The sequence below is a fragment of the Amblyomma maculatum genome, chromosome 1 (genome assembly GCF_055883805.1).
Source record: "Amblyomma maculatum isolate TAMU_Amacu chromosome 1, ASM5588380v1, whole genome shotgun sequence".
NCBI lineage: Eukaryota > Metazoa > Arthropoda > Arachnida > Ixodida > Ixodidae > Amblyomma > Amblyomma maculatum.
Window position 1 is genome coordinate 262,080,776 of NC_139344.1, and position 70,849 is coordinate 262,151,624.

General features: G+C 48.1%; 3 protein-coding genes and 1 pseudogene across 4 annotated transcripts; 2 read left to right on the forward strand and 2 right to left on the reverse strand.

Moving 5' to 3' along the window:
- The first annotated feature begins 672 nt into the window (after positions 1-672).
- On the forward strand, positions 673-3,997 carry LOC146206398 (hexosaminidase D-like). Of its 2 annotated transcripts, XM_084591063.1 has the most exons (2): positions 673-913; positions 2,035-3,997. In XM_084591063.1, exons 1-2 carry the CDS (start codon positions 900-902, stop codon positions 3,746-3,748), a joined length of 1,728 nt encoding a protein of 575 aa, XP_084447189.1. In that variant the 5' UTR covers positions 673-899; the 3' UTR covers positions 3,749-3,997. The 2 variants fall into 2 exon arrangements, with proteins under 2 accessions (XP_084447189.1, XP_084447188.1); XM_084591062.1 differs by lacking the exon at positions 673-913 and having other exon boundaries at positions 1,979-3,997.
- A 511-nt stretch (positions 3,998-4,508) lies between these two features.
- On the forward strand, positions 4,509-15,717 carry Csl4 (exosome component 1 Csl4). Its single transcript, XM_084591069.1, has 7 exons — positions 4,509-4,678; positions 5,157-5,275; positions 9,218-9,378; positions 9,500-9,533; positions 11,219-11,269; positions 11,353-11,434; positions 15,605-15,717. The coding sequence occupies exons 1-7, from the start codon at positions 4,645-4,647 to the stop codon at positions 15,700-15,702; spliced, it is 579 nt and encodes a 192-aa protein (XP_084447195.1). The 5' UTR covers positions 4,509-4,644; the 3' UTR covers positions 15,703-15,717.
- A 4,521-nt stretch (positions 15,718-20,238) lies between these two features.
- Positions 20,239-37,320, reverse strand: mspo (M-spondin). The gene is made up of 4 exons (XM_084609110.1): positions 37,134-37,320; positions 27,707-27,921; positions 26,107-26,515; positions 20,239-21,516 (listed from the first exon to the last, which is right to left on the reverse strand). Exons 1-4 carry the CDS (start codon positions 37,318-37,320, stop codon positions 21,302-21,304), a joined length of 1,026 nt encoding a protein of 341 aa, XP_084465236.1. The 3' UTR covers positions 20,239-21,301.
- Positions 37,321-67,995: 30,675 nt separating this feature from the next.
- On the reverse strand, positions 67,996-70,719 carry LOC146206401 (kinesin-like protein KIF21A pseudogene; annotated as a pseudogene).
- Between the last annotated feature and the right edge of the window lie 130 nt (positions 70,720-70,849).

Here is a 70,849-nt window from a genome sequence, read left to right on the forward strand (position 1 = left end):
CGTATAAGTGGCCGCAAGCACGTCCAGGCTACAGAAGGTGCTGCCTCTCAGGCAGAAATGCATTGTTCAGAACCATCGGCGCAGCTGTTCGCTAAGTTGTTCCGAAATGTAGATACGCTTCGAGGCATATCTGAACCCGATTAGTAACCCCATTATCATTGCGTGCCAACGCGCGTCATGCCGAAGCAGCGATAACGTTCATGTCTCCGGCACAGCTCCGCCGCGATTGCATGAATAAAGTGCAAAAAATGAGCCCAAATTCAAAGTATTCAACACTGGAGAAGGACAAAAGATGGCTTTGCGATCACAACTATGTGAGGAGATACATAGCATGCGGGCGAGCACATCCCGGCTATAACTCGCAGTCAGTCGCAGTCTCGCACGCTCTGTCACACAGCACACCATCGCACATCGCGTCACTCCTCCTGGCTCAATGGTTTTTGTTCCTAGGTTTTTAGTTTGGTCGTCTCCATATCCATATGATGCGGGCGCTGCAGGGCTGCGGGAGACAGCGGGAGCATGAGCGGGAGAATACAATGCACATGACAGCTTTGTGTAAATAATTTTTTAGCGCATTGCTAATTGCGAAATACCATTTTCACACCGCAGTAACTTAATTTGTTTCATCTTTTCCGTTCATTGCTTCCACCAACGTTGATTTAATGTGTAGATGGCGCACCCTTCCACTGCAGAACGTAAATAGAAAGAGAAAAGTAAAAGTCGTTCTTACCCCAGAGTCTACGTAAGACCGAGAGCGTTTCCCAAGTTTCATCCGCATATCCATTTTTGTTCGCTTCATTCTGACTCTCGTTCATTGCTTCTCTTCAAGTTCATAACTTAACATATTTCGAAATCCTCACTTGTCGTTCATCGATAGATCATCGTTGTCGCCGGCAATCATGGAAGGCACAGGGTAATGTAATGTTTTTGTTCTTGGAACTGTTTCGTTCAAAGTGTCATTTGGACACGGGCTTGAAAAATACTCGAGGTCATTTTTCCGGCCGTACGTTTCATCCTGAGGTTAGTGCTGATATTTGCTATGGAAGAATGCCCACTCATGAGGAGTCTTGCTGGTTAGAGCAGAAATTTTAGCTTTTCAACTTAACTATGTGCAAGACGCTCGAAGCTGCATAATTAGTTGCCAGCGGTCAGCTTTTTAGTATGGTGTACTTTGTATGCATAGGGCATTTGCTTGGCTGCCGATTCGGTGTCTTCTGGCTCCCGACTCGGTGTCTTTGCCGATCCCGCGCCGATTTTATTTTTCTTTTGTTTTGATCAGCGTCGCATAGTTTGCGCAAGATTTTGACGATAACTGTTCGGCTGCTTTCCAGCCTACAAGCATCAAAAGGAAACGATCGGTAAGGTAGGCACTATGCATATTTACATTAACTTCGTGCGTTGATAAATACGTGTGCATTCGTATTCACCATAACGCGGCTGTTTCAGGCCGGTGTGGTCATCCTGCTGTCTCCGCGCCGTGTATCTTGGCTCGCGATTCTATAAAAAGTTCGATTGTTCTGCCACTTGCAGTATATGCTGAAACAGATGTTCGGTGAAAAGCTGCAGTTGAATTGCGGCCTACTGCTTGTTTTGCAAGCACCTCCCAGTGTGCGAAGTGTTGAAAAGTGTATCGCTGCTGCCAAAAGCCTCATGGGTTTCCCCGTGTTCCGGGAATCATTTGCTGGCATGTAGCTTACAGGTTTACATTGCTTGTGGTTAACACTTTGGATGCTGAGTAGTGTTTAATATATATATTTTTTCCAAATCTGCCTTAAAATGCAGCGTAATTCGCGTTTGACTGAGCGAGCGAGGCGGGGGATTGAATGTAAAGTTTTTGCATGCCAAGTAATGATATTGTGCATAGCTTGCTTTGATGGGCTACTGCCGCAACTGCATGAGCGCATATGGAACCACTGATTTGTGCTTGCATTGTGCTCATGCTGGGGTTTGTCTGTTTCAGGTTGCAGTGAGCGGGGCAATGTTTGCCACAGGGAAGCTGTGCGTGCATCAGATTATTTTGGCCATGTGGCGCAGGAAGCCCATTCTACTATTCGTGGTGCTGGTGGTGGTGCTGCTCGTTGTGTTAGTCCAGTATAGCTCACTGGGCAGCCACAATGGACGGGCCGAGTCGCTGCTGGCCTCCCCGTTTGGCATGGCTCTTCCCGCAGTTCCTGAGCAGCAGTGGGCCGCCCCGCAGCAACAGCAGCAGCAGGAGAGGTCGCCAGGGGGTGATGTCAGACCCGTCAAGGAGGTGGTACCTAGTGCCCCGAAAAGCAAAGTCTTCGTCCCTCAGCTACGGTTTGTTCACTTTGACCTGAAGGGGGCACCACCCAAGGTGGCCTTTCTCAAGCAAGTCTTTGTGCTCATTCGGGAAGCTGGCGCCAATGGTATCCTCCTTGAGTATGAAGACATGTTTCCCTACCATGGCTCCCTAGAGCCAATACGTGCAAAGAATGCTTTTAAAAAGTCTGAGATTGAAGAGATTCTTGCTGCTGCCAAGGAGAACAACCTTGAAGTTATTCCTTTGGTGCAGACATTTGGACATTTGGAGTTTGTGCTTAAGCTGCCGGAGTTTAGACACATACGAGAAGCTGATGAGCATCCGACAGCCCTTTGTCCATCACGCAACGAAAGCTTCACAGTTGTGAGCACAATTGTAGATCAAGTGCTGGAGCTGCACCCAAATGTGAAGTGGCTGCATATTGGCTGTGACGAAGTGTTTCACATGGGCTACTGTTCTCGTTGCATGCAACATGACCGAGAAGAGCTGTTCCTGACGCATGTTCAGCGTGTGGCACACCATGTAAGAGATCGACATGGCCGAGTGCCCATCATCTGGGATGACATGTTGCGACAGATCAGTGCTGAGAAGTTAAAGCCTCTGGGCAAGCTCGTGGAGCCCATGGTGTGGTCCTACGTGAAGGATGTGTATCGCTTCATTAGCTATAGTAACTGGGCCACCTACAGTGAAGCATTTGAAGCCATTTGGGCAGCTAGTGCATTTAAAGGTGCTTTTGGTGAGACCCTCACTGTGCCAAATGTACGCATGCACCTAGAGAACCATGAAGGCTGGCTTGAAGTGATGAATGAGCAGCACAGTAAGTTCCCCCACTTCCGTGGTATTGTGGTAACTGGCTGGCAGCGTTACGACCACTTTGCCACTCTGTGTGAACTCCTCCCTGCTGGTCTGCCATCCCTAGTTCTGAACCTGCTGGTGCTGTCAAATGGGGCATATAGCACTGAAATCCTCTCGCGGTTCCACAGCCTGCTGAAGTGTAGTCACTCCCGGTCGCCGATGGACCTCCAGAGCGACCCATACCTTTGGCAGAAGGGCTATGGCTGCTTCTTCCCCGGATCTGCTGTATTCCGACTCACGCAGACACATAGCGAGGCCATCAAAAAAGCAGATGACTACCTGCATGATGTGACCGTCGGTAAAGCTTGGGTTACCGAGTATAACGTCCGCCGCAACCTGACGCTGCCAAGTCGCGTGGATCAAGTGCTTGAAGAGCATTCATCCACACTCTACACGCTCACCTCTCTCATACATCAGGCGCGCGACGTGCTGCGCGAAGTCTTCGATGAGTACACAGTGGCCGAGTGGATCGAGCAGAACATCTACCCATCGGTGCTGCGCCTTGAGAAGTTATGGAACGACGCATTGTCCATCAAGAAGCCGCGCACGTGGCCGGTGCGACCGCTGGATCCGCTACCCGACCTGCGCCGCTTCAATGTCGGAGGTGTCTGATCGGACACGCTGCTCTAGGGACTTTGTCGGGGTGTGCACGAACAAACGTGGAAAGCGGGACGGTACTTGCTGTTTTTTTTTTTTTTTTTCTATTAGTGAGTTGGGTTTTAGAACGTCATTCTGTTGTTGTACCTGCTGTATGCATCTTCACTCTTGTTGAGACACGGCCAGGACTGTCTGGTGTTCGCTGTACTGTGCTACATATTTATGTTCACTGAGTGTGCATCAATAAAAGGCCTTTTTAAGTTACTTTCCTAGCGTTTTCACACGAGTTTGGCATAGATATAAATTGTAATGAAATTTTGAGGCCTACTGGCGATATTACCATGAACCATTCAAATCTTTTTTTTTGTTCTTTTCTGACACCCGCCGACATGTGCTACAATCGGTGATAAGGCCGCATGTCGGCGGCTGTCACACGTTTTACTGGTTCATCTGCTTTGCCGTGGCATGTTTCATCCGTCCAGCAACCATAGAAACCCCGCAGGAGTGGCGCAGTGGTTAGACCGCTCGATTGCTGTGCCCAAGGGTGCGGAATCGAATCCCGGCCTCGGCGGCCGCTTTTCGGTGGAGGAGAAAAGCAAGGTGCCCGTGTATGCCCGTGTGCTGTGCGGTGTCAAGTGCACGTTAAAGAACCCCAGGTGGTCGAAATTTACGGAGTCCTCCACTACGGCGTCTCTCAAAGCCGAGTCGCAACCCCCACAAACCGAATCTGCTGATCGCCATCAGCACCACAGTGAGTCGACGATAGCCGTTCGAACAAATCCAATCCAAGAAGACGAGGAGGTCGTGGAACGAACAACAAAGTTGGGGCTATAACTAGCCATCTGTTCATGCTGCATTTCATACGCTTTCTTCCACCGTGATTTCATACTAAGGTTAAAACAGAATCGACAATGCAAAACGAAGAGAGCATGTATTGCATCCCAGGTCTGTAGGAGTGTGTGTACCTTTTTAGTTTTTCTTTTTAATTTTTCTGTTCCCGCATAATGTTAATACCACGTAGTGCGGATCGTGCTGCCTACAGTGCATCTCATCGCTTAATGGCGACTTTTCTCGGACTGGCGGGAACGTTTCATGCTTACTGCTATCTGTAAAAGCTGTTTAGCTTTCATTTCTAGCCATATGGCTGCAAGTTAATTGTTATCGGGAAGGATTCAGGCAAGAGCAGTGAAGTCCTCTTCAGCATTCCTTAGTTTTCTTCGCCGATCCGACACGTTATAGATTGCTCGAATACGCGTCCACGAAGGAGCTTGATATTGCTTCTTGTTGTAAAACAGACCTCAGGGATGTGGTTGCACAGGCCAGAGGGTCTGCTAATGTATCGATATTCACGAAGTCTTGCCGGCAGGAGCTTTGGAATACAATGTGATGTTGAAGTTTGCAATCTCCGATTTGCTAATTTTAGGGCAAAGGCTCTGCGCCTCTGGTGATAAATTCCTTGGAGGTGATGGAACGTACGTCCAGAACGGGTACATCTATGCAAGTCTTGCAGGCCTTATCAAAATACTACGTCAGAAGGACATGGTAAGCACAACACTTTCCTCAAGTGAGGGAGATTTCCATTGCTAAAGAGAGTCCATCAATACTATGCTAAAGGTATAATCTTTACCATCTCACTAGTAGCCATTCAGCTCGATCATTCGACAGGCATAATATCGTATCGCAAAACTCATAAACCTGTCAATTAGCCCTCGCTCCTATTAATCGGCACATCTGCCAGTAAAAATCGACCAATAGGAGCGAGGCTAACTGATCTGTTTGTGACAGATTTATTTTATTTCATACCTGCATCGCCTTACGGCACTACAGCGAGGTGATTATTAAAGTTTTGTGATGTAATCGGAGCGTAATTCGCCCTACGCTGCCCCTGGGGCCGAATTATGCTACGATCGCATCACAAAAACTCGCAAACTGATCGGCTAGCCCCGTCCCTATTAGTCGATACCGAACGGGGGACCTGTCGACTAATAGGAGTGGTTGCTAAGTCACAGGTTCGTGACTTTTTTTGGGATGTGACCGTAGTGTAATTCGGCCCCTGGTTCACAGATAGTGCGGCTTATAGAGCTGCGTGCGGCCGTAAGCTTTTTTTGCCCATTAAAGGTGCTCACTTGATCTGTTTGTCTGCTATTATCATCCTTGACCAATGTTTTATGCTTGCAATTTTTATTTAAGTACATTCGCCAAGGCATTCTCTCTTCTCAAAATCGGCTATTAAAACAGCCATAATGACAACCTTTTTTGTTTTCTAGGCCAGAAAAAGAAAGCTGTTGTAATTCTGCTGCCTTGTTTGTTGTCTGCATCTGCGTGGACAAATAACAGTATGCTTTAAAAAACAAAAAGTGATGAAGGGGGCTATTTGTCACAATGGGTGCATTGTTTCAATCCTAGCAGCTATAGGCATCAACTAATGCATGGTACTGGAGCAATGCTATTTGACTAGGCCTGTACTTCAGTAGGTCTTGGCCCATGTGGTTTCCACAGGGTGTAAGGTCAGGGTAGGGTTGGTAGGGTAGCTAGTCCTGGAGTGGTAGCAGATGCCTCCTTGTAAGTGTGAGCTGCCTTCGCAGGGCCAGGGGAAATGCTATAGGCACCGTGCAGAAACCCAGGGGGCAGCACTCGCAGCGAACAGGCAGCGCCACGAGTGGGCGCCGGAACAGTTTGATAGGGAGACGCGTGGCCGCCTAGGAAGGGCGCGCGCTTGAAAAGGCGGCCTGCGCAACGAAATGGTAGGAGTTTCAGCCAGCTCGAGCGACTTAGCGAAGCACAAACGATGCGAGAGCCACACGACACAAGACGCAGAGACAGAGACGAGCCCTGGCCGCCCGCTGGGCGTTTATTTCTAGGCTGGAAACACGCGAAACTGAAGACGACAGGAGAAGCGCGCGCAGCTGGAAAAGGCCGAACAAAACACGAAGGGGGTGGGAGGGTGGGGGCGTAAAAAACACGGTAAAAATGTAGAAAAGTACAAAAAACATTTGTGGCGAACGCCCCTCCTCCCAAGTGTGGTACAGCTTCACAAAGGCCAGCTCGAACGCCCCAAGCTGGGGTGGGTGAGAAAAAAAAAGAAAGATTCGGGGAATCGAGCAGCCGAGAAGGGTGGAGCGAGTATGGGAGAAGAATAGGAATGAATGAAGCTGTAGTCGAAGAAGAGAAAAAAACCTAAAAAAAAAGGGGACAAGCCTGAAAACTCGAGAACGCGATTACCGGGGCCTGAAGATGCCGCAGGCACTTACATTACGCAGACGGATTTTGAAGAGCTTAAGCTGTTTTCTGGTGAGGTGGTTGCCACTTTTCTGGACGATAAAGGAAAGGATGGCAGATGGCACGCGGTCGCTGATACAGCGACACAGCTATGAGAATGGAAACTGCCTTACAGCACCGCACAAACGATCTACAGTTTCTAATACACATTCATGTCTTCCTCTCTGTCACATGTCAGAATTGTGGCATGCTTAATTTTCTTTTTCGTTGAAAGAACGTCCTGCCTCATCCCGACTTGAATGCTAGTTTTCTTTCAGTTTTGTTTTTTTTTAACGATCCTTAATGCCTCTTTTAACGGTACTTTAAAGTCCTCTGCCACAAAATTAAGTTTTGACAGGGGAAGGTAACAGGTGGCAGCCAGCCGCCCGACAACTTGTTTGGAGCAGGATGGCATGTAATGAATGCAAGATCTGTTCAGAGTGTCCACGAATAAGTAAAAAAAAAAAATATAAAACAAACATTTTTTACTTATTTTTTATTATAGTCTTGATTGAGCAGCATCGCATGAGAAACAGCTTATCATTCGAGGTTCAACAACTCAGTAGACATCAAAATGTCATTAACACAACTAAATGAATAAAGCGTATGGAATGGCACCTCCTGAATCACATCTACAGAGGAGGGCGAAGTGGACAGCGAAGGATGGCGAGGATGGCGAGGAAAAAAAAAAATATATATATCAAGCTGGGGGACGGACAAAGGAAGCCGTCCAAGAGGAGAAGGAAAGTAGCGGCGTAAGCGTGGAAGGAAAGGGTGTGGAAAGAAGAAAAGGAACGAGCTGAGAGGAGGAAAAAAATAATGAAAGTAAGCAAAACAAAAATTGCCAAGGCAAATTCGCGAAACTAATGCGCAAGACATAGTAAATGCGCCATTTAAACACTCCATTCCTGTTGATTACTCTCTGCATTGTACTGGTGCTTATGCAAGCTATCGTAGACAGGGAAATATAGACCACAGGACAGCATAAATAAAAATTATGCAGTGAACAACTGCATCCACGAGCGCGGCCCACAGGCGCGCACGGCGGTCCCAGTAGCGCTGATGCCTATGAGTTGCCCAATTTCTTTAAATATTTTTTTTTTTTTTTTGCGGGTTGAGAAAGGATGCTAATGCAGGTGAAGGTATAGTCTGTCCTCTTTCGGGAAAAATGCTTCGCGGTAAATCTGGACGTGGCAATACCCGGGCATGATTGCCAGCTCACTGCTCGTTGGAAGGCAGCGATTCGCCTTAGCGTCGCTTCGCTTCGTAAACCTTATTCGGTGACACGAAAAATATTTTATCAGGCCAGTGAAAATGTGTGCAACAGCAGCAATGCCAGGACTGCAGCCTAGCAATTCATTTGTGACCATAGAATGCCGCGAATCGAAAGAACGAACGGCGAATGCACCCCACGCACAGCAGATCCGCCGCGTCTCCGCTGCACGGCCGGGCCGCGTCTCCCTACCAAACTGTTCTTCCCGCGTGTCACACCGCGAGTTACTCCTGCACGGTGCCTATAGTGTGGGCTGCTATTGGCAGAAAGGGCACTGTGATGGATGTCTGGTTGTACAGAAAAGCTGTTGTTGGAGAAGGTAGGGCAAAGCGACAGATTGTAGAAGGTGCCAGGTTACCGTGTTTGTTGGCGTTGATCAGAAGGAGCATGTTGTGTTGGACAAGCGCTTTTCAGAACTGGTCAACTGCAGGTATCAAAGTGGCAATATTTTACTGTAGTGTATGTGCAAGATCTACTGTGCAAGGTCACGAATCTAACCTCGCCGGGGTGGCGCAGTGGTTACGGCGCTCGACTACTGTTCCCAAGGACGCGGGATCAAATCCCGGCCTCGGCGGCAGCTTTTCGATGGAGTCGAAAAGCAAGGTGCCCGTGTGCTGTGCGATGTCAGTGCACGTTAAAGAACCCCAGGTGGTCGAAATTTACAGAGTCCTCCACTACGGCGTCTCTCATAGCCTGAGTCGCTTTGGGACGTTAAACCTCACAAACCAACCAAGGTCACGAATCTAGTGTCAAGTTGGTTGCGAATCTTTTGATAGAGGTAGAGATTTTTTTCTTTTTTTATTTTGATTCTGCATTTTGTGAGACTTTATGTACTACTTATGAGTTATGAGTCTGCATGCAGTTTGCTTGGTGTAATCAACAACATGCATGGTACTGTTTATGTGTGTGCTTCCTCATTAAAAGCTACTCATATAAGAATTTTGCAATTTCAGAAAACTTTGGTTGAGGTGCAACGGTGTACAAGCCAGAACGTTCCTGCACCAGGAAATATAGTGACCGTCAAGGTCACAAGTGTCACACCTCGATTCTGCAAATGCTCCATCTTGGCTATTGAAGAATGTGAGCTTTGGGAACCATTCCGGGGCATCATTCGGTGAGTTGGCTTGAAATTCTGAAATAGGACTCGTCAGCTAAACATATCTTGATTTTTGAAATTAAATTTTCTCTCTGCCCCCCCCCCCCCCCCCCCCCTCCCCCTTTCTCTTGTACTCTAGAAAAGAAGATGTACGAGAACTTGAGAAGGACACGGTAATTTTGTGTGCTCTGCTGGGCTCTTGTTCTCCACAAAGCTGCTCAGTATTTGAATTTCCTTGACAGAAGGTTTCTCATGCCAAAGCATCCAGTGTTCATCCCATGACTACAGGCAAAATTCTTCCACGTTAAATGTTGACAGTAGTTTCATTTTTTGTCAATCAGTGCAAGTGCTTTTATGTGTCATTTTTTTTGGGGGGGGGGCATAAAAAAATTGTTAAATTAGATTGGACTGTAGCCCATGCTCACTGCTTATATCATGGGAGGACTTGTCTGGCATGAGGCTTTATGTGCTTATAGCATTTATTGATGCATTTTTTTCTCCTCTTAGTGAGTAGGTATCAGAAAAAATGCACATTAGATTAAAATCAATCTACCTTCTCTCTACATTATCCTGTGGCTATGATAAATGTATCCAATTAGTAACAGGTGAAGGGGTCACATGCATTTATTTGTTTTCATTTTCAGTTTTTAGTCTATTTAACCAAGTTAAGTTTTCTTTCACAAATTCACCTCATGATTTTTTGCGTATACTTGTTCTGGGAAATTTGCAGGAAGTCATATTGTTTTTTTGTGGCCTGGAGTCGAATAACTTAATGATCTAATAGATAAATAGTCACTGACTGGTCCACTAGCCTCGCTCCTGTTGGTCGATATGTGTGCGGTCAGGGTGGACCAATAGGAGCTGGGTAAATGGATCGGTTTGTAACCAGTCTTGTGATTAGATCATTACGTAATTTGCCCACTGAGCTGTACTTACAGGGGTGATGATTGCTAATTTTTGCTCAGCATTTCTCATGTTCACGTTCATTCAGGATGCTTTTGGAAAAGTGGTGCATGATACTGTAAGCGACAGTGTATCTCGTGTAATTTGTCAATATTTAAAAGATGATGGTTTGGTCTTGTTCATTGTGAGTAAAGAGCTTTGCACAGGGCTATTCACAGTCTCATGACATGGTAGAGACCCTGCTTTTTTTTGGCATGGTTGGTGCTAGCTTTGCACACTGCAGCCATGGACAAGCCATCATGATTGAGCGATCCTGACAGACATAGAATTCATTAATTTTTGTATGCCTAATTTACACCTATATTATTAGGTCCCTTGCAGGGGTCTGTTTAGAAGTTTTAATCACTCTAGGTTGTTCAACATCCACTAAACTTCATCAACATCTGTATTGGGATTTTGCTGCTTTGAAATGCAGACTTTTTATCAGCAGCGGAATACCATGGTCCCTGCAGTAGGTAAATAATTATGTGCTATCTCTGGAAGGCCACATGCAAAAACAAAGTGGTTTTTAATTTCTAAGTCAACTCTTGGAAGCAAACCATGCTGACTCTTTCCGTCATTTTAGCACATTGCATATTGTACATTCAGAGGCTCATTGCAGGGGCCATAGCCTCTGCACAGGTGCCACATCATTCTATCAGAGGTGAAAATTCCTGTCTCTTCCTGTCTCTTTCAATAAGGTCCAGGCACCCACCTGATTAACCTTCATACTTTTGTAACCAGTAAAGTGTATTTCATTTGCCTCCAAATACTTAAACTTCTCATGGGGCCTAGGTACACCTGTAAAGTGTGCTTTAAAGGCCCTGCATCAATGGCAGGGCCTTTCTGGCAAGTGAGTTGCATTCCCCCCCCCCCACACACACACACACACACACACACACTTTTTTTTTTTCAGGTGGAGATGCACAAGAGCTATCGGACAGGTGATATTGTCCTGGCCAGGGTGGTATCCTTTGATGAGTATCAGTAAAAGTGGTGGTGCAATGGCATAATGCTCGAGTGCAAATAATTCTTGACCTTTTGCTTAAGATATCAATTGGTGATGCCCTCTCCTATTATCTCTCAACTGCTGAGAACAAGCTGGGAGTTGTCGTTGCTGTGGGCCCTTTAGGTAAGTTGAAACTTTCAACGTAGATAACATGTTGAGAGTAGTCTAAGACACTCTTAAAAAGGCATGCAACCTCCAGGTTTGCTGTTATAAGCACTGTTGTTCTGCTTTATACTTAGGGAAGAGTATGAAGTTGGAGATCCGAATTGTGCTTTCTCTAGAAAATTACAAAGAAGTAGTACAGGAAAGCTGTCATGTAACGTTCAAGTTTATTTCATCATTAATGTACCCAAGGGAGAAACAGAAAGCTACGGGTCAGTGCCATGTTGTGTACGATGCCATGCAGTGCTTTTACATGGGTTGGATCAGTGAATTAAAAGAAAGATACTGGCTTTTCGCACTGTTAGCTGCATTAATAAGTGAAGGTCTCGTAACCTGAGCTCTTGCTGATTGTTGCATTTTGTAGCGTTCGAATCAAACCTTGTATAGACGGGATGTTTCAAATTATTTGAACAATATTTATTTTCAAAATTATGCAAGATGCTTCAGTGCAGCCGGTGCAGGTTGGTTGCACAGTAGGGCAGACATTATTTGTGACAGAGTACTACAGAAGTATGAATAATTATCTAAAATTATGTAATCAGCTTTATTATTTCTAGCTTTGGGACATATGAATAAATTGGGGTGTGTAGGCTGTGAAAATCAAAGACGAGCGTAGTCTTAAAATTTAAGGTTGGCATCATAGTTCATGTTACCGGATATTTAAAAAAAACTACTTTGAGAGTTTCTGAAGTTGACTTTCCCACACTACACATTGCCAAAGTGGTGCCACTTGAATGAAATACAACTTTAGTTTGCATACTTTGCGACTTAGAATGTTACGTCTGCGGCTCCCCTTGCGGATCTTTGTTCGTGTACATACACTTTGCTTTTCTTCAGCACTAACCGCCTAATTTATGCCTCTCTTATTTCACACATACTCATTAGCATTTCACACATACTCATTATATGAAAGAACACCCGACTTTAGTATAAAGCCGTACTTTAACCAAGCTGTATGAACGCGCCTAGGAGTAGCTTGTCTGACTTGGGATCGAAAGGTCCCAAAGAGTGTGATTCCCATCTCGCCCTCCCATCTTAAAGGAACTACTCCAGTTTGCACCACCTGCCAACTTAACCATGTCATATGGTTTTGTGTCACCGCACAACCCATCAACCAATCGTTGCTGCCCAAGCATACTAGAGGCATGCTCGCAATTTTCATTGCTGACTCCGGTGCCAGATGTTCCAGAGAATGGAACCTTTAACATTATCACGTTAAAATGGGCTTTTCCAAAATATAGTGCTACCAAAGTGTACATTTGTATGCTTCCAGATTTCGCATTCATTTTCTTAAAGAACTTTCTAGCAGCCACATTGTATTTAACTCTGCATGTACGTAAAATAATGTTCGATGGATGCTAGATTTTTGTAAAAATTATGAATTATGGTCATTGTTCTTTGATCTCTGAAGGGACAAATTGCAAAGCATGATTGAGAATTTATGCAAAGCAGTACGGTGGGTCTAAAATTAATGCGCCGAAAACTAAAGTAAGGGTCAACAGTCCTAGATGAGAACAACAGTTTACGATAGGCAGCAAAACATCGGAAATGGTAAGGGAATACGTCTACTTAAAGACACAATCTGCTAACTTTTTTCTTGCGTCAGTTGAAAACTCCTTTTTTAAATTGATAAATACGCTGCTGTGGTGCTGAGAAACACAATACAAAAATTTAAAGCTGGATTTTTCTATGTGGCAGTCCTGTTTTTTTCAGTAATAGACGGTATCAGCGAACCCTGACTTTGAGGGCATGATATAGTTAGTATAGTAACTGTGAAACAATACGGACACGATTGCCATGCCATTTAGGTGCCTTGCAGCGGCAGTATGGAAGATGACACTAACCAGGATGCACAGAGTTTGTTAAACCTATAATCGAGATGACTAAGACAGTTATAAATCAAAACATCGGAAATGGTAAGGGAATACGTCTACTTAAAGACACAATCTGCTTACTTTTTTCTTGCGTCAGTTGAAAACTCCTTTTTTAAATTGATAAATACGCTGCTGTGGTGCTGAGAAACACAATGCAAAAATTTAAAGCTGAATTTTTCTATGTGGCAGTCTTGTTTTTTCAGTAATAGACGGTATCTGCGAACCCTGACTTCGAGGGCACGATATAGTTAGTATAGTAACTGTGCAACAATACGGACACGACTGCCATGCCATTTAAGTGCCTTGCAGCGGCAGTATTGAAGATGACACTAACCAGGATGCACAGAGTTAGTTAAAACTATAATCGAGATGACTAAGACAGTTATAAATAAAATGGGAAAAAATAACTGAATTAAAACTAGTAATATCTAGCACAGATATACTAACAACCGTTCCCACCTGTAGATACTGTGCCTTTCCTTTCCCGTGAACCAATTATTATTATTTAGCAGCGCTATCAATGGCAGCGCCGCTGCAAGTATAGTGACATTGGTTGCATTACTTGCCTGACTTGTTTTTGAAAGCATTTTAAAAGTGAATACAACAAGATTAAAGAAATGAAAATAGCTGCACTTTTATTAAAAGGCAAACGAGTAGGCTGCTTGAAGTTGATATGAACAAAAATAACTGTGTTTCTCCATCTCTGGCATAGTCGTAAAATGAAGTATATCCGCTTCATTTATTGCAGGCAGCTGCATGTTAGTCGCAATGAAAGCACAGAGGCTGGTGTCACCATCTGCTCAAACCTGACTTTCTCGATCAATTTAAAATATAAAATCCTGACTAAAGTGCAATTTCTGCCCTCAATATTGCCAAAAGTAGTCAGATCTGCCAGAATATGTCAATATTTTTATAGCCATCTCCGACAGTGGAATGTCCTTTTTGGGCCTGGTAGCAACTGCAGGTCCAGACCATGAGAGTGAAATAACTAGGACACCAAAAATATGGTGGGGTTTATTTTTCAGGTAGTGTCTATTCTTCAGTAGTCGCCAATATCCCTCAAGTGAAAAGCATATAGCAGTTGCATCTTACTGGTGCTTACTAGTACTCAACTATCTGCCCAAAGATGTGGGATCGTATCCCGGCTGCGGTGGCCGCTATTCGATAGAGGTGAAAAGCAAGGCGATGTGTGCTGTGCATTGTCAGTGCATGTTAAAGAACCCCAGGTGGTTTAAATATCTGGAGCCCTTCACTACGGTGTCTCTCATAGCCTGAGTCACCAAGTACTCACCTATGGTGCAGTGATGTGCAGGTTAGCAGAAATGGTAGAATTTGAATTGAGGGCAGCGAGCTATGGAAAGAAAAATGAGGAGAGTTGGTTATGGAATGAACAGAAGTTAATGAATTCTTAGTCGAAATCAAGGAGTACTAATGGGCATGGGGAGAGCCTGTAATCTGAAGGCAACATGACTTAGGGTAACTGATTGGATTCTAAAATAAGGCAAGCACAAGGACTGGCTAAGAATCACATGAGGTTGCGGAGTTTGCGGGTTAACTTTCTAGCATACTGGGATGATCCAGGCTCGTCAAAAGATGACTGTTATTTCTCGTTGCAGATGAGTCCAGCTACTCGCGTGTTTTGTAGCACTTTGTGTCCGGCTTGTAGCGAGTATGGCTTGTCCAACATAAATTTTTACTCAGCCAACCGATGATGTTTTTGGGTACAGAAAGACCATTCTGGCTCAAATTTCATAAGCAGAAATGTCTGTAAGGGAGTTTAAGGTGCCAGCAGCTGGTGCAGGTGAGGGTTAATTGGAGAGATGCGGGAGAGCAATTTGCCCAGCATTGAGTGTAGTCAGTCTGATGGTGATGATAATATTATAAGAGAAGAACTTTATCTTTATGCTATGTTACCAGTAAAGGAGTTTCGAGTGCATTTGTCATCATTGTTTGAATTGTAATGTGTATTGTTTTCATTTGTAAATCAGATGTATGCTAAGCATTGATGACTCCACTGTGCTCACGGTTACGTGTCAGCATGCACTTAGCTACCCTTCTGTGTATAGTTTAATCATTTTCTTGTTTATTTTTAAGACCGTGCAGAATTTTGGGGATAGTTCATTGTACACTAATATTGTTATTGTGCTGGTGATTTATAGTTTGTTAAAATTAAGGTTGGATTAGCCTTGCAGTAATGTCCTAAGATAGTTTGTCTGTGCCCCATAGTGAAGTAAGATTTTCATCTTTCCATCCCCAGGCATTCCTATGGTTCCTGTCAGCTGGACAGCCATGCAGTGCCCTGTGTCCAGTATCAGGGAATTCAGGAAGGTGGCCAAGCTGGGGCCTGTAACCTAGACAGTCGGGGAGGGGGGGGGGGGGAGCGCTTTTGTACATAAAGTTTTGAAAACTGGCCTCTGTGAATTTGTAACCCCAACCCCACAACACGAATGCTATTTACCACAAAATTTCTGCCACAACTAAGATTTTTTTTAATCCTTAACTGTAAACAAACCATTCAAAGCAGTGGAATTATTTTCCCCACAATGAAGAATTTTTGCGGTGTAGTTCCGTTTCAACAAAGGTCAAGCAAGCAAACAGTCATTTTATTTTGAAGCACCTAAAGGTACAGGGTCAGCCATTCTTGGGGTGAACACACGAGCATAGGGTTGCCTTCTTAGGAAGGCCATTGCATCATACATGTTCGCTCATCAAAGAAAATTGGTGCTGGCGAAGGTGGACCTTGTGGTGCTGTTTGTCTGCTATCACGTCTTGATGCTTGGCCATCCAAAGAGCTGCAGCACGAGTTCACTGTAAGAGTCCATGACCCTGTATGTCGGACTCATCCAGTCAATTCTCATTTTGAACCATGTGGCGGTGGTAGTAAGTGCCAGTGATAAGGCTTTGTCTTTTTTTTTTTTTTTCATTTTTTTTTTTTGCTTCACTAAGCCAGATGTTCAGTCTCTAGTGCAGCAGTGACGTGGTAAGGCGCGCAGATTGGTAGAGCGACAGCGAAACGTACGTCAAAATGTTCCATCTTGTCCTGCGCGTCGGGGGCAGATGTCGACCTACCGAATAGCTCTTTACTGTGATGCATGAATTCATGTACCGCGCTCGCATGAGCCCGCGAACATCACTTTGAGTCTCATGAATGACGTGCTGGGCCTATTAAGTTTGGCAGGACCGGGGGATAGTATTAGAAAGATTCCCTTCCAGCCGAGCAGGCAGGAAGCCCCGTTATGCCCCTATGTCAACTTCACAATACAAACACTCTGGGCTTGACGGTGAGACGCGTGCTGGGCACCACCGGAGTGTGGCAGGAGTTGCGCACGGATGTTGATCGTAAGCCTGGCAGCGTTAAAATAAACTCATTTCGAACGAGTCAGTGCTGAGGAGTTAAGCAACGCGAACGTCAAGTACGGACCTGGCCGCGTTCAACGTAAACTCCCGGTAGGGATCTCGCAACAATCGTCGTCTCTGACGAGCGAGCGAATGGCTGTTTCCTGTTGGAAATAGTGGATGTTCTCTAAATTATTTTCCTGCTGCACTGGGCAGGAGACTATCGCGTAAAGCTCGTTTCAGCGACAGATATGGATTCGCCGTTGCGCTCCAAGCAACGGACACCAATGATAAACGCACAGTAGTCAGACCATTCTTAAATAATGGTGTGTGTTGTGTGTGTGTGTGTGAGAGAGAGAAGGGGGGGGGGGGGGGGGGTGTCCTCGGACCTCCCGGGAGCTTGCACGAAACGCTGAGAGCGCCATTTCTCTGTACAGTGCAGCAGTCGACCATGGAGCGGGCCGCGCAAATAGTGTGCCAAAGCGATGGTTTATTGGGTCGTGGGCTCGGCCGAAGCATACTAAAGCGCAAAAGGTAAAGTCCGGACAAAACGACTGCGAGATTTTCAATATACCAGAGGTACGATTGCACGAATGCGAGCGATCAGAACGTCGCAGACGAGAATGACTTGCATGTATCAACAGACGGCATTCACAGAAGTCCGGACAAATACCAAGTGTGTGCACTTTCGTGTCAGGATTGCAGTCATCAAAAAGTTCAGGCAGCCGACCTGCAGAATGAACACGTGAAGCTAGAATGGTGAGCTCCTACAGCAATCCGTGCCTCAATGAACAACATTCGAGGTGCACGCGTCTGCGACGTCCCGATCGCTGGTCTTGTCGCACTCGTGCAAGTGTACCTTTTTGTATTTTGAAAAACCCGCAGTCATCTTGTCCGGACTTCCCCTTTTGCACTTTAGTCTGCGTTCGGCTATTATCCCACGACCGCGCAGTAGACCATCGCTTTGACACTATTTGCGCGGCCCGCTCTACTGTTGACTGCTGCGCTGTACAGGAAAATGGCGCTCTTAGCGTTTCGTGCAAGCTATGCATGCTGGGTAATCCGCCATGATGATGTCGCTGGCAGCAGACGACGGGCAGCGCAGCCAGGCTGAATTAAGCAAGTGCCTTGTCGTTTTCGGCGGTCCACCGAGCAAACACGCGGCTTTTCGTGCGCTACCAGAGGAACGTATGCGTCGACGCTGTACCCGAAAAACTGGGCGCGCTATGGAGAAATGCAAAGCAGTGCAACGCGGACCTGTTCAAGCTACGCCTCTTCAAGAGCGAACAACTGACTGGACTTTGCGTCTGGACCTGGCCGTCCGTCGACATTGCCGACATTCATGATTTCAGTTCTGGCGGGTAGTTTGATACTTTCCCGGATTGGCGTCGATCTCGCGTGTGTTGGCCCGTGCGAGCCATTCGCGTCGGTGTCGCCAGATAGATCGTTTGCCTTTCTGCACTCATGCAGACGTATTTTTGGAATCGTGAGGAATCCGCAGTCGGCTGTTCGATCGCGCCAGCATCGTCTGCTGCCAACGACAACATCATGGCGGATTACCCTGTTCGATTCAGAACTCGTTCTCGGCACCAATTCTGAAAAAGTTCCGCTGGTGCCAGTCAGGTGCCGGCGAGGTGCAGTTCCAGTTCTGTGGTTCAGGTGCAGCGCGTCAGCAGCGCCACACATTACTGGTGCGGCATTTTCAATCGAGCCTTGTCGTCTGCTCGCTTGTTTCCGTTGGCCGCAAGCTGTTAGTTCGCGCGGTGCGGTCATTTTTGTGCCTGGCGAGGCCATGGACGACAACATCGTTGAAGTCATTTTTAAGGAATTTCTGGAGTCCTCCGACAGTGAGGACAGGGAACCCGATGCCGTGCTTTCCTTCACAGCAGCACAGTTATTACATCGTGGTTCAGACTGAGACCGATCGACAGACCGTAATTCACCAAGTTCCCTACAACTGAAGCGCTGTTATTAGATATTTCAGCTTCGAACTCAATAAACATTTCAGGTTGCCACAAAAGACCTTAGAGGAACTTGCCATTTTCCCGGATAATGACGCCTGATCCGTCGACGACGAGAAAAAAATGTCCCTAATTAGATCATAGATGTTTACAAACATCTCATCGGCAGCGCGCGTCGTCTGCTAGCGCCGTCAACACGTGCACCACTTATCTGCACCTCCTCCTCGGAGGGTGCCGCGGTTCTTTGCATCAGAGCGGCACCACGAGTGCACCAAAATCAATCGCGGACGAAGGTGCAGGGACCGCTATGAATCGAGCGCTTTGGTGCAGCGCACCGTGAACCGGTTCCGGTGGTGCAGAGAACCACGGCTGAATCGAACGCAGCTTCTATATGCTTACGCTCTGCAAGCGACGTTATAGTATTCTAGAGCACTATAGCGACGTCATGAGGGGCCATTGGCTGAAGGGCTTCCTATTTCGCCGAGACCGACCAGCTAGCGAAAAAAAAAAAAAAATTGCACTCGCACTTTTCTGATAGGGCCTCGCTGTGGTGGTGCAGTGGTTAAGATGCTCGACTACTGTATCGGAGTACATGGGTTTGATCTCGACCGCCGACGGCTGCGTTTCGATGGAGGCGGAACGAAGAGGTGTCCGTGTGTTGTGCGATGTCAGCGCACGTTAAATATCTCCAGGTGGTCGAAATTACTACATAGTCCTCCACTACGGCACCTCTTCCCGCTTTCCCTCCCACATTCCTCCCGTCCCTTACGGAGCAGTGCCGGTGTCCTCGGAACAAGTGCGACAGCATATTGCAAGCAAAGCAGCAATGGGGGCTAGTTGGTTTACCATTTCAAGAATTTTCGCGCTGCGATATACACAAGAAAGCAGTAACCACGTACACAGCATACTGCGTTTTTCATTTCCTGTGAACCAATTATCATTATAATTATTTTCTGATTGGCATGCGAGGCACTGCTGTGGCTGCTGGACCTACGGGACTTTTTGACTATATAGAGCTGCGGTGGTTATGGTAGTACTGTAATGGTCCTCAAAAGCCCCGCCAGCAAGAGCGCGAGAGGCAAAGGCGCAGGGCAACGCCGACTGAGACTGCGAGGGCGCATCGGCTTAAAATGAAAAGCGTAGCTCCACGCATCAAGATCGCTGCTGGAAACGGTCGCTAACAGATCGCTTTAAAGTCAGAAGCAGGCTTTGATGCGTGAATATTGTTTATTTTCAACACAATAGTGGCAGCTATGCGCATCTGTTGTCACAATACTGTTTTGAAGGACCGGCCGTGCGGTACGTGCATGTCCGGGAGCGAAAGTTTGTTCGGAGGCTAGCATGTGTTGTCCGGTACGTATTTGGGCTGCCTCAGATATTGCGACAACACGTGCCGTATTTGAAACTGATCAGCGGGCAGGGTTTTGGAGCGTAAGACATGCGACAGCGATGTTCAGTTCAGAAAGTTTTCCCGTTTTCAGGGGATACGAGGGGTGAAATTTGGCGAGACGGGAATTTTCACGATTTATCAAGTTTTTTTTTTTTTTTTTTTTTTTTTTTGCAACCAAAATTGATTCACATTTTGAAAATTGGCGGAGTTTTCGAGCTGCTGCACGGAGCAATTGGGCTTGAAATAGACAGCCGAGATAACTAATGTTAAGATTTTTCCCCTGTGCGTCTCTCTTGCCCATACACAGCTTTGTTTTGACATGTAAAAATCAATCAACCGTTAATCTGCTAGTACTGTTCAACAAAAATCCGGATGTGTTAGTATCGCCATCCTCCTCGTGTCTTTGACATGTTCAGCAGTAATTAAAACGTCACTATATTTATGCACCGAATGTCATAACTGCTGTGTCGCACTCCCCGTAGTATGCAAGGGAGAAAATATGTTTTAGCTCCCAAAAGAGGACATAAAACAAGCAGTGGTATGACGTATAGGCGATTTCTTTATCTTCCTTCCGCATGACTGAACTATAATTGGCAGAACCGATGTATGGTGAGATTCCTTTTGCTCAAGGCAAGCTAGCTTCACCGCGCGCAGATATGTTGAGTGGCGATGCACACGCAGCCCGCGCGAACCGTGGCGTTTCATCAAATACAAGTGAAGGGTCCGCCACGCGTGAATCAAATGTCAACCGCATCCATTTTATTATTTACTGCCTTCTCGTCCAACAGTATGCAGCTGACAGTGTAGTCTGGTTCCCAGGAAAAGTGTACGCGTGTCTGTGCCATGACCTAAGTCGTATATGAAACACATCGGACAAAACTACAGTTCCTGCTTCTAGTATCGACGGGTACACGCCTTGTTAGGTTCGTGCGGGCTGCCTAGGGTAATGAAGTGGCATGCACACTCTCATCTCGCTGTCACCAAGAGGCAGCCGTTTTCGGCAACCGTAACAATCGGTGGCACAACGCGCATGCACTGTGCCGGGTTCTCAGGTCTGACGCGCTTGCAAGCGCGCGGCGTGCTGTTGGAGGAACAGGGACAGTGTTACGGAGGGTCGCTGTGACGTCCTTCAGCTTTGTCGTAAACTGCGCGCGACAGTGCTGAGCCGCGCTTCTATAGACAGTCCCACAACTACGGTTCTGGCAAGTGGCGCTCGAGGCATTCTGGCCCCGCCAGCCTTGAGGAAACAATTAAGGAGGCGGGCACGTCAGCGGCGATTCCACCGGAAGTAGGTGTTGGGCTTCCTGCAGGCCCTGGCGCTGCCGCACCAGCGCAACTCGTGCAACGGAGGGCAGGGCGAGGCTCCCTTGCCGGGGTAGCGCAGGATCCGCCGGTGGCGCCGCGACTGGCCCAGGCCGCACGATTTGCTGCAAGCAGACCACGCTGACCAGCCGGACACCTGACACGAGGTCGAGGTCGAGCCTGCGTGACGCGCGCGCAGATTCACGCTGCATGCCGAAGTCTGCCCTTTTCTACGAGAGAAGAGCGCGCTCGCTCGCTGGGATGCTCAGGGATATTCCGGGTCACTCACATGTGTCCGCAACAATTGCTTAGTCCTGGGGTAAAAAAAAAGGGGGGGGGGGGGGGGGGGGGTGCTTCTTCGGATGTGTGAAACGGTCCCACATGAAGTGACATGAACGCGGCGCCTGGCCACACGCGACTATGCCAGTAGAGGTTTTGCGTCGCGATGTACGTGTTGTATACCTAAAACTGAGCGCGTGATCGTGACGCAAGACCACTTCAAAGGCCATGTAACAAGCGGAACACTGGAGTAAAATTCTTTTTTTTTTTCTTAATTCCACGATACAAAAGTGTACCGCGTATTCATGTCATTGTGGCCGTTAACGATTGTTGTACTGTCGCGAATAGCGCAAGTGCCGCTCCCTCTTTCTCTTTTCGTTTTGCCGAAGTAGAACTGTCATATATAATGTTACCACTAAATTTTCGCCTTTTAACGATCCCTCTGGAAGTGTTATGGAAGAGTGTAAGTCGTTAGACCGTTTCCTGTTATGTGTCGAGTTGAAAATATCAGCATATATGGGGACGAGGATAAAAAGGAGTGAGGCACAGGAATCGCGAGGTCGATTCCCAGCAACTTGTGGCAAATTGCAGCTGGCGATATGGGGCAAGTTTTCTTGCTCCGCGTAACCGAAGAGCTTTCAGAGAGCGGTTTGGGTTGTTCTGTGTTATGATTGGACCGCGACAGTATGGTCATCAGGTATCTCTAGACACTTAAGATGCTCTTTCGCGGATTCGCAGAGTGATCCGTATCACCGATTGGAATTCGCCGTTATGAATTAACTGGAAGGTATTCTTACTGCATTATTTTGGCTCGTAGGATCCAGGCGAGCTTAGGGTTGCACAGTGTGGAGAGATGGGAAACATGATTCTGGAAACATGATTTTTCTTACACTTAAAAGGGGAGGGCAGAAAGGAGCCTTACGCCCCCGTAAAGCCGTGCACTGGAGTCCCGTGAGAACAGTCGCACTTGTTGGGAAACGCCTGTTGTAAAGATGTCATTGGAACAATAAACCGGTCACATCGCGGGTAGTGGGTACAAAAGAGCCGACACGGTGCCTTTTCACATGGCGTTTGTGTGTACGGCGAAAGAAAAAGAAACGTTCGGCGTTTACGCATCAAGCTTTACTTTCTTTTCCGTCGCATCTGGAAAGCTGGCACGAAGTGACCCGGCTAACCTTCAGCCTCATAATGAACCAAGTGAGAGGAGCGTCCTGAGTTGTTTGACTTAGGGCCCGGTCGAGTTTGGCAGCGCGCCCGAGACGGCTCCGCAGTCAGCATACTCTTTGACAGGGTCGGCGCGCGGTGACGCCTGTCGGGTCGCGAACAACTAGCTCCACTTTGTCCATTTGAAAAGCTGGCCCCGCGCTGCCTTTTGTTTTCGCCGCTCGCCGGAAATTTGACTGCGGTGATCACGCCCGAGCCGCTTGGGCGATGCGCGCGCGTCGTTGAAAAAAATAAAGCAAGATTGAGCGGCTGAAGATGGCGCCTATCAGTGGTGACGCCCGAGGCGCTTGATTGGCATAGCAAACAAGCGGGTATTCTTGCCGAGCCAGCTCGCCACCAACGAAGCTGTTTGCGCCACGCGACCTGGTTCGCGAGCATGTTGCCCGGCCTGCGGGGGCGCCGTCAAAGCTGGAGCACTCGGGTTTTGTGCACTCCCCGGTTGTCACCTGCGGCCGTGTCACTGTGTGCGCAAGGATTTCAGCACAACAGAATAGGCAGTACGCAATGTCGTTCTCACAATCTTTATGCCACATCTTGAGCGTGCGAAACGTCGCGTGGAAGGGACCGTGAGCAGGTGCTGCATAAGCCCACAGAAGTGCTGGGCGTTCTAGCGTTGTGTTTTAGCCATTACGCGAGACGTAACTTTGTAGAGCAGTGCACAGGTTCGAAGACTGGCAGAAGACAAAAATAGTTAGGCAGGTTTTAGCATAGTTAAACTAATGTTCGAGCGAAAGCTAGCCTCAAGCACGTTCTTCTGGTGTTTCAGCTAGGGTCGAGATCGTACCATCTTCTGCCTCTTACGTTTCTTCTGTTGTTCTTGTCGCTTGACCATATCTTCAGGATTTGTAGACCATAAAACTGTATTACCCTCAAGGAATTAATTGAAACCAATTAAGTATATCGTTTTACGGCGAGCTAAAGTATATCGTTTTATTGCGCGTCAATCCCTTCCTATGCCCTTTTTCGGCTCCACTTCCGGTTGCGTGACATCACATCCTCTACGTCGCATTATTTCACTTCTTGTTTACCCATTTTAGTCTTTGGTACCTTCAAATTGCGCGCCAATCCCTTCCTATGCCCTTTTTCGGCTCTATTTCCGGTTGCGTGACGTCACATCCCTGACGTCACTTAATTCACTTCTTGTTTACCCATTTTAGTCTTCGGTACTTTGAAATTGCGCGCCAATCCCTTCCTATGTCCTTTTTCGGTTCTACTTCCGGTTGCGTGACGGCATTCTTGACGTCACCCTAATTGACTGCCTTAATTAACGACTGTAGTTTTTGGTACTTTCAAATTGCGCGCCAATCCCTTCCCATGCCCTTTTTTGGCTCGACTTCAGGTTGCGTGACGTCACAACCTTGACGTCACCTCAATTGACTGATTCAATTAACTATTTCAGTATTTGATACATTCAAATGTGGCGCCAAGCCATTGGCTAATGAGACCATTTTCGCATTTACTTTTACATTTTTGCCTCTAATTATTACATATTGGCTTAATTATTTTTCCGGACACAACATTACGTCACCCTCTATCGATTGACGCCGCTCATTAACCTCTACCACTTCTCAATTACTCACAGCTGCTGCGGACAGGATTTTGCGGGTTTTGCCTCTAATTAATTACCGAATTAACTTATTGGCTAATTACATTTTCGGACACAACATTATGTCACCCTCTATCGATTGACACCACTCATTAACCTCTACCATTTCTCAATTACTCAACTGCTGCGGACACGATTTTGCGGACGCGTTCTGCGGACGCGGTCTGCGGACAGAAATCTGTGAACATAGCGAAGTACTGCTTTCGCATTAATAAACCGGTTAACTAAATTCTAATAGTTAACTTTTCAATTGTGAAAGCTATAGTCAGCTGGTTGCAATTATAAAGTTGTAGCTGGCGATTAGTAACAGCCTAATCGTTTTTATTATTTCTAAGCTCGGTAACTGTTCACACTGCGGCTAAAATTTTCGGCCATTTTTCGCGCAATTCGAAAATCGCGTGCCGGCTCGGTGGCCACAGCGACGTACAGCAAATGTGTCACAGCGGCGCATGCATTACGTGATCTGCTCTGTCTCGCCCGTGCTATGCTCACTGCTCCTGCCTATGTGCGGGTGTGAGAAAAACTCGTGGTGCGTGGACCGCGGAGTGCCGCGACGCCCAGCACGGGCGTGCGATTTTTCAAATTGTACTAGAAATGGCCAAAATGTGTTCATTCAGCAAGCCAAGGGTGATATATATACACTGATTTACCGTTTCGTGCGCCAAAATGTGGATCAGTGGGTGACTGTTTTCACTTCGACGCGCATAAGAGCATCCATAACTACAGCGCAAACACTGTAGTTATGGGTCATCAAAACCACCAACTCGCCCAACAAATGCTTTTGTCATAAGGGCATCACCTCGCCGTGTTCTTTTCTCTCCCTTAGTTATCAATGGACAACCGCGCTCATTCAACACCTACGCAAGAAGGCGACGCGAAGCGCGGTTGTTCACTGTGAACTAATGCTATGTACTAAAGTCCCATCCTCGCGTAGCTTTGCCCTTGGTAAGCCCCCAGATGACTTCCCCAGCTGTCATGAGTTCCTCGGTTTAATGTCTTAGTTCGAATTTTCGCTACAGGCAGGAAGCGCGCCTTCGTTTCGTTTATATCGCCTTCCTGGTGGGTGTTCAAACAGCGTGGTTGTTCACTACGAACCAAAGAAAACGTAATCTGGAGGACGGCTGCACTTTGATTCCATGTTTAAAATTGGCCCCATTCGACTGTGTTTCTTATCAGCCGAGAGGAGGCGTTCGGCTTACTTTGGCCCTCTGCTGTCTAATGAGGTGATACACTGTGGACCATAAATTCGATTTGCGACCGACGTCCGACATATTCGCGTGTGGCATCATCACGAACTATACAAGGTTTCGCACCTGCAACGCAATTGGTCTCTGAGAACTGTTTCACTCCTTAACCTCTGTGGACAGCTTAACATAAGGGATGAAAGAATGAAATAAATAATGCGGTGGGCGCCTTTCGCGCAGAACGCAATGGCTGCGTCCTGTCGAGTATCTTAGGTACAGTGGATCTTAGTGGAGCAGAACAGCTCGTGCCCACTCGGGCAAGATTTGTTCGTTCACGCCATTTTGGTGACTTTTCGCTTGGACACAGGCGAGCCAAAGAAGTATATACATGAATTGGGTACTTTCATACTCTCCGTACTGTTTACTCGGTACTGCGACGGACGAGCGGGCGTCGCAGTTCAGAACGAGGTGTTTTACCGTGGTCCACCGTCGTTCTCGCGCTCGTGATGCCGGGCTCGGCGGTAGGCGCGGCCTCTGCGGGCGTCGCCCCTTTTGTCGGCTGGTCGGCCAGGAGGTCTCCGTGCGAGGCGTACTCGCGCAGCTTGCGGAACTGGAACACGCCGATGCGCGGCAGCCGCTCGAGGTGCGCGTAGTGGAACGAGGCGGCCGGATGGTCGGGCCAGCGGGACGTGATGAGCGACACGTTCTCGGCCGGCTGGGCGGGCCACCGCGGTGCTGTGAAGGTTAGGCCGCGGTCGGTGCCGGCGTCTAGCGGCTGCGCGTCCACCAGCACCAGGTCTTGCCAGCGGCCACCCTCGCACAGCTCGAGCCCGTCGACCCCTACGAACCAGTCCGGGCTGGGTACCATCCGTGACATGGCCGACACCTGCGATAAGATTCATGGAGCCGCTGTTGCTACTGGCGGCTCATCTGAAACCACCTTACTTTTCGGGGTCGCTTGCATGTGCATATGTACTGGCTTGGTCAAAAGTTCAGAGCCCAAGGAGTTTGCTTCTGGTCTGTATAGGTCTACCGGAACCAGTACCTATATCTTTGGAGAGGTGAGAACCAGAATGCTTCGAGAGATATGAAACCGACAATGCAAGACGAGCCACGACCCAGAAGCAAATCCGGAGGACTGTATATTTTTGACAAAGGATGAACGTGGCATACAGACTAACGCCATTACTGAAATCGCGAGCACGAATCTTTCTGTTAGCGCATAAATTATTTCGACCGCAGAAGTGCAGGCTTGATCCTCTATAGGTCATTACCACCCTGCATTTATGCCGGTGGTACTCATCAGCTTTCGACAATCTGGTCGTGAACACAAAGCAAAAATGTTTCGCGATGTATTCTGCAGGGTTTGGTCGCTCTAAAACAGTGCTTGTCGGCCATAGGCGAGCTCCACGACATTGTTGCACGCATGTAGCAACGCAAACCGCGATTTTGCATGCGAGTTTCAACGTGTAGGTGTGTCTATCTCGGGAATGAAACTTGTTCCATGCAGAGAACACGTGCTGCACCTTGCATATAGCGATGGAACAAAGACATGAGAAACGAAGATCCTTTCTTTTTTTTTTTGGGGGGGGGGGGGGGGGGAAATTGGTGTTCCCTCATACCCTGCCACTTTACATTCAAGTTCATCGGCAGATTGTGCTCCATTACCACAACTTTGCAACGGCGCTTGCATGGTTATTTCGGTATACCTCACAGTGAGATTCACCAAGATACAGATTTTTCTCAACGGTTATTCGTGCATGTTCTTAACGGCGTCTCGCTATGTATATGGGGCGCGTAATTTACATGAAACCGTTACACAGACACAGATACGAGGACACATACAACTGCGCTGATTTTTATATTTTTTTATTTATGATTAAACGCTGTGATTCCATGATGACTGACAGAAACCAACTAGCCCAGCGGAACACGCTGCTCAAGTAATTTATATATCTGTATGGATTATGGAAATTTTTAGTTTTTGATGAACTGGGTAAACTGTCGCGAAGCACGGCAATAAGTTCATAGTAATAGGCCAAAGTGATCATGTGCGAGACCTGTCAAGGACTCTGACCCTGGAGTGGCGGCTGTCGGCGAAGAAGGCGGCGCTGGAGGTGCCGCTGCCTTTGGCGATGGCCGGCCCGTGGAAGACGTCCAGCACGCCGCCGAAGCCCTGCGCCAGCTGGCCGCTCAGGCGGCCTACGCGTCCGTGCTCGGCGAACTGTCTGACGCCCTCGCTGGCCGCGCGACCCTCGCGCCACACGTGCACGCTGGCGTTGTGGCTCACGCCTGCAGGCGACCAGAAAACGCGCGCATGGTGTGCTGGGCTCAGACAAAGCAAGGCAGCTGAGGATGATTGTGGTCTAGGTGCGTCTTCAGTGCACCGACCATGCGGAGCCCTTGATCGATCACTATGCCTATGAAAGGAGCCCTAGCTTAGAAACGAGTCATGCCTCTCTCTCTCTCTCTCTCTCTCTCTCTCAATATACTTCTGAAGCAACCGTTGCTGAAACACTCTCATAGGCGGGCTTTCCCGTTGTAGCCGCCGCAATGGAGTCCATCTGGGTCGTGGGCGGCCTCGGCTCGGAGCGCGCTCGCGACCGCTGTCATCGCCGGCGGGGCACTGCCAAGGACGCAGCTGCCGCGATGACGCGCGCCGCCCGGCACGCGTCGCGTTGTCTGCAACACCTCTCGAAGGTGGAGGAGCGGAGAATTGAATCCGCGTGGCCATATTATCGAAAGTTTTCTACAGTAAGTGCAGCTCATGGTTGGCATTTCTCAGGCTGCCCTGAATGAGCTTATACGTGCTGTATGTGCTTATAGCTACCTAAATGTTCGTAACTTGCTTTTTGATGGGCAGCGTTATGGGCATAGAGTTCCTTACACTAACTAGAGGGAAAGCTGAGGGCGCTGCACTTCAGCCACCATGGGCGCGCTAAGAATCATGGGCCGGTGTGCTACTTGTTGCGGGACAGTCGGTTTTTCTCGGGTACGTGGAGTGGCGTTACTGCAATGTTTCTTTTTTCTTATCATCATCATCTGAAGGTGCGTACATAGACCGCGAAAGCCATAGTAGCGAAGGCGCAAAAGCAGACGTCGCCAATAAATGGTTTTTGTTTCCCGAAATGCCACTAAAAACTTCCTTAAGTGATTGCACAACGATAAATATTTTCATAACATTTTTTTTGTTGCAAAGTGTGCCTATTAACTGCGAAATATTGGTATTTGTGCTGCTCAAAACTAAGCCAATAGGAGAAAGGGCCATCGCTTATATTGGATAAATCTCACACTGGCATTCTGTTTCTCTCTCTTTTTGCAATTTATAGTCACAATATTCAATCTTAGGACATTATTTATGGTAGAACAACGTTTATCTTTGCATTAATTTTGGCCAAAAGTTGTAGTTCTGCACTCGGTAGCTCTCCGGCCCATGATGCTTTGAGCGCCCATGGTGGCTGAACTGGCCGTCTGGAAACTCCATAGACGGCAGCACAGCTTTCCCTCTAGGTAAGGTAAGAAACTCTATGGTTATGGGCATGCACATGTGAGCGTAAGTGCCGTATCGCGGACGCATATGCACATGTGATAGAGCCATAGAAGTCTCGGTCGACAAGCCCGCAAGGACGCATGTCGGGTGTTCGAAATGGTCATTTAATTTTATGGTAATTTCCAGACTTTTGAATCGTGAATCCGCATGGTGAAGAAAAAAAAGAAAACAACTTGGTGATTCTCCGCCTTTAAGATATATGATTCGACAGTGTTAGGGTCCCTGAAAAAAGGTCCGGAAAGTTGCTATATCAAATGCGTGCATCATGTAGAGTACAGGTCACTGGGAGTTTATGCCGCGTACAAGACCCCAAAACGAAGTTCATAATTTACAAAAAAAAAAAAAAAAATTCTCATCACTGTGCCGTGCTTTCGCCCCACTTAGCGCACATTCTGCTAACGCAGGTGACTTCAGCATCGAAAAAATAAAGTATACCTTGGCTCGCCGTGTCAACATGACACCCCATGAAAGTGCTTGGTAGATTAAAGGTTTGATTTTTCTGAAACATTTCTGATTTAAGCAAGGATAGTAATATTTACATACAGTACATACAGCTACTGTGTACGCTGTGTCAAAAACGAGTACTGCACTACCGGCTAGTAATGCTTTCGTATTCTCATAGCGCTTGTCCCTCTGACGGCGTTCAGCGTTGAATGCTTAATACGGTATTTTAGAAGTGGCATGAACTAGGTCGCATAAGCGGTTAGAATGAATCGGCCGTGTTCTTGTTGACATGCAAAGCCTGGGGTCATGAAGGTGCTACTCTTCCGCACGGTCTTCCGAAAGGTGAGGGCGAGTGAGCTGCTCGGCTTCAGCGCATCAGGCTGCCTGGACAAACGCAAGTGCCTCTCTGTCTGCGGTCGACATTTCTAGCCTGGCGACTGCTGCTACGACCTAGATAGAGTTCCTGAAGCAGTCAGGCGTCGGTATGATGAAGCTGCGGCTCAAGCCCTGAGCAATTCCTCTTCTAACCACAAAATTCCAGCATTGCACATTTTTAAAGTGAAGGTTAAAAAATTTCCCTGCCTCAACCGCTGATTCGCTTACGGTGAAACTGCGCGCAACATTGCGATCATTTTTGTCTTGTAGTAAGCTTGACTATTGTACTTACCTGATTAGGTTGCGCGTTATGCAAACCCGTAGTCTGCACCGAGACCAAGGAAACGAAACCCGCAAACGCAGTGTCATCGCCAAAAGGTGACTGTCTCGCCATATTTCGTCTACTGGGGACTCGGATACCTGCAACGCTGCCTCAGATCCTTTTGCGTCTTGATGTTTTCTTTCACACACTACAGATGACACTACCATAGCTGTTTGGCGGCAACCCCGGATCCACTGGTCTACAGATTTTCACCTTGCGTGGCCGAAGGAGTGATTTTCATAGTCAAGCTTACTGCAATTCAAAGTTAAAGGACCCACAAAAAGCTATTTACTAGAATTATAAAATGCGCACTAGCAATAGGTATGTCATCAATCCACTCTGCAGCGCAAATATATTTAATAGCTTCATTAGCAGCGAACGTATGGGCGATCGAAAAGAATGCTGCTCATCTCCCCCCCTCTCCCCCCTCAAATAAACGGTAGCAAAGCTGGACAAGGACAACTAAGATATGTTTCTCATGTGCCCGGCGTGGCGTACGTTATTTACAAAGTAATAATGTGTACCACGCCAGGTACATGATAAACATATTTTAGTTCTCCTTGTCTAGCGTGTAAACGCAAATAAACGCACGCTGGAGCGCAAGGAAAAAAGAAAAGTCACGACAACGCCCCACCCCCACCACGCCCCGTATCGCTCGCCTAACTTGGGAGCGTCCAATGAGCAGGCGCGCCCAGTAGCCCCACTGAGGTCAGTGGGGAGGATTGCGAGCGGCGATGTGTCGCCCAAATCGGTTGCGATCAGTCTCCAGGAGCACTTTTTAAAAATTATTTGCAGATTGTCGGCTCCACTTGAAGCTTTCAAATTTGACTGGAATGATCACAAAGGCCCCCTTTACAAATTGCTTGCATTAGAATTTGACCCCAACTAGCATTTCAGGGACCCTTTAGCGCAATGTTGCAAGCTCCGTGCGTAGTGCCAATGCAAACGAGCCATTAACTGAGGCGGTAAAATATTTTTCGCGATAAAAGCGCAAACCGCACTGCGGTCCGGAGAGTACGTTGCGTCGCTCACCGACGAGTCGCTTTCATCGTCATCGGAATTAAGCACCGGGTTTTCAAACTGCATGTTCTCGTAAGGCTTGAAACTCATCGCGGCAAATTCCGCAGAAGCCGCTGTTCTAGCTCGCGGTCCGTGACGCGAAACGCTGACAAAATAAGACGTACGCGGCTGACGAGTAGGCAAACGCTGGAAAACGAGGCAAGTGAGCTCCGCCACAGCGAGCATGCCATCGCGACAACCGATAGTGAGTGAGTAAGTTCAGTTCAGTTCAGTCGTTCAGTCGTGTCCGGCTCTTCGTGACCCTATGGACCATGTCACGCCACGCTTTCCGGTCTCTCACTATCTTCCTAACATCACATAACTTCATCTGCAGTGCCTCGAGGATGCCATCTAACCATCGCGTTCGCTGCCTACCCCTTCTCCGGCGATCCTCAACCTTTCCCAACATCATATCTTTCTCCAGTGACTCCTCTCTTCTCATCAGATGACCAAAGTAGCTGAGCTTTAACTTTAGAATTTGACCCTCCAATGAGCAGCTGGCAGTCCAAGGAACTTTTAAGAGTCTTCGCCAGCACCACAATTCAAACGCGTCAATTCTTCGGCGGTCAGCCTTTTCCACAGTCCAGCTCTCGCATCCATACATCACAACTGGAAAGACCATAGCACGAGTTATACGGATCTTGGTTGGCAGACTAATGTCTCTGCTCTTTACTAGGCGGTCAAGGCTAACCATTGCTCTCTTTCCCAGAAGCTGGCGTCTCCTAATTTCATGGCTGCAGTCTCCTTCTGAGGTAATCTTGGAGCCCAAGAAGAGAAAATCTGTCACAGCTTCCACTGCTTGTCCATTGATGCTTGATAGGGCAAGACGCCATGATCTTTGTCTTTTTAATGTTCAGTTTAAGCCCAAACTTCTCACTCTCTTCTTGTACGTGCATCAGAAGTCTCTTGAGTTCCACTTCACTTTCTGCCATTAAAGTGGTATCATCCGCATATCCAAGGTAGCCTTTAATAATCAATGAAGCTGGCACGAAGGCCTATTCCAGGGAGAGGGGTAGTATGGTAAGCGAAGTCACATTTCGCTGTCAATGCCTGCCTCACGTGCAAACTCCCAGAGGGATAGCAGCGTGGGTCGACGGGCTCGAGCGTCGTCGTTGCTCGGTGTTGTCCAAGCACTGAATATGGTGATGTGGCCTAGAAGGTGTCTTTTTCTGATGTTGTGGTAGCCAGGAAGTTCCATATCATGTGTTGCACCTTTGGGCGGGCTTTCATGTTGTATTTTCTGTACATAATTGAGGCCAAGTTTTCGTTGTTCTAATATTACCGATCTTCTGGCTCAGTTGCGAGGTCATGGTGCCTAGGATTTGAATTTGACCACCATTTGGCAATCACATCTGCGGTGAGTGCGTAGCCCGTGCGCGTCCTATGTACGAGAACTTGGGTACCAGGGGGAAGTCCAGGTGGTAGGGGATCGGGATTAACATGGAGTCTACACCTCGTGGGCACGCCTTCTTGAGTGCCGTTCGGGTGACGTATTTATGACTGCTTGTTTCTTGCGTACGTACGGATCTTGGTTGGCAGACTAATGTCTCTGCTCTTTACTAGGCGGTCAAGGCTAACCATTGCTCTCTTTCCCAGAAGCTGGCGTCTCCTAATTTCATGGCTGCAGTCTCCTTCTGAGGTAATCTTGGAGCCCAAGAAGAGAAAATCTGTCACAGCTTCCACTGCTTGTCCATTGATGCTTGATAGGGCAAGACGCCATGATCTTTGTCTTTTTAATGTTCAGTTTAAGCCCAAACTTCTCACTCTCTTCTTGTACGTGCATCAGAAGTCTCTTGAGTTCCACTTCACTTTCTGCCATTAAAGTGGTATCATCCGCATATCCAAGGTAGCCTTTAATAATCAATGAAGCTGGCACGAAGGCCTATTCCAGGGAGAGGGGTAGTATGGTAAGCGAAGTCACATTTCGCTGTCAATGCCTGCCTCACGTGCAAACTCCCAGAGGGATAGCAGCGTGGGTCGACGGGCTCGAGCGTCGTCGTTGCTCGGTGTTGTCCAAGCACTGAATATGGTGATGTGGCCTAGAAGGTGTCTTTTTCTGATGTCGTGGTAGCCAGGAAGTTCCATATCATGTGTTGCACCTTTGGGCGGGCTTTCATGTTGTATTTTCTGTACATAATTGAGGCCAAGTTTTCGTTGTTCTAATATTACCGATCTTCTGGCTCAGTTGCGAGGTCATGGTGCCTAGGATTTGAATTTGACCACCATTTGGCAATCACATCTGCGGTGAGTGCGTAGCCCGTGCGCGTCCTATGTATGAGAACTTGGGTACCAGGGGGAAGTCCAGGTGGTAGGGGATCGGGATTAACATGGAGTCTACACCTCGTGGGCACGCCTTCTTGAGTGCCGTTCGGGTGACGTATTTATGACTGCTTGTTTCTTGCGTACGAGTTGACAGTGAAGAAGAGGAGGAAATTTCAATCAATGACGTCTCCCCTGTCGCGCTATAGATAGACCGAAAAATTTTGCGGGATAATGATTGGTGGTTTAATGTCAGCATTCTGCCGATCCTTAACCCTCTTGACGACTGCTTCTGCGGGCCTTTAAAAGCTAGCACCGGCGTATTTCTTTTTTAGCATTTCTAGTTTATAATCGAATCACATTAGTTTCAGGTCCTCTCTTTCCGAGTCCCCCCTTTCAGATTAAAAAAAAAAAACTGTTTTTCAAATTATCAAGTAGAAGTACTTTCAAGCAAAAACCGGGAAGCCGAAAGTAGGTTTCGACCAACATGTGACGTTACGACATACCAATCTATGGCGTCCCGGATACGGGCCACAAAACCAACCGCGTCCGTGCTGATTAACGAAACTAGCGACTAAGAATTGCAGCTTGAGTCGCTATTTGTCTGAGAAAAGCAAAATCGAGGATAAACATGTTATGCAGCAAACACAGAGCGTATATAGACAGCCTTGCATCCAACGACGTCACGCACCCAAGGTGATCGTAGAAATCCTCGATTGGGAAATTTCAAAATTATATTGCCCTGCAACGAAATAGCTAAGCGCCGAGAAAGTTGCTACAAATGAGCAGCAAACTTAGAAGAACCTACTGAGAACGCCCCAGTAGAATACGAGGATGTCGAAAAAACACCGGAGTTGCTTCCTCGGCCCCCCTTGTCGGTACTTGTTTCGCGTACCTGCGCTTGGCTACTCGTTTAGCCACAAATCCGTTACAGATGCTCTTAGCGAACAGTCGAAAGCTACCAGAAAGACCACCAGACATAGATATAAATCCCTCTTTAACCGAGCCGTACGAACATGCCTACGTGGTCTAAGAGATGTCTGACTCGGGATCCAAGGGTTCCGGTGAGTTCAGTTCTGATCTCGCTCTCCCATCTAAAGGAGCTGCCCCAGTTGACAGCTCCTTTTAACACGTATGTGTCGTCCCTCCGTCCTTCGTGTATTTTTAAGGCGAAAGCCTTTAATGGCTCCTGCTGTCATGGACAAAGTGTGTCCCGCTTTTGCGGCGTTCTGATTGGCCGAGGCGGGATGCATCCCTGCCATCTGCAATGCCACACTTGAACGCGTGCCAAGGAACGCCACGCGACAGGAGCGATGGTGTACTGTCCAAACTCACACTTGCCGGAGAAAGTGTGATACCTACTGCGCCTTTCCTTTCCTGTAAACAAATTATAATTATATGTAGCGCTGCAACGAATGCCGACAAGAGGCTAACGATGGGAGGCAAATTATGGGATAGGAAGGGTAGGCCTTCGCCATTCTCCTCTTAAGAGACATCTATGAGACCCTCTAATTTTATGTGCTATTTTTTCATCAAGATCCTACCAACAGGGCCATGTCACGGGGTCTCATGGCGTCAGGCAATCTGCCGACCAATAAAGCGCGGCCATGTCACATGACAACTAGCAGTCTGAGTCATGTCTTAGATTTCTCACTCAAAACGTTGACAAAGCCGACGTTAGGCTTGTTTTTTCTTTAGAACTGGCCTTTAAATCTACATATCATTAAAATGGTCTTCAGTGGCCGGAATGGGCCATTTTAGCATAGGAAAAAAATAGCGTGTGCAAAAGCAGGCTCCGCTCTTTTATTAATTCCAACCTCCCAAGCCCTGATGTTGTCATGTAAAGGTAAACACACACGCACGCACGCACGCACGCACGCACGCACGCACGCACGCACACACACACACACACACACACACACACACACACACACACACACACACACACGCACGCACGCACGCACGCACACGCACACGCACACACACACACGCACACGCACACACGCACACGCACACACAAACGAACGTGTGCGCGTACGCACGCGCACACAAACACGCATACACACGTACACGCGCGCGCAGCGTCGCATTGCGATACCACTGAAGGAGAAGACAGAGGCACCGGAAGAAACACGAGCCTTCCGATCTCATGCTCTGGAGGCAACTGTGTAGAGCTACTGTAGTGACATGATACGTTTGCACAAGGATGTCTAGCGCGCCACTCTGTTAAGTTGCGGCGCGTGGCCAGGCGCAGATTTCATGCGCCGCTGCATCTGTACTGCAGGATAAAGCCATCCTGCAACGCAAAACTGTACCACTCGGACGACAAGTGACACCGCCTTAGAATGGAATGGCTTTTCACATTGATGGCAATGTGAGTCATTGTACGCCAGGGACTCCGGTACGGGAATAAGGGGGGACGCCTCATTTAGTTCTTTCTGCTAGTTGTCACAGTCCTAACGCATTCCGTTAAACAGCCTCGCCTAATCGTGCCCAACAGAAGCCGTCCACTGACTGACCTCTGTTCGTGAGCATGATAAGCAGAAATAGCGAGCAGTCGATCATTCATCTCCACGCTTTTATAAACTTGGGCAATTAAATTTTGGTTTTATGTGTGTAAAGTACAGGCATCAGTAGTTCAAATGAATAAAATATGAACAAATTTTTTTTACGTACATTTTATTAAAGCAATAAATAAATAAATAAAACTTGCAGTCTTGCTCCCCTCGTAGTAAATAAAAAATCCGAATCCATGTTGTACGCACTTTAAGCACTTTGGAAAACTAAAATTGTGAGCAACTTTCCGCTGATGCGCCCCAGTGGCGTATCTTACTGCAAAATGCGCTGCTGACTATAGTGTAGCTCTTGCTACAAAAACCGGCGATTGAAAATTCCGCATTGAAAATTGAAAAGGCTATCGGAGTTGATACTATAACTCAAGAAAAATGCGGCTCTGGCTCCTCATAGGATCCTCTGCGGCCAGTGACGGCCACTGATTCTTACGTCGTCGTGGATAATCCCCTTATGAGGCCCCTAGCGCGACAACTCAGGGTGGAAGATGAGAGGGGGGTTCACCCCGGTTGAATGAGATTAACCGCGGCGCCAGGAAACCTGGTCGACGCCACAGAATGAAGGGCATCTGCCATTTTTTTCAGGAGTTGCGTCCGATTATAGACTAGAACTGCGTCTCGGTTTCCCGCATATTATCCGCGCAAGCGTGGAGACCGGAATTCGCTGAGTTCCGGAATTCGCTTTATAGTACACTTCTTTCCCGCATTAAAATGGCTAGTCGGAAAGGTGTCCGCTCAAAAATGGTACCGTAACTTTAGCATTTACGCATCCTATACGGAGCTAACTGCGGCTATAATTTACACGCGCAAACGAAAAGCTGTCGCTGCTCCATCCCTCTCCGCTCTGAGAGAAGTCCACCAAAGAGACGCTCCTCAGACATGCATGGAGGTAGGTCCCGTGCAGGCACGGCGCGCTTGTACTCACCGAAGAGCTGGGACCACTGTGCGGGCGGTCTCCACTGCGGATAGTGCTTCGGAAAGCGGCCGGCCGTCCATGCGGTGGCCAGCGTGAGCCGGTAGTGGGCCAGGCCCTGGCAGGCGGACGACGCATGGGAAGGCGGCGGCCAGAGCAGCAGCAGCAAGAGCGAGGACCGCAGCAGTACGCGTTCCATGGTTACCCCCTCTGTCGGCCTTCGGCTCAGGCCGCAGCCCTTTTTATACACCCTTGAGCGGGCGGCGCTTCGGCCGCTTCCTGCGACGCCGGCTGCAAGCCAGCTTTCAGAGTGTCGTAAGCTGGCTTCCCCGCACTTCACAAGCGACTCGGGCAAGCACTTCGCATCGCATTTTGCACCTCGAGGTTTCTCACCGTAAGAAAATAGAGCAAGACATGCCATCGGTGCTCGTATACGCGTTGTTTCCGTTTGAAGTGATAGGCGTAAAATTCTAATTTTCGATGCTCATGTGCGAACGCCCGCCGGCAGAATTTCGAGTGTCAACCTGTCAACTTTGTCGTAATTCCTAAAGTTTGTTTTCCTATGTGCGATTTGCCCTAATTATGGTTTATTGCATCACTGGTCGTCGGTATGCGGATAAACTATGTAAATCCGGGTGCTAAAGATAGACAGGCATGCCTAATCGCATCCTTGGGAACCACCTAGGGATGTTTGCTGGCGTCGCTGTTCCGCCGTACGCAGGGAGGAATGGAATAAAGAGTAATGAAAGAGAAATGAAACTCTAATTTCTCGCTATTTCTTACGGTGCTGCTGGCTAGCTGCTTTAATTTTTTTTTTTTTTTTTTTTTTGTTGCCATGCGCCGACTTGGTTATGAATTGCGACATAATAGCGATGCTTACATGTGAAACGCCAAGGTAAAATAAGTAGGCAAAAATTAATATTCATTTATCCGCTTAAATCAAAGATACTTTGTTTCGGGAGTAAATGGAAATCCGTCATGGATAACAGAAAACCTCTAACCATTACTTGTCCACAGGGGCGAATATCTGCGCGTTCAGAATCCCTAGGAGTACACGCCGTCCTACCGTATTCAGTCTCAGTTATCGGAGTGATAATGTCGGAAGTTGCATTCGTCCAAAGAAATGCACAGAGAGAATCAAGCGGTCCACGGGGATAGACGCTTTTAGGGGGCGGTGGATTGATGGATGGAAATATGAGAGCGCCCCCTTTGAAACGGGGTGATGGCAACTTCCACCATGCAGTGGAGAGAGAGAGAGAGAGAGAGAGAGAGAGAGAGAGAGAGAAAATTCCGGTTTTCGTCGCTCTTAGCTTTGCCGTTGTAACGAATGACAAGTTGTTGAAATCGCCCAAGTTCTGTAAATGCGAAGCACGAGATAAAGAACCGGCGTTCGATATTTCAACCTTCCTCGAAATTTTTAGAAGTGCATGGTCTAGAACGATCACCATTTGATGCTCTAAATGAAAAATTGGGCCACATAATTGAAACTGAGGAATGGGATCACGACGAGGTTTCGCGCAGCGACCGGAACGACGTGGAAGTCGTGAACACAGTTTTATTTTACTTTGCAAGGTTCCTGATTATAGGAAACAGAAATAAACGTAGCCTTCCTTGCTCGAAATGCAGAGCGGGCGGAGCCAAGAATGAGAGAAGCGTCCATGACACTTTGCAAGACGAGCGGTTGCCTCATGCACCCGAACACCAAACTATACAACCTGCTGATTGCTGCGCAGAAGGCTTTTTTTTTTTTTCGTATATTTAGTAAGCGTAGTGTTTGGCGAATCAGTTCTTAGTATATCAGACCACTGAATTTATTGTATTCGCGTAATGAATGAGATGTTAATGATGTGGGTGCGTGTGCAGCATTACACATAGCAGCACTAAACTTTCTAAACTTTATAAAAAGATTTCAGTTGACAGCTTAGAGGCCAAGTTTGGCCTGCACCGCCGTGTCTCCGGATCAAATTATCATTTCTCCGTACAAGAGTTTTCGAGTCGGAAACGATTACACTTCAGAACTGCTCTATCCAGAGATGCAAGAAGCCTGAAAAACCGTGTGTGATAGCAGTTAATGGAGAAAGGCTTGCTGAACACAGAATTAACTTCACAGACTTCTATACATATAGCATTATTTTGTGTGCATGCAGCAGTAAAGAAGCTGCCGTGGATAGCCTGCGCTGGTAGCTTGATCAAAGCTTTAACTGTAACTTGACAGCCTGAAGTTCTGAAGTTCCTACAATCTGTTGTAGTCTTTGCACGCGTAACTAATATTAGAAAAAACATAAAAGACAATTCCACCAGATTTAATGCCGAGGTAATTAAAACGACGTTCTTGGTGCTCTAAGACCTGCTTTCAGATTACGAGGATGTCGATACCTGCAGGGATGGCCAGCATCCTGTCACAATGCTGGGCAACACCTTGCGCGCTGCTGCAACACGTTGTTAAATAATAAATATTGACAGTTCGAGAACAGGCATGATAACAGCAAATACACAGAAGAGCAAGATGAAAACTTTACAGCAGAATTGCTGTAAAGTTTTCTTCTGGCAAATTGCTGGCATTTGTAAATATGTAAATAATCTGTAACTATTGAAATGAAGTCTGGTCTTCACTGTTCCATTTTTATCCGTCTTTTCCTAACCTGAAGCTTGAATCGCACATGTGCAACTTATCGCGCTATATTTTTTATGCTTCCTTTATTAGGTGCGAAAAGAACATATCCAACACTTCTTTTTAAGAGCGTGATCTCTTACTGCTTTCGTTCACACATTTCGCGTCCGTCCGTCTGTCCGATACGCCATGTGATCAAATTAAGGCTGCTGTTGCAGCTACGTGAACACCTCACGTATAACGTTATGACGTCATCACGTAATTGGGATATTTATATCACACGACTAGGGCAGCCAGTTGTGATGTCATCACATATATCACATGACTAGGCAGCCATGTTGTGACGCCATCACGTAAGTAGGTTATGTATATCACATGACTAGATAGGCATGTTGTGACGTCACCACAGGTTCCTCCCTCACTAGCGCGCTGCCGCCGGGCCAGCAATTATCCCCCATGCTGTTGTTTTGCTATATATTTGCCAGCCGGACGGGTACCGAGATTGGGCCTCTGAGAACTGCTATTGTTGTCAAAATTATGGCCCGCCCATATGGCGCAGATGGTTCAGAGCGATGGAAGACGATTCGGTACGATATGGAGCGCATAATTACTAGTCGAGTTAAGTAAGACCCAGCATGTGCGAACGATTCGCACTAACGACCTTTGGTCCTCGAAGCCGTAATGAGGACGACATTTGGAGGGCCGTGGCGGCCGAACCAATAGTCGCACAGGGACGCGCTTCGTCGCGTTGAAGAAATTGAAGCAACACGTGCAACGAGTGCGTCATCACATGCACGGCGATGGACGCGGAGGTGGGACCTTGGGGAACCATGACGTCACACATGGTGGACCAAGTGGTGGACTCCATTGTATGAGTGCTCACGTGGTAGCCAAGAAATTATTTGCAATGCTGTAGCTATTATCACCTGATTTGGTCGCCATCTTGATTCTGAGAACATAGGTCGGCGCACTCACTCATGAGTGCACTCATATCGCCTCACTCACACTCACACCCTTGAGTGTGAGTACGAGTGAGTGGTTGCGAGTGGGAATGGACGTGAGTGTGAGTGCGAGTGGTTGCGAGCGGGAGCGGGAGCGAGTGTGAGTGCTTGTGAGTGTGAGTGGAAATTAGCGAGTGCAAGTGAGCGGATGTCAGTGTGAGCGGCCGTGGGTGTGAGTGCGAGTGAGCGGTTGCGAGTGAGTGTACATCAGTGGATAAGTGCCAGAAAGAAATAACACAAAAAAAAACGTTATGAAATATTAATCTCATCTGGCCGGAATGCTTCCACTCCCCAGACAACCAGGTAGAGAAAATCATCAAGCCGAATTCCTTAATTTTCTCAGGCACGGCAGGAAAGCATTTCCTTTAAATGTTCAGACATTTTATTGCAAAAGCAATGCTACTCGCACTTTCAAGCCTTCGCGTGACCTAGCCGCAGTTATGTCTTACCCACGTGACGCTGTGACGTCACACCCCACGTGACACATGGGCTGGCAGGAGCTGCCAACTTAGGTCTCTCGTTTCACATGGGACGGTTATGTCAGAATCAGCCTGCTAGGGGCCCTGGCATTCACGTTACCCCTATAGGCCACTAATTAAGGCACGTTCATATGGGTTGGTTAAAGCGGAGCTTTATATGTGGGCTGAGGAAGAAGAAAAAGAGAAGAACGCCCGGTCACCCGCAGCTAATGCTTTCGCTCAATATTTGGTTCAGCAGCGTTGAACCCTTGTAATTTTTTAAATCAAATTATCACACAGGTAGTGAATTTCCAATACAGCACAGCCGTAATCGTCAGTTAATTTTTTCTGTTACCGAACAGCCAGCCTGATTGGATTGAAAAGAAAGCCTCGGTCCATTAACCAACAGTTCAACGAGAATTAAGACTCGTCCTTGTCAGCCCGAGTGCGTCCATCGTTAGCTGATGCTATGTGCGCTCCTCACTTCAGGAGCAGGGACCAGGGTGGAACGGGTAGCGTTAAAATGGAGCACACTTGAACTTGTAACAAATATCATCCGAATGCAGAGGCAGTGACTACTGATCCAGAAATCGGGGTTACTGGCCGTGATAACCTGAAAAGTGTTTCTTAGAAACAATACAGAAGCAAAGCAAAGACGGAAGTGAAAAGTAAACGGCACCAAGCAAAGAAAAAACAACAAATTAGCACACACAAAAGAAAGTCAGAACAAGTTGTAATAATTAGAAACATGTTATGAGTAGGTGATATTGGCCTTAAAGTAAGCCCTAGGTTATTGGTTTTCTCTTTTATTCTGGCTAATTTTAATGTACTAAGCTCTTACACACTTATACTTCGCCACAGTTACAACTTCCTTGAATACAATGCTTGCCTAAGTCTTATTAAATTAGGACGCGGCAAATAAAATGGCTGCAGTTTGATCAAAATGTTGAGTGCTATTTTTTTTTCATAACCTTGCGCTCTTGGCCTGTCTCGTGACAATATGGTGCACGAATTAAAAAAAAAAAAAGACGCTTAATATATCTGGTAAACGAAAACTGGGCGAAAGCCCAGGCTTTCCGGCGACGGAAAACATGTTAGTATCGTGAAGAAATCAGAAGATCAGAACTTCAGTCGGTTGCAATGCGACATTTATTTGACAAAATCCAAAAGCATACGAAATGATAAGAGGCATGAGGGAATAAATATTTATGATTGATTTTGTCATGATTTCGTTCGCGTGCAGTAGCTGTAACTCACACGTACGGCATGTCGTATCCAAAGGCAATAGAGTCACGCCAAATGCGCATGGCATCCAAGACATTCAACAGTGCATAAAGCTCTTAATTTATATATGCCTGTAATAATTTTCGAAAACAATGTTTGGGAACCAGTAGTTACATTAGTTTGCACGGCTAACAATTAATTCGTTTTAAATATTGCGATGCGTTGAAAAACGCTAATAGCAATTTGATGCACGAGACAGATCTTTGCAGATATGGCATTTTGAAAGCGTAAATTGTCATTACTCATAAACTATATGAGTTAGCTTAAATTAATTGAATTTTGAACTCAGCATAAATGTTTTCCCCCGCCATGTGGTGCAGTGGTAAGACGCCCGACTACTGTGTCGGAGCACCCGGGTTCGATCCCGACCGCGGCGGCTGCGTTTCGGTGGAGGCGAAACGAAGAGGCGTCCGTGTGCTGTGCGATGTCAGCGCACGTTAAAGATCCCCAGGTGGTCGAAATTACTCCGCAGCCCTCCACTACGGCTCCTCTTTCTCTCTTTCCACCTTCACTCCCACTTCCCTCCCTTTCCTTACGGCGCGGTTCAGGTGTCCACAGAAACAAGTGTGACAGATACTGCGCCTTTCTCTTCCTGTGAACCAATTATTATTATTATAAATGTTTTAATTTTTGCTGAGTAAATAGACTGTCGCGGCTTTCGTTAAATAAACATCTCTTGGTTCCCCATATTTAGAGCTCGGTTGAAAGGTATCGAAAATAAGCAGCAGTGAAAAAAAAAAAAAAAAAAAAAAGTTAATTCAAACGTGCTGAAACGTTGTCATGAACACAGATTGTACAATGGAGTGTAAAAGCTTTGCATTCCGTACCGCACGGCAGAACTTCATTTCCGCTAGCACTGTCGACATTCCAGACGTGGTAAGGGAGTACGTAATAGTTTTAATTGGCTGTGTTCGTGCCGCGTTTTCTGAAGATTCATTCCAGCCGTGTAGCTAAGCTAGCTAGCTATTATTTTATATAAGCAGAGTTAATCAGCCAACTTTTTCGAAGCGTAACGACAGCACGAGCTATGAAGAGCTAGCTAGTGCGCACTCAAATCAGATTCTTTTTACTGCAAAAGTGTTGGTGCAACAAAGAGCATGTTATCCTCATTTCAGCTGTTTCTTCAAACATGGGTGAGTTTTATCTTGTCAAGTGTAAAATAAACTCCATGATGTGCAAAAATCTCGAAGTGACTATGTTCCCGTGTCGCGAAGTTTTGACCTTCGAACCCCACAATTTCAGGTGGTCATTAACGCCTCCACCCCTTCGCGCTATACAGAACAGATCGGGAGCGCACAGCCACTGGGCAAATTTTAAATCTTGCTGGCTGTGTCTTAATCGTTAAGAATAAACTCGCTAAACTGCCAAAAATGTTTAATTATCGCTAAGTAGTCAGTGAAATGACTCCAAAAATAAAACCGGCTACCAGGCTTGATCAAGGCGACTGCTTACAACCCTGCACTTATTGGTGACCCTAAATTAGACATGCAATGTTGTGCCCGTAAAAATCAAACGAACTGTGATGAATTGCTTACCTAAAGGTGGCGTCAAATAATAGTTGCGTTGGACTTTTTGCATCATTTTCCTTGGCCACAATGCCGGCATCCGCAGGGTTTCCTTCTGATCCGCCGCACTGCTGACGTATACCTTTTTGGCCAGCAGGAATTCGATGTCCCGGGCCTAGAAGACCTTGTCACTTGCATTGCGTGTAACTGCGGCTGTTCCTTGATGATGGCTAGGCCTTTGTGCGATTAGGAATTTTAGACGGTAGCTAGTAGTGAGACTAGTGACATATCAAAGTAATTGAAAAAAAAAAATTTAAGAAAAAAAAAACGACATTTCTGGCAGCAGCAGTTGCTATTTGTGTTGTGTTGTGTTGGGTTTAATGGCGCATAGGCGACTGAGGCCATCATGCGCCAAATGCAAGGTATGACTCCCTTAAAATGTTAGGCTTCCTTAGGTGCAGTCCTTGGTCAGGCAAGGACCTCCGAGGAACCCAACAAAATAAATCAAGGACCTCAGCCTTCTTCTCAGAAATGAGAAAGTGGATGACGTGAATCATGATATATATTGAGGCGCTGGGTGTGAATTATAGTTTCTTAAGTAGGCCTGCCTCTCCTAAAAAGCTAAAAATGTTTGAAATATGTATAAGTGCTCCTTCGCCTAAAATCAATGTTGGGTGGAAAGGGATATGTTCATCGTAAAATCGGGTAAAATATTTTTTCCGCAGTGTTTCTAGGTGTCTGCATGTAAATAATACATGACTGACTGTGAGCTGAGCTCCGCATTTCTCACATAGGGGCTGGACTTCTTTTGTGAGTAAAAAGTTATGAGTAAGGTGTGTGTGTCCAATGCGTAGACGGGCTAAAATCACTTCAGTGAAACGCTCCTGATGTGTACACGACCTCAATTCACCTAGGACGGGTTTTATGAGGTGTAGTTTATTGTTTATTTCCTTGTCCCAAGCCGTCTGCCATTTTGTTCTTAGTTTACTCCGTATGATCCTCATGGAATCTTTGTAAGGAATGTCTATTTGTTTTACTGTACCGTTACGGGCCCGTGCAGCACATTCATCGGCTTTCTCATTCCCCCTGATACCTACATGGCTAGGGACCCAGCAAAATTTGATTTCCTGTCCTTGCTTGTAAGCCTTTATTGCGTTGTTGATGATATTTCCAATTAAGGGCTCCTCTGCATTTTTAGGGTGCAGCGCTGCAATGACACTTACAGAGTCAGAATATATAACACTGCGTTTAGTATTTTCTTGCAGTACAGCTTCTACGGCTACTAATATGGCATACCCTTCGGCAGTAAAAACTGACGAGCACTGAGGCAATCGCACTGTTTGCTCCGAACTTCCCTGGATTATTGCGCTCCCCACATAATCAGTTGTCTTCGATCCGTCTGTGTAAAAGGCCTTGTAGGTTTTGTATTTTTCATCTAGTGAAAGAAACTCTTGTAGTATATGTTCTTGAGGAGTTTGCTTTTTATGTAAGTGTACCAGTGTGAAGTCACACATAGAGGGAAAAATCTCCCATGGTGGAAGTGGATCTGGTCTACTGGCAATGTTGGGGAGGGCATCTAGTAAGTCTAATTCTCTGCATTTTTCTTCAAATCGGAGAAGGATTGGTTTGACTGCTCGGGGTTTATTGTTAAATAGAATTCTGGATGGTGATGTGGTAACGATAGGATAACAGAGGTGTTTCGGGAGAGATCTTATTTTCTGTATGTATGCACACGTAAGCATGGTTCTTCTGTCGGTAAGGGACGGTTCGTTCGTTTCAACATAGAGGCTATTGATGGGTGATGTTCTGTAAGCCCCTGTTGAGAGACGGAGGCCTGTGTTGTGTACTGGGTCGAGTCGTTTCAAGTATGATGGTCTGGCTGAGTCGTACACTATGCTTCCATAGTCTAAGCAGGAGCGTACCAGAGAGCGGTAAATTCGAAGAAAACATGTCCTGTCAGAGCCCCACCGTTTTCTTGAGAGCACTTTAAGGATATTTAGGGCTCGAGAAGCTTTCTTTTTTAAGTTATTTATGTGGGGTAAGAATGTGTGTTTTTTATCGAAGATCAGGCCTAAAAATTTGTGTTCTTGCTTTACTGGCAGTGTAGATTCCTGTAAATACAGAGTGGGGTCAGTGTGAAGCCCTCTTTTGAGGGAGAAGAGAATAGCTACTGTTTTTTGTGGGGAAAATTTAGAACCATTGTTGTCTGCCCACGCCGTGAGTTTGTTTAATGTCATTTGTATTTGCCTCTCACACACTGGTATGCTGGCAGATGTGCAGGCTATTTGCAGGTCATCAACATATATCGAATACATAATGGACCGTGGGATTATTTTTGCCACAGAATTCATTTTTTCATTTTAACAATGAAAAGCGTGGTGCTTAGGATACACCCCTGAGGTACCCCGTTCTCCCGAATGAAAGGTTTGGACATACATGTGCCTAGACGTACACTGAATGAGCGGTTGGCAAGGAAGTCGCTTAAAATGTTCAGCATCCTCCCATGGATGCCTATGTCTACCAAGTCACGCAGTATTCCATATCTCCAAGTTGTGTCGTAGGCCTTCTCCAGCTCAAAGAATACCGCGAGACAGCTCTGTTTATGTATAAATGCTTCTCTGACTGTATTCTCGAGGCGGACCAGATGATCAGTTGTTGAATGTGCTTTTCTAAAGCCGCACTGATGTATGTCAAGTAGTTGTCGTGATTGCAGAACAAAATTTAATCTAATATTTAAAATACTTTCAAAGTTCTTTGCAAGGCAACTTGTCAAAGCTATGGGCCGATAACTGCATGCAGAGGTTGGCGGTTTACCTGGTTTAAGCAATGGGACAATAATGGCTTTTTTCCAGGCTTCTGGCAGCTTCCCTAACACCCATATCTTATTAAAAAATTCAAGGAGTGCTTTAATAGCATTTTCAGAGAGGTGTGCTAACATTTTGTAATGCACCTCATCAGCCCCTGGGGCAGTCTGCTTTCCGGCAGAGAGTACTGTGTGTATTTCTTGGAGCGTAATTAAACTATTATATTTTTCATTTCTCTTGCCACTTGTGGAAAGTCTTTGTCACATTTTTGTACCTTAAGAAAGTGTCAGTGTAGTGTGAGGAGCTAGATACTGCAGAAAAATTTCTTCCTAATATGTCTGCCTGTTCTTCTAGAGTCGATTGAGTATCGGGGGCTGTCAATATGGGAATAGTAAATGAGGAGTAGCTTCCGTCTAGTTTGTGAACTTGCTCCCACATTTTTTTGGACTTCATCGAACTATTTATTGACGTCACATATCTCTGCCACGATTCTTTTTCAGCCTTTTGACAAACAAATCGTGCTTCTGCTCTTGCCTTTTTAAATGCTATAAGGTTTCCTTGGGTTGGGTACCTGCGGAAAGTTCCCCAGGCCTTATTTTGTTTCTTTTTTGCATCCCGACATTCTTGCGTGTACCAGGCTTTGTTAATGCGATGCACAACTCCCGAAGACTGTGGAATAGCTAAAATCTTAAAATCTAATTGCATTATGCAATTAGTAAACCTTTCATTCAATTCATCTACAGTGAGCTCAGGCTGAAAAAAACTTCTTCCAGATTGGCTTTGGACTGGAAAAGTGGCCAGTCGGCTAAAGGGAGCTTCCATCGTCGCGGTTTGCTTGGGGTGACTTTTGGTGATGATGACATGCGGATTAGTACTGGTAGGTGATCACTCCCATATGGATTCTCTAAAACTCCCCATTTAAAATCATTAAAGAGAGAAGGTGAACAAAATGACAGGTCTAAAACACTCATCTTTCCCGTGCTCGGAGAGCAGTAGGTCGGTTTACCCGTGTTTAGTAAGCAAATGTTGTTAGATAGAATAAAATCTTCAATAATTAGGCCTCGCGCATCAATTTTTTCGCTTCCCCAGAAAGGAGAATGTGCATTAAAATCAACTACCACATAAGGTTCCGGTAGTTGATTTATAAGGTTTTCTAAGTCATTGAGAGCTATTTTTCGATGTGGCTCAACATACACGCAGCACACTGTGATTCTTTTAAATGTAAGTAAGATGGCTACCACTGCTTCAATGAGTGTCAAGTTTGTATTCACTAGCTGCAATATCATTCCTTACAATGATAGCAACACCACCCGAGAGCCTGCTAACGTGCTCTCGGTCGTGGCGAAAAGCTTTATATTTTTTTAGTATGTTTTTATGATGCGCACCGAGATTGGTTTCCTGAACGCACAGCGCTGCGGGTAAGAATGAAACAAGAATGTCTTTTATATCGCTGTAGTTTCTTAAAAGTCCTCTACAGTTCCAATGGACTAAGAACGCCATTTTATATGAGGAAGGTAGAGAGACTAAGTTTTTTCTGGCCCGGTGATTCGGGCCTTTTCTTTTCTAGTTCGCTCCAAGGAGCTCCGTCGCCTGTCAGATGTTGACGGCCCCGGACGGTCGTCGTTTGTTGTGTCCATTGCGTCCTCGGACGTGCTGGACGATTGTGCAGACTGCACAGACACATTTGTGGTAGATCTCGCCGTTACTGGAGAGACCTTGGGGCCAGCTGACCTAGAGGCCCGCGCAGCCTGCTTTGGGGGTGGTGGAGCAGCCCCAGCTACTTCCACCGGGGACGTAGAGGTCCCTGCCTTAGGTGCACCGTGTGTCACCTGGTCAGGTTCCAAGGGCTGCTGTGACGCCGCCCCCTTTTGCGTCACAACAGAATAAGTTGGGGTGTGAGTGGACGTGAGTTTCTTACGTGCTTCCCTGTAAGTGAGGTTTTCTTTGACTTTTAGTGTGATGATATCTTTCTCTTGTTTCCATGTTGGACAGGTTCGTGAGTAAGCAGCGTGGCTGCCCTCACAGTTGACGCAAAGATGCGTTTCGGATTCACAGTTCTCAGCGGGATGCTCGTGGGAGGCACACTTCGCACATGTAAGTTGGCCTCGGCAAGTCTGTGAGCCGTGGCCATACCTTTGGCATTTGAAACAGCGACGCGGGTTAGGTATGTACGGTTTCAGTTTTATCTTCGTGTACCCTACCTCCACAGCCTCGGGCAGTGTGCTCGATTCGAAGGTAAGGACTAAGTGCCTGGTCGGTATCTCTTTGTTATCCCGTCTGATTTTAATTCTGAACACATTGATGACATTTTGTTCTCTTAGTCCTTCAAGGAGTTTTTCTTCACTTAGGTACTCGTCATCTGAAATGACTCCCCTCACCATGTTTAGAGAGCGGTGTTTGGTGACATTAACTGGGCATTCCCCAAAGCTGGTTACTGTTGGGAGTTTTTCATTCTGATGATGGTACATAATTTCCAAGAGAAGGTCGCCATTTGGAAGTTTTTTGACATTGTATCCTCGGCCTATTGCTTCAGTCAATGTCTTGGTCACGACAAAAGGAGATATTTGCCTAGTTGTTTTTTGAGGGTCTTCACTGTGCATCACGTGGAAGCGTGGGAATCTGTTTGCATTCTTTAGAAAGAAGTGCAGTTTCATCGGTCCGTCCCTTTTTCGGGAACGATCATTGGAGAGCAAAGAAGAAGCCATACAGTAAGTTTTTGTTCAGCCGGGGTGGCGGCCACCCACCATGGAGCCCAACGAGGGGACGGGACAGGAACTCGCAAAGCAGTCCTGCCCACGCCAGCCGTACACCCCGACTATAACCAAATATTGCATAACGCAGGGTGGTTAGCCACACAAGGTTAACCCTAGCCGCCAGGAAAAGAAGGAAAAAACAAGAAGGGAATAGAGGACAGGAGAGTTGTGAGAAAGGAGATAGGAAAGCGAAAGATGGAGGGGAGGACAGGAAAAGGCGACTGCCGATTTCCCCTGGTCGGGTCAGGCCAGAGGTGCCGTCTACGGGAAGCAGGGGCCAAAGTGGTGTGTTGCCTCCACCGAGGGGCCTTAAAGGTCCAAACACTCGGCATCGGCTCAACCACCAGGATCCCCTTTTCCCCGGACACGGCGATGCCACGCACGGCTAAGCGTGGGTGCTGGGGTTCGTGGTGTCGCACAGTACACCAAACATCTGCTTTAGCAGATGCCCCCTGCGGGGGCAGTTGCTATTTGATACCGTAGACAAACGAGCTGAGGCAGTCGGTGACTTGAAGATTCCTTGGAATGGATTCGAATGCATGGGTCCTCTGCGAATTAATAGGCTTTTATCACGTGTTCCCGCCCTTTTTGTCCATCCGCCTGTATTTCGGTTGCTCGCTGCCATTTCGTTGTATCGGTATCCCCGATTGGTCTATTGCACAGCCTCCCATAGTCCCAGTTAGAGCATATCCAGAAAACAGCTGTGACGTTAGAATCGGGTTTACCACAAAGCATGACATGGTCATGCCTTTTCCCGCACATGTAAAACACTGTGTAAAGGGCAGACATCCGGAATGTTCTTGCTTGCCCCGGTCACCAACGACTGGCAACGGTGGGCGACCGAGAGCGTCTGCATTAGCATTTAGCTGTCCTGGGCGGTACTCGAGGTCATAATGGTAATGGACAGTAGCAGTGCCCACCTTTGAATTTTTCCTGCGGCTATGAGCGGAATCGGATTCTATGGGTGAGACAGTCCTCTCAGTGGTTTGTGATCCGTCACTAGAGTAAAATTCTTTGCTAACAAGTACTTGGAAACGCCTAAACTTGGAAACGCCGAACACCAAAGCCAACGCTTCTTTCTCGAACTGCGAATAATTCTGCTCTGCAGGTGTCAGTGCTCTCGAACGGAACGGCATGGGATAGTCTCGATCGGTTCCCAATTCGATGTGACAGCACCATGCAGACTTCCACTGGCGAAGCATCGCATTCAAGCAGCAACGACTTTTCAAGGTCATAGTGTACCAGAAGTTCCGCTTCCAACATAACACGCTTGGCTTTCTGGAAGACTTCATCGTGTGTGGCTCCCCACTGCCGTTGCGCTCCTTTAGCCAACAGCCTATAATGGAACCAGAGTGGTCGCGAGGTTGGGCAAAAACCTAGCGTAATATGTGATCAATCAAAAAAAAAGGCTTTCAACTGGCTCACCGTCTCTGGTCTTGGTGCAGCGGTGAAGGCTTCCATATTTTTATGGGGGTGCCAGCAAGTTGCATTGATCTTATAACCCAAGAAGGAAATTTGCTCCTCGCGGAACCTGCATTTGTCACAATTCAACTGGAGTCCGTTGTCACGCAACCGCTCGAAGACTTGCCGGAGAGTTGAATTGCCGTTCTTTTTTGGCAATAATGATGCCATCCAACTACACCTTGACGCGAGGGAAGCCTTGCAAAACGGATTCGAGACGGCGCTGGAACAAAGCTGGAGCCGATTTGATGCCGAAAGCGAGGCGGCTGTATGCAAACAACCCTTTGTGTGTGTTTAACACCGCCATTTTTCGTGCCTCGTCGTCCAGTGGAAGCAGATTATATGCGTGTCGTAAATACAGAGTGGTGAACACCTCCCCTCCCGTACAGGGATGCTAAGATGTGTTCAATTTTTGGCAACGGGTACTGCTCCAGATATGTCGCCGGATTCACGGTTATCTTGAAGTCGCCATACAGCCTAATATCATCGCTTCGTTTCTCTACGGGTACGATGTGCGTAGCCCTCTCGGAAACTCTCAGAGGTGATGTGAAAGCACTTCTTCCTGTAGCTGGAGGGCGATTTCTGCAGACACCTTTTCCCGGAGCGCGTAGGGCACCGGTCAAGCCTTTAGAAAGTGTGGTACAGCGGCTTCGTTTTTGTGTAGCTTCACGGGAGGCCCCATTGCAACAACCCAACTTCTCCTCAAAAAGTTTCGAAAATTCCACAAAAACCTCCGCTGTCGCTGCGTCGCCGTGAACCACATGCACGTTCTGCGACGCGCATTCTTCCAGCAGTGCCATTCCAGCCTTGCTTGGATGGTATTCCGGCCGCCCAAGAGAGGCCCGTCGCAATCGACTACAACAAGCGAGCTGTCCACTTGCGTATTACCGCATTCGACCCTCTTGGCTACTCGGCCAAGGACCGGCAGCGACACTAGGAACACGTCAGGCGCAGTGCAGTATTCTCTAGTGTCGGCCACTATTCGCGATGGTTCTCGAATATCCTCATTGGAATGACGCTGATAGTAGACCCTGTATCCACCCGCATGCTCAGCTTCAGGCCTTCCCAGCTGAACTCCTTTTCGAATGGCCGCGTGCACTCGTTACTACTATAGCTGCGAGCTACCGAAGCGTGAAGCATTTCTTCTCCAGTGCCGTGACTGCCGTCTGGCTTCTTCACCGCGTAAGTTCCTGAAGGGTTAGCGCGACCACTGGAGCACATCCTTGCCAGGTGTCTCTTCCTGTTGAACTTGTTACAGTCGCTTTCTTGTGTCTGCACACTTCAGAAACATGGTTCGAGCCACATCTCCCCACTAAGTGGAGTCGGTAAGGAATCCCGCGTCCAGACCAGACTTTTGCGGATTCCTCCTGTACTTACGAAGTTGGCAGCCCTGTTGCTGAAACTCCTTTCTTGCATTGCCCGGACATTAGTTTCTGCGGTTTCCGCTGCTAGAGCAAATTCTTCAGCGTCCGCCAGGCTGTCGAGCTTGTTTGTCACGGATTCCGCAGACAATACGATCCCGCAACGTGCGCTCCAAGAACTTCTCGAAACATGATCCTTTGCGAGACTCTCAGGTCACTGATGTAGTCCCGTACCTTCTCGCCTTCTGCTTGGTTCCGCATAAAAAAGCTTAGCTCGCTGCTATCTCATTGACTTGGGGATCGAAGTGGTTGTCCAGGAGCTGTACGACGGCCTCGTAGCTCAGGCTGCTCACCGATGCCGATTGACGTTGGCCTTAAAGCACGCCCACCACGTTGTCACTCAGTGCCGACACCGGAAGCGCACGCTGCCTCCCTGGATCTGTGATGCTGCGGCCCTCTGAGAAGGCCTCCAAACGGACACGATAAATGCCCCAGCTTCTGGTCCTGTCGTCGAATTCGGGTGATCTGGCTGTCATCGCGCCGCTATCCCAACCACTGAAATAACGGAACGTAGCCGACGGGCAGGGTAAAGAAAGGACGTTAATTTTTAGGTGTTACGGGTTTTATCACAAAATAACACAGGTCACATGCTATGCCAGCGTACCGCACGTGTACCCTTGTCATGCTCATTAGTCAAGGTTACACATCAGGACGCGCGCTTGATAACACTACATTCTGGGAAACGCATTAGTGAATAATTTCTATGATTTGTGTATGTTTATTCGGAACAGTGGGAATAAAAAACAAAAGCATTTCTGTCCCCTAGTCAGTCCACACAAGTGGTATTCGGTAACTGAGGTGTCTTAACTAACACGACGCATTACTGCTAGAGTATAATTGGACATATTATGTCGGATAACTTTTGAAATCGTTGACGATATAACAAAGCAATTTCAACTCGAATAATTTGTTCACATTTAGGACGGAATGCTCTGAGATATACAAACCTGTATGCTCATTGTATGCAAAATTTTCTACATATTGTCGCACTTCGATAGAACCCCAAGGGGGGTCTAAAGATAAAACTGTTTAATGTTCAACCGAAAACAGTCTTGCGTTGAAGCTTCGCTCTCTTCTAGCCTTGCGGTTGTAGTCCCAATCGTTATCTTTGGTGTCTGCTTCTATGCGGCGTTTGCCCAATCCTCAGCGAGCATCATCCCGATGACCACAAAAGGAAGTGGGAGGTCAAGATCAGGTCGATCGGTGGTACGGCTTCATACGTACGACATGGACGACGTCGGCTTGATGCTGGCGTCGCTTAGATGTCGATACCCCGTCTGGCACCACCTCATACGTTACGTCGGGTAAACGTTTCGGAACAACATAGGGCCCTAAGTATCGCCGCAGTAGTTTTTCGGAGAGCCTACGGCGGCGAACAGGCGTCCAGACCCACAATTTGACGCCAGGTTCGTACATTACATGTCTGTGGCGAAGATTGTAGCATTGTGCATCGTACTCCTGCTGATTTCTGATCCACACATGCGCTAGTTGTCGAGTTTCCTCTGCGCGTTGAGAAAATTACTCAGTGTCCTGATCGAGTTTATCGGCGTCGGCATTTTGAAGCAATATTGCATCCAGCATCGTTGTGACTGGTCGCCCGTGAAGGAGGCTGAATGGTGTCATGCGAGTTGTGTCTTATCGTGCCATATTGTAGGCGAATGTTACACTTAAAGCATGTCCGCGATGGTCTTATTGAGACGTTCCATCAATCCATTCGTTTGAGGGTGATAGGCCGTCGTTTTAGGGTAACTGGTACCGCTGAGGCGCAGAACGCGATCTCCAAAAGTTCAGCCGTAAATGCAGCTCCTCTGTCAGTTATTGTATAATGTGCTGGATCGCCATGCCTGAGGACAATGCTCTCAGCAAAGAACCGAGCTGCTTCGGCGGTGGTACCCCTTGGCAGAGCCTTTATCTCCGCGTAGCGTGCTAGATAATCGGTGATGAGAATTATCGATTTATTCCCAGCTGTAGACATCGGAAATGATCCCAGGAGGTCCATGCCAATTTGCTTGAAAGGTGTCTTTGGCACTTGAAGAGGTTGGAGTAGGCTGGCTGGTTTTATAGGGGGTGATTTATGGCGCTGGCAGTCGACGCACGTCCGTACATAGTGCTTCACTGTCGCCGGCAGTTTCATCCACTAGTATCTGCGCTCTACTCTTACCAACGTGCGGCTGGAGCCGACAGGTGACCGGCGTTTGGATCGTCGTGGCACGCTTGCAAGACTTCAGTACGGAGAGCCGTTGGGACGATGAGTAGATGACTGTTTCCCATAGGACATATACTATGGTGAGGCTGCCCAAAAGTAATAAAAAATAATATGCCTCTGCCCGTGCTACTAAGTATAATGGGCTTAAACCAATTACGACAAAAATGAATAGGGATTGCTACAAAAAAGAATTCCGCATTGAAGATAAGGGAAAAAAAGAGAAGGAAAAAAGAGAAGGAGAAAATATATAAAAATAAATAAATTCTACTATCCAGCCCAACCGCCGCCACGGGAACGGGAACGCTCATAGCGGTTTTATTTTCATTTTTGTGCTTTTCTTTTAAACTCAGATGTGATGTCGCGCGTTTTACATGCTTTCTTGCTGATAACATTTTTTGTTACGTAGTTGTTTTCCGGATTCGTGATAGGGGTGGATGGTGCATGGGACAGGACTTGCTTCAGATGGTGGTGATTTGAGGTCTTGTTGGGCTTTATCTTGGCCGGGATGTTGATTCCTGATGTGGTGGCCAGTTGCCTTGCTGGTGGATCTGGGTATACTGAGGGGGAAGTTTGCATCCCCCCAACCCCGTGTTTTTGTTCCCGGTTTATCGGTGTTATTGTGTCCCACCCCATCCCTAATATGGTATGAGTTGATGAGTGGTGCTTTCATTTCTGTTGTCGGTAGCTGAACTTTGCAGTTATGTTCCCCAGACCTTTCTGGGGAACCCTGGCTAATTGACGAGGACACTGTCGCAGAGACAAGATGCAGGTGGGGCCGATGGTCTGGGCCGCACGAGATTAGGGATTTGTGATGTGGAAGAAGGACATTAGGGTGAGAACGAATGAGAATTTAGATATGAGGAGGAAAAAAAGTGAGCAGGAAAGAAAACTGAGGGGGGAAGCCATTGAGGTTGGGTGGCTCTATGAAGATGGATTTTGAGTGGAGATTGAGGAGCTATATTAATTGGAATTAAATTTGGGAGGTACGTATTTTCCTTCCCCTTTCTGCCTTCCCCTCTCCTCATTGGGGGGAGGTGCAATTAAGTTAGTTTGTTTTGATGTATTTTGACACTCCCGCTCTCCCCGTCCCCAGCCACGAAGGGTGAGACAACAAACGCGAGCCAGCCCCCGCCCCCAGAAATTCCCATTAGTGTTTTTGCCCCCCTCCCCCCCCCTCCCTTCCCCTGATTTCCCTTGTTAAGGTATGTTTAGAGGGGTTGATTGGGAGGACCCCAGCCTTGATGTTTTGCTGGGTATTTGAAGATCTTGAAGGTCCCGGGCGTAGTTACTAGCCTCCACCCGGGAGCCGCTTCTGTGAGCGACTGACCACCCTCTACTTACCCGATGATGCTCGTGCGAGCTCACCCGTCTGCTATCCTGTAATGGGGTAGCCAGTGTGCAGGGTACAGTGAAATGGTTATTGCTCTTGGCGAGCCGAGTGTTGGATTATGGGCCGGCAGATAGCAGTACTGCGCAGCAGGGCTGTCGAGTTGGGCTTCGCCTCTGCCACTCGCGTTCCTAGCTGGGGACGCTGTGAGTGCGCAGCACCGATCGTCAGTATTTTTAAACCTGCTCGGTGCCACTTTCGGGGCCCATCAAGGGTAACCCGCTCTGGTGGTGTGGAGGCCGGATGCCTTAGTTGAGGTGCTTGGCCTGATATGAGCTGGTTGGGACAAACTCATATAGGGTAGTTAGCTCTGTAGTAGGGGCAGAAGCCTTATTGGGAGGGATAGCTTTGGCCCTGCACCAGTTGTTGCGTTGTCTTGATTTGTTGGGCCTGGGGGTCAGGTCCTTTGTTAGACCCTCTTTTTCCCTTGTTTTATTCCGATTCCGTCTTTTTCGCTTAGAACGGTGATATGGTGAGATATATTTAAGTAGATTGGTTTAGGGATGACCGGCGGCGCTGAGGAACGAGAGCCATGCCCGCGATACCACCCCAGCCGAGGCAGTGGAACGGAGAGAGATTGAGGGTGGAAGGATGAATTAATTGTTCTTTTTATTATGTGTAGGTAAATGGTTTCACTAGGAGGGCAGAGGTTAAAGAGAGAGAGAGAAAAGAAAAAGATATAGAAGTTTTAGCTCTCACCTCCTTGAATTTCCTAAAAGGGTTGTATAATTTAGGAGGATGATAGGGGAATTACGATGAAAAATAAAAAAAAAGGAAACTGCGTTTAGTAAAAGAGGATTGGGGGAAATAGGAAAATAAAAAAAAGGAGGAGGATGGCAAATATTTTTAGGTTGGTGGCTCCTCCCACGGCGCTCCGCCCCCTCGCGCATTTCTAGATGGAGTCTGGAGGAGGCTAGCAGTATATGTGTTAAAAAGACTCAACTGACGGACCAGTCTTGTTGAGGTTGTGGGCTTCACCTGTTGGGCTCCTCCTCTGGTGTAAAGATATCATGTTTGTGCTATTTCCTGACTAATTTTTTGCCATTATTTCTTCTAGTGCTTTGTATGTTTCCTTGTGTTTTAGAATTTCTGGTTTGTACTGGAGGGTGTTTGGGTATTTCCGTGTGATAGGTTGTTTTTCTGTTGCTGTGATGGGGAATCTAAAAGGTAGTGATCTATGTTGTGCGTCGGGACCCCGCATTTACAATTGTTGGTGGTGGTTTTAAATTGTTTAAGGTAGTGTGGTAGGCGTCCGTGTTCTGTTAGTGCTTGAGTGGTGTAGTAGTTGGTGGGGAAGTATGGTGGAATGTGTCTTGCGTATTTAATCCAGTTGTAGGTGTTTGTGTCTCTGCCTACTGTATGCCAATGAGTTGACCATTTTTGGTACGTTTCTTTACGGAGGGTTGATTTAACATATATATATTGTTTTATGATTGGGATGTGTAGTTCTGAGCCTTGTTTGGATGGTCCTTCTTGTAAGGTACGTCGTTGCGAATAAAGATTAGAGTTTTTTTTACGCAATTTACATGAGTTTCTATAATATGCCTTATGAAGAGAGCCATCGTGCAAAAATCCGTATAGAATCCGCAAATGCCACAGAGAGGAAGACGCCAAAGACGACGATTGGGACTACAAGCGCGAGGCTGGAAGAAAAGGAAGCTTCAACGCAGGACTGTTTCCGGTTGACCATTAAACCGTTTTACTTTTAACCCCCCCCCCCCCCCCCGGGATTCTATCGAGGCGCGACAATATCGTATTTCTACTTCCTGCAACATTATCAGCCTCGCGAGGTTAGTTTTTGTTGTAGACCCCCATACAAATAAAAATAATGAATATGTCAGTGAATTAGGGTAAAATATAACTGCCATTTCAACCATTTCGGAACAAGGTCTCTATTATTGTATAGCACACAGCGTTACCTTGATATATTTTGCAAAAATCTTATTGATATACAGGGTCCAACTCAATTATTCTTCAAAAATGACACCTAAAAAACTTCAGGAAGGAACACGTTCACTCACACTGTTTTCAAATGCACGCCTTAAATGTAATAACCTTTGTTTTACTAGCATTTAAATCTAGTGTATATATATTCAAATATATACAGCCATAAAGATAATTAATCTAACTATGCATTTGCCTCGGCCTGAATATTACAAGATGCATGCCAGAAAAAATGCATTGGTATCATCTGCGCATAAAATTATTGCGGGATGTTCTTTGGACGGCGATTATATTGATACGTGGCAAGAAGGGTACCCCAAGAAACACAACAACCGTTGACTTGCGTGAATGTTCCGGCAAACGCCAACCTTCTCTCAGCACCAACCACTGTTGCTACAGCTTCGTCTTCCTTCTATCTCTCTGTCGTTGATCGTCGTCTTCTTTAATGTTCAAGAACATATGTCACCCCCCCCCCCCCCCCCCCCCAACGAAAAGCACAGTCCCGGTGCGTATAGGTCGGTGAACTACAGCAGGAGTAGTACGGCTTCATTCGGTGACATGAACGATCTCAGTACGTGGCATAGCGGACTATCGTGGCGGATGCACAGGAGTGATCTCGTATATCACGGGAGTGGCTGGCCGTAAAACACGGTAGGCGCCTGCGTAGCGTAGCAAGAGCTTCTCATATCCCAACTCTGCGAGCAGGTTCAGAGCAAGACGAGAGAGCCCGGAGAGTAGTGGACATCCCGATGACGAGAATCACGGCGGCGTTTTTGAGAATTTTGGGAGGAAGCAAGTCGGCGGCGAGCAATAACACGGGCGGCGTCAGCTCGGGATATGGCGTCACGAACATAAGACCTCGCATTAGCGATGGGAGGTAGTACGCTGTCAAACGGAAGTGAAGGGTCACGTCCGAATAGAAGGTAGAAGGGCAGGTAGCCCACTTCGTCCCGTCACGATAGATCGTGACGGGACGAATTATACGCAAACGTTACAAACGGCAAAGTAATATCCCAATCACGGTGATCATCCGATACATACATTGACAGCATGTCCGTGAGCGTGCGGTTGAGGCATTCGGTGAGGCCGTTAGTTTGTGGATGGTAAGCGGTGGTTAAATAGTGCTTAATGGAGCAGTACCGGAGAATTTCGTCAACTACTCGAGCAAGAAAGCAACGGCCACGGTCAGTGAGCAGCTGGCGTGGAGCACCATCGAGTGGGATGACGTCGTGGAGAAGAAACGCAGCCACGTCAGTTGCACAGATGGTGGGTATCGCCGGTGTGACAGCGTAGCACGTAGTATAATCCGTGGCCACCGCAATCCATTTATTACCCGAAGCAGACAATGGGAAAGGCCCGAGGAGATCTAGGCCAACTCGGGGAAACGGGTCTATTGCGATGTCGATCGGCTTCAGGGATCCAGCAGGTACAACCGAGGGCTTCTTCCGTCGCTGACATCGGTCACAAGAAGCCACGTAACGATTAACAGAGCGGTAGAGGCCTGGCCAAAAGAAGCGACGCCGGAAACTACGCATGTCCCAGTTACTGCAGGGTGTAGGAAATGCACTTACAGCACGAATTTTGTCGGAGTCGAGTTTAACACCATGGGCGTCGACCAAGTGTCCGAGCATCATGCGTTCACGTCGCCCGAAGCTACACTTGATCGAGTTCAGCTGAAGGCCAGCTCTTCGGAAGACTTCAAGAATGGAATCATGGCGATGGAGATGACTCTCGAAGGTCGAAGAAAATACATTGACATCGTCGAGATAGCACAAGCACGATGTCGATTTGAAGCCGCGTAGAAGAGAGTCCATTATAAGCTCGAATGTTGCGGGCGCATTACACAGACCAAAAGGCATCACATTGAATTGGTGCAGGCCATCGGGAGTGACGAAGGCGGTCTTCTCTCGGTCCCGTTCGTTGACTGCGACCTGCCAGTAACCGGAACGAATACCTGTCGAAGAGAAATAGCTTACACCGTGTAAGTATTCGAGAGCCTCATCTATCCTGGGGAGTGGGTAAAAGTCCTTTGTAATTTTGTTGAGGTGTCGGTAACCAACACAGAACCTCCAGGTATTGTCCTTCTTTTTAACAAGCACAGCAGGTAACGCCCAGGGGCTGCTCAAAGGTTTTATAATGTTGCTTGCCAACATATTCTCTACTTCCTCTTGTATGACGCGACGTTCAGAAATGCAGACTCGGTAAGGTCGTCTGTGAATTGGGCTAGCGTCTCCGGTATCGATGCGATGAGTAAAGAGGGACGTTTGACCCAAGGGTCGGTCAGCAAAATAAAAAAATATCACTTTACGAAGTCAGAAGGCTCGTAAGTGCTTCAGCACGATCAGGGCGCAAGTCAGGAGCAACCATTCCTGATATGCGGGTCTCTGGAGGTGGGGACGGTGCAGGTCATGTCGATACTCCAGCAGTAGGGTCAGGTAAAAGAGCAGCCACATTAAATTCAGACAATGGGGTCAGTTAGGCGAGATAAATTCCCTCAGGAAGAACTTGCACAAAAAAGCTGAAGTTCAGGACTGGAATATACGTGTTGTTATTCGCTATGTGCACGATATTGTGAAAGAGAGCGATTCTACGCTGCAGAGTCACGTCGGTTATGGGGTAAACAACGTAGTCGCCATCAGGAACCGAGAGAAAAGGTGACATGAGCATATACATACACTGGGGCTTCTGGCGACAGGCAAATAAATGTAGCGGAGCGGAGACGAGCAGTGAAGTTTCAGGAGGTTGTTTGTCAGGGCAGAGCGGCAGGTCTAGATGAAGCAGTCCAGAAGAACAGTCAATGAGAGCGGAATGTGCAGTTAAAACGTCGAATCCTAATATAACGTCTTGAAGGCAACTGGTGAGGATTGTAAATAACAAAGGGATGCGTCGGTCGGCAATTGTAATTCTCGTAGTACACATACCAATCACAGCAGCTGTTTTGCCATCAGCAACATGAATGGTAGATGAGGTAGCGGGTGTAAGGACTTTCTTGAGGCGTCGGCGGAGCGAGGAACTGATGACAGAAATATGGGCGCCAGTGTCAATAAGGGCAGAAACTGAGACTCCGTCCTCAAGAATATCGATGAGGTTACGTCTGGGCGCGGAGGTCAGTACCGAGTTAGTAGTCCGGGTCGGTAATGCAGCGTCACTCACGGGTGCTGCACTCGCTAGTTTCCTGAGTGGTGCCGGCGTATGATGGGGAGGAGCTGCGACGAGGTACTGGTGAACGGGATCGACGAGCCAGTGGGGATGGAGATTGGCTGGAGCGACAGGCAGTGGGGGCGGTTTCGTTGCGAGGCTCATCTGGTTGAGGAAGAAAGTGTCCAGATCCATTATAGGCGGGGCGGGGCTCCTCTGGTTGGGCAGGGAAGCGTCGAGGTCCATAGTGGTACCGATGGTCGGCGTTGTGATAGGAGCGAGTGGTGAGGAAGGTACGGCTACGGCAATGAAGCGAAATGTGGCTCGACAGCAAATGAAGCGAATTGGCCTGTCGTCTGAGGTGCGCCACTCTGCAGGGCCCGTATTCCGAGTTTGCGTCGTTATCGAAGTGTCGCTATCTCACGTGACCACGAGTCATCTGATTGGTTGAAATGCCGGAACTGGGTGTTGCCACTGCGGAACCGCGTTTCCACTGCGTTTCCACCAGTCAGGTGACTCGAGGTCGGAGAGATAGCGACTCTCACGATAACGACGCAAACTCGGAATACGGGCTCTGCAGAGTGGCGCACCTCAGACGACAGGCCAATTCGCTTCATTTGCTGTCGAGCCACATTTCGCTTCATTGCCGTAGCCGTACCTTCCTCACCACTCGCTCCTATCACAACGCCGACCATCGGTACTACTATGGACCTCGACGCTTCCCTGCCCAACAAGAGGAGCCCCGTCCCACCTATGATGGATATGGACACTTTCTTCCTCAACCAGATGAGCCTCGCAACGAAACCGCCCCCACTGCCTGTCGCTCCAGCCAATCTCCATCCCCACTGGCTCGTCGATCCCGTTCACATGTACCTCGTCGCAGCTCCTCCCCATCATACGCAAACTCGGAATACGGGCCCAGGACTGCGACTAAGGTAGCGACGTGGGGAAGCCTGGCTGGCGGTAGCAGCAGCCACTAGAGGGAACAGGGTGTGATGGTGACGGCGGGGGCACGGGGCTGGAGGAGAGGCCGACGTGGGCAAGTTCCTGGCGAACAATGGCCTGTATCATTGCCACGGTGTCGGGCAGCGGAGACGTGAATGGTTCATGAGCTCTTCGAGTTCGCTCCGGACGATCCGAGTCATGTTCGTTGGACGAGAAGGTTTTTGCAAAAGGGCCAGGTCATCACAGGATGATGTAGCCGCCATGTTCGGAAGGCGCTCAGAGCGATGTACGAGACGTCGTTGTTTAGCCTGCTCGAATTTTCAACAGGCTTGAAGCTCCGAGCCGACGGTAGAGCAATCCGTGCAGAAGAGGATGTTGGACGCATCATCCGCGATACCCTTGAGGATATGCCCTACCTTGTCACTTTCCGGCATGGAGCTGTTCTTCTTGAGACGCAACGCAAGCATGTTTTGAATCTGAGCAAGGTAGGACTTCGTACGTGGGGGATTGGGCACGAGAAGAAAGAGCCCGCCCAATGGCCTTCCCAAACAAGTCCTGAAGCTTTTGCTTACATATTTCCCAGGTCACCAGCTCTTGTACGTGATTTTGGAACCACGTGTGAGCTGTTCCCGCCAAATAGAAAATAATGTCAGCCAGCGTGATGGTTGCGTCGCAGTGGTTGTTCCTGCTGCAGCGCTCGTACTCATCCAGCCAATCGTCAACGTCTGGCTTGTTTTCGCCATTAAAGACTTAAAGACTGGCTGATTTTAGCGAGTGCGATTGACTAAGCCAATGTTGTCGCAGTGGTAGGGGCTGCCTCGAAGGTCATGGTGGCCGTTTTTGACGTTGTTGTGAGCCCAGGCAGGTGGCTGCCACAGCTCAAATCCAGCTTTTAGCAGCTAAATGGGCTATCTGTGCGCACGGGGATCTTTAGTCACCTCCACCAAGATGATACGTGACAAGAAGGTTACCCAAAGAAACACAACAGCTTCGTCTTCATTCTGTCTTTGTTGTTGATCGTTGCCTTCTTCAGTGTTCAGGACCATATGTAACAATATCATTGATATAAACAATAAAAAATATTGGACCCGGAACAGATCTTTGCGGAACACCGTATATTAATTAGCTAGGTTGTGACATGGTGACCATTTAAAGAACTATACTGCACGCGACAGGAGAGATAACTACGGATCAGATTCAGGGCAACCCCTCAAATGTCATAAAACGGTACCTTATAAAATAAAATATCATGTTTAAAAAAAGTGCAACTGTGAATTGTTTTTCAACCATATTAGAAAATATTTTTTCTTTACTCAAAGTGCCATTTCAGTCGATTTCTCACGAAACCCGAACTTTTCTTTCACAAACATTTCTTTGTCGTCAAAGAACGTACACAGTCTGGTTTGATCAAATGTTCCAGTATAGAAAATAAAGGAAGTACAGATATAGGTCTATAATTATTTATATTGTCATAAGAGCCGCCTTTATGTAAAGCAACCACTCTGGCAATTTTCATACCATTTGGAAAACACCTTGGACTAACGCGTTGTTACATATACGTGCTGCAAGGGCAAGCTGATTAAATCTGCAACAGCAATAAAAGGTTCGGCCTTAATTTCATGTAGTGGATTTGTCTAGGTTTATAAGGAATGTGGACACTTCATCATCACTTCATGAATTAAAGAACATGGAACCTCCATCTGGAGAAGATACTGATCAATTTCAGGTTTTCTGTCCGGTTTCTGAGACGATTCACCAGAGGCGTGATAGGAAATGCGCATTAAACTTGTCTGCCAAAGCAGCGCCACTGTATTCAACGTCATTAAATATTTATGTGCTAGGAATATAGGATGTCGTCCTTCACTTCAGGTCGCTAAAACAATTCCAATTTTTCTCAAGTCAGTTGGAGATTGCGGCAAATTTGTTCGTACAGTATTATTTCCTTGCTTTTTTGATATCAGAACCTAACTTATTTCTAAGTTTTTTGTATGATTGGATCTTTGAAATGAATTTGTCAAAAAGTTTATCACGGGTTTGTATCTGTTGAAATAATTATTTTGTTACCCACGGCTTTCGAGACTTTTTGTGGGTTTTTCCCGTTGTCAAAGAAAATGCTGTATCATATTTGCTTTTTACTAAATTAAAGAACATATTGTACGCTATTCTAGGATTTAGCTCACTGTAAGCAATGCTCCAGACAATGCTTTCCACCATCGATCTAAACGTAGCTAAATTTCCTTGATTGAAACTGCGATGCATTATCTGGTGAGTTGTTAGTTAATAACTGCATCACGGGAAAGAACGGGGCAGTATCTATTACACTTGTTCCGTGGAGACCTGAACCGCGCCGTAAGGGAAGGGAGGAAGGTGGGAGTGAAAGTGGAAAGAGAGAAAAAGGTGCCGTAGTGGAGGGCTCCGGAGTAACTTCGACCACCTGTCCTACCAGGTGTTAGCCGAGGAGCTGGCAGACCACCTGTCCAAGGCCGCCCGCCCCGCCCTCGGCCCTCTACCAAGCCCTCCGCTACGTGAGCCTCAGACTCGCCACTCCCTTCCTCCCGCAGCAACCTCCATGGTCGCTGCTCAGTGCTCGGATCCCATCACCACCCACGGGCTTCTTCGGGCCCTCAACCGGTCCAAGAAAAAGACGGCTCCAGGTGCAGATGGGATCACCCTCCAAATGCTGCGCAACCTAGACACCCCAGAAAAGGCCCGCCTCCTGCAGGTGTTCAACGGGATCTGGGAAAGCGGCATCCTTCCCGAGAGTTGGACTACGGCCATCGTGGTCCCCATCCTCAAGGGGAAGAAGCCCCCCAGCAGCTCTCGTCCTACCGCCCCGTGTCCCTGACATCCGCAGCCTGCAAGGCCATGGAGTCCGTGGTCCTGGAGCGCCTCTCTTGGATTGCACGGGTGAAGAACTTTCTCCCTGAAAGCCAGTCCGGGTTCCGGAGACACAGGTGCACAGCGGACTCCATCGCGGACGTGGTGTCCACCCTGGAAGAGGCACAGTACATGGGCGACGTCGCCTTTCTCGCCCTTCTGGACGTCGAGTCTGCCTTCGACCATCTACCACACCAGGCCATCCAACAGGCTCTGGATGACCTGGGAGTCACAGGTAACCTGCGGCGTTTCATAACAGCCTTTCTTTCCAATCGTACCCTGCAGGTCCGGGTTGGACAGACCCTGAGCTCGCCTCGCCCCATCAACACCGGAGTGCCCCAGGGGTCTGTTCTCAGCCCCTTCCTGTTCAACCTGGTCCTGGTCGGTCTCCCGAGCGCCATCAAACAGGGTCGGGACCACAGAGTGCTGACTTCGATCTGCGCTGGCGACGTGGCGCTCTGGGTCCGGGCCCCAAGGAGGAGGATGATCTCTGCTAGGAAAGCCATGCAACGAGCCCTCGACTCCGTGCAGCAGATCCTTATCGACAGGGGGCTCAAGCTCTCTGCCGCAAAGTCTGAGGCCCTCATGGTGCACCCTTCGGGAGCACGAGCGTCAGCCCATGCAACCACCCTGATGATCGATGGCACCAGCCTGCCCTGGAGACGCCAGGTCAAGTACCTGGGGGCTTGTGATCGATCACCGCCTCACATGGATCCCTGCAGACAAGGCCTACCTGGGACACCTGAACCGGGTTGGCCGAGCAGCCTAACGTCTTCTTGCAGGGGGCAATGGCTGCTCAACATCATGGGCAATCCGGCTGTTTGAGGCGGCCGCCACCTCTTCCATACTTTATGCCCTCCCTTTTGTTTCCCTCAGGCCCACCAGAGTGAACATCCTGGACGGAGCACGCAGGAAATGGATCCGACGCCTGCTGGGAGCAACGCAGTGCTCTAGGATTGCGGCAACACTGGCGGAAGCCGGCGTCTACCCCCTGACTCTGCAGCTCCTCCAGAGAGGCCTCACTCATGTGGACCGCCTTCACCACGCCCCTGACGGAGCTTCCCTCCTGTCACGGCTGCGCAGCGCCCCCCATTCACGGATGGGACTACTGACGGCTGTATACAAGGACTTCATCGGAAACGCCCCAGGGTATTCCATCCTCCCTCCTCCACCAACACGTCCTCCTTTACAGGTCACCCTTGACCTGGAAGGGGTCAGCAAGCGCCGCTCCCCAGTTGCTGCCCTGGGCCAGGCCGCCGCAGCCCTGATTGAAGAGTGCAAAGGGAGCACCCTCCTCTTCACCGACGGCTCGGTCCTGCCTTCCACGGGCCAGGCTGCAGCGGCTATGACGGCCCCACAGGTGGGGGTGTCCAGCTCTTGCAGGCTCTCCTTTCCAGGTAGCTCTACTGCAGCTGAGCTGGCGGGCCTCCACCTGGCAGCGGACTACCTGGAGACTGGTCAGCCCCCAGGCTTCTACACCATCCTGTGCGACTCGAGGCCGGCACTGCAGCTCCTGCGCAAGCCGTCCTGCTTCCAGCTATCGGCTTGCCACCTACGAGCGCGCCTCCAGGCCCTGGAGGATGCCGGCTTCTTCATCTCACTGCACTGGATCCCGGGCCATGCGGGCATCCAGGGCAACGATGAGGCCGACGCACTTGCCAAAGCGGCCCACTCCGACCAGGTAAGTATGACTCACCATGTATCCGCCTTTGACTTTTCCAGGCTCCCCCTCAAGAAGGCGGTGAGGGCCCTGCACCCCGATCGGCGCATCGCCGAGGGGAGGACATTCCACCGCCTGTCTGACAAGCTCGCCCGCAGGGAGCGAGCTCTCCTCCTACGTCTCCGCACCGGAGGTTCCTGGACGCCCACGGAGCTGTATGTCCGTGGCCGGGCCCCCTCCCCAGCATGCCCCTCCTGCGGTGATGCAGGCACGCTGGGGTACCTCCTCTGTGTGTGCCCAACACACGCCCACCACCGTCGCAAGATGGAGGCAGGCTACCGGGCCCTCGGACTTCCTGCTGCCACCGAGGACCACCTGCTCTTCCCGGCCAGGAGCCCCCTGGCAGCCCACCGGCTCCTGCTGGCCTTCCTGGAGGAGTCCGGCCTGGCTGCACAACTGTAGCCTACCACCGGGCCTGCTGACCTGCTGGCCACAGCGTTGGAGACGGAGCCGATGACGAGGACGACGACGACGACGAGAGCGACTCCACGATGATGACCCCCCTCCCCTCCCAACATCCCATCTCCCCTTCCCCCCGGACACCAAGAGTCCCGCCGGGAATTAAGGCCGGCATAACCCGTGTCCGGTATCCCCTCCCCCCCCCCCCCCGAGAATAACCCAAAGACCCCTACCTACCTACCTACCTACCTGGAGATTTTTAACGTGCACTGACATCGCACAGTTACACGGACGCCTCTCCGTTTCGCCGCCATCGAAACGCAGCCGCCGGCGGTCGGGTTCGATCCCGACCACCAGAGGCTTCAACTCCATGCTAGTTAACTGAGAAAGCTCCTGTGCGATAGCATTGATTTTTTGCAACAATATTTCATTTTTGGTCTGAGAAATTTACGTACTTTCAAATTATTCCGTCTGCTGTATTGTTCCACTGTTTATTTGCTGTCGCAGTTCAGCGATTTCCTGAGTAGTGCTTTGACTCAATACCTGCCTCAACCTTTTCAACCCTTTTTGCTAAAGCAACAATCTCAGTCGACTAAAGCTTCATTTTAGTCAGCAGTTAATCGTACTGATCTGAAAGATGCTGGACAGACATTTCCAGACTTTCTAGAGCCTTTTTGATCTGGTAAAGGTATGTAACTTCTGTTTAATTGCAGGTAGTTCACCGAACGTTTGTTGATTTCTATCAGTATCCTTTCAGTCAGAGACTGCTCATTATGTGCCTTTGTTACATTTCTTGAGCCTCGAGCGACTGAAACAACATGTATATTTGACACTTCCAACTTTTTTTTTATCGCTATCTGTCACTGATTTGTAGGCGGCATTGGTCGTATTAGACCAGGCGCCTAAGTGATAATCGTACTGGCATTCTGAGCAGATTAGGTACAGGTCTTCTGCCGGAAGTTATTGATTACAAACTAGGTTGGCCTGCATATTTTCAATCTGGTCCTCGAGGTCTTTGACGTCTTGGCCTCTTCCAACTTTCCGCGTCCCCAGTCTCGTTTCCGCGCGGTCTTCTATCTAGGTAGCGTGTCATTCTCTTCCGGTCCATGAGTGAATGCTCCATGTCCCTCTCCTAGGTGCAGATGCTTTGTTTCGTCAGAACCAGCTTGTCAGTATCCTTCACAAGTGTCTGTCACTTCTGCTGGGAGACCTTTGGAGAAATGTTCACTACCTTTTGACGAACTTGGTTCTGCGGAGTCACATGGCCAGCGGTGCGCTACGTCATGGGTCGTGCCAGGCGGCGCAGAGCAGCCATCTCCTCGTTGCAGCCGCTTGAGCACAGTCTCCTTGGTCCAGTTCGGGCCCTCCAAGGTACCGAATGCGGTTCTCCTGCTGCTTGCTCTCCTTGAGAATCTGCGCCATCTGCTGTTTCCGGCGCTTCTGGGCTTCCTGGTGCCTCCTGCTCTCTACCTTCATCATGGTACCCAACACCAGCTTGTTCATCTGCACGTCTGCCACCTCCTGCTTGAGCTTGCCGACCTGCCGCTCGCACTCTGTCAGGTTCTTCATGAGTTGCGCATGCCCGTGCTTGGCTGATTGCATATTCTTCAGTTCACCCTGTAGTTGGTAAGTTTGCGCTAAAAATCACTCTTGATCTTGCGCACTTTCTCCTCGGAGTCTTTCGATGTGCTCTCTGAGCTCATGTTTCGAGGATGCTGCCCGTTCGACTTCCGTCTCGCGGATCTTCTGCTGGAGCTGCTTCTCCTCGTAGTGCATGCACATCGTCTGCAGCCTGCGCTGACTCTGCTCCAGCTGGTCAATGAGCTCGTGAACGAGACCGTGGTGAGGTTCGCCAAGTCCTTGCCTATTGTTTTATCCTCATTCAGCTGTTTAGCTTCTGATTAAGAACACTCGGTGTTTCCACTGATATCTGCCGTGTCGTAATCAGCCTCGGAATTTTTTTTTTATTCATCCTTTTTCTCTTTGCTGGCCTTGGATGACAGGTACTTGGTGTTGTTCTTGAGATTCTACACGACCCTCTTGGCCTCCGCAAGAACGTCCTTCACGCTGGTCTCGACATCGCTGTTGATATCGTAGGCGCCACTTACAGCGATGGTTGCGCAAGGGGACATTGAGAGGCACGTCTGTTACCGCTGAAGCTGCTTCCGTTGTTGAGCGCACACTTCTTAAAACTTCATCAACTTGGTCCTGAGCTCTTCGACCTCTTTGAGGTAGCCCTGAATGAGATTCTTGACGTTTTCCCTGGTGTGTGAGTCCTCGCGACCAACCAAAGAGCAGGCAGCCTGCTCAGCGAGCAGCTCTGTGTTCTTTACTGTTAGCCACTCTACCGTTTTCTGCAGGGTCTTGATCTGCTTGCGGAAGTTGTTGTTCTCGGTCTGGAGCGTGGTGTTCTCGTAGAACTTGTCATTCACTCGCCTCGTGCTATCTTAGCCAACCAGACGCTTGCCCTGTTTGTACTCTATAAGCTCCGACTTCAGCGCCTGGATCTCATGTCTCAGGGCAGTGATCGTCTGGTTTGACTTGTCCTGGTTTACTGTGATCCGATTCTTGATGTTCCTGGCTCGATTGGGATAACTGAGTGTGTTTAGCGTCTCCACGAAATCTCGGTTGCATGCGTAGACGCAGGCAATCATCAGGGTGCGGCTGTCTCCTACTAGGGAATCTTATAGTAGCCTAGTTAGCTTGGAGTCCCGATATGGAACATGTGACACCCTCTTCGATGTGTCGCCCAGGGCTGAGAGGATATTACTGAGAGCAAGGAGGCCACAATTTATGGAGATGCCTTTCTGGTCCTTGTCCCCAGGGGCACTCGTGCGTTTTAGCCTCTCAGATACAGCCAGGTTGACAACGTGGAACTTGGCAGTGAGCGCTTCAAATTGACTCATGGATGACCCTTCTTCCCTTTTGACCTCGGCGACGGTGCTGTCTTCGTTGCTGTTAACATCATCCACATTCAGCTGGACAGCTCGCTGCAGCTTGATGTGCAGGGTGAAGATTGCGTGTGACCTGGACGACTGCGCACTCATTGAGTGCTAGCCGTTGTTCGTGACAGAGCTCCCGATTCAAGGCACTTCATAACCTGTTGTACATTCTGTACAGCTTTTTCCGCCACACCAACAGTGTAGATTTCATCCCTTGCATCTTCGTGGATTTTCACAGACCGTCTACCCGGTTTATGCACGCCTTTGCCGGAGCTCAGCAGGTCGAAAATTTATTCATTGTATAGCTCCATAAACTGTACGTTGACCTTGAAATCGGGCAGCGGCTTCTCATAGTCTCGCGCCTCTTGTTACCGACTGGCGATGTCCTGGAAGAAGTGTCTCCACGGCTTGTGGGATGATGCCCTGCTCGTGGGCATTCGCGCGGAGGTCATAGCCAGTTTCCATTATGTAGGTCTTGCCTGAACCAGTCTGGCCGTAGGCAAGAACTGTGGCGTTGTACCCTTCGAAACACTCCTCAGTAAGTGGACTCGCACAGGTATTGTAGATGGTGTCTTGTTCCGAGGAGCAGTCGAAGACTGGGTCGAAGGTTAACGCTTTCTCCTTGCCGACGCATATGCTCGCCAGTGGTAACACTGGTGCAGGTATGACACATGTCTGTCACCTCCCGAAGTATCAAAGGCCGCACCCGGACGGCTACCCGAACACTGGTGTCGTCGCCCATTTAGCGGCTGGCAGAGGCTCGGCGACGGCAGGTGGCTCGCTCAGCGCTAAACTGCACTCTTCTTCTTCTACCTTGATAAATGGTACAGCCACAAAGTGGGATTGGTCAAGGTTCAGTGTGGGCTGCCAAA

Excerpts from the sequence above, each read along its gene's own strand:
- LOC146206398 (XM_084591062.1), top strand. The coding sequence starts at position 1,979 with ATGTTTGCCACAGGGAAGCTGTGCGTGCATCAGATTATTTTGGCCATG.
- Csl4 (XM_084591069.1), top strand. The coding sequence starts at position 4,645 with ATGCAAAACGAAGAGAGCATGTATTGCATCCCAG. Across the intron at positions 4,679-5,156 it reads GAGCATGTATTGCATCCCAG|GGCAAAGGCTCTGCGCCTCT; the intron begins GTCTGTAGGAGT and ends TGCTAATTTTAG. Across the intron at positions 9,534-11,218 it reads GAGAACTTGAGAAGGACACG|GTGGAGATGCACAAGAGCTA; the intron begins GTAATTTTGTGT and ends TTTTTTTTTCAG.
- mspo (XM_084609110.1), bottom strand. The coding sequence starts at position 37,320 with ATGGAACGCGTACTGCTGCGGTCCTCGCTCTTGCTGCTGCTGCTCTGG. Across the intron at positions 27,922-37,133 it reads ACAGTGGTCCCAGCTCTTCG|GCGTGAGCCACAACGCCAGC; the intron begins GTGAGTACAAGC and ends GGTCGCCTGCAG. Across the intron at positions 26,516-27,706 it reads CCGACAGCCGCCACTCCAGG|GTGTCGGCCATGTCACGGAT; the intron begins GTCAGAGTCCTT and ends ATCTTATCGCAG.